At 45.7% G+C, this 72,089-nt stretch overlaps 3 protein-coding genes across 3 annotated transcripts; 1 reads left to right on the forward strand and 2 right to left on the reverse strand.

The window, feature by feature from the left end:
- The first annotated feature begins 5,799 nt into the window (after positions 1–5,799).
- LOC123450048 (nascent polypeptide-associated complex subunit beta-like) lies at positions 5,800–8,741 on the forward strand. Its single transcript, XM_045127446.1, has 6 exons — positions 5,800–5,916; positions 6,389–6,456; positions 6,835–6,983; positions 7,077–7,133; positions 8,080–8,118; positions 8,292–8,741. Exons 2-6 carry the CDS (start codon positions 6,389–6,391, stop codon positions 8,507–8,509), a joined length of 531 nt encoding a protein of 176 aa, XP_044983381.1. The 5' UTR covers positions 5,800–5,916; the 3' UTR covers positions 8,510–8,741.
- Positions 8,742–24,873: 16,132 nt separating this feature from the next.
- Positions 24,874–25,999, reverse strand: LOC123447591 (heat stress transcription factor C-2a-like). Its single transcript, XM_045124201.1, has one exon. It carries the CDS (start codon positions 25,892–25,894, stop codon positions 25,106–25,108), a length of 789 nt encoding a protein of 262 aa, XP_044980136.1. The 5' UTR covers positions 25,895–25,999; the 3' UTR covers positions 24,874–25,105.
- Positions 26,000–30,101: 4,102 nt separating this feature from the next.
- Positions 30,102–31,303, reverse strand: LOC123447592 (heat stress transcription factor C-2a-like). Its single transcript, XM_045124202.1, has one exon. It carries the CDS (start codon positions 31,197–31,199, stop codon positions 30,405–30,407), a length of 795 nt encoding a protein of 264 aa, XP_044980137.1. The 5' UTR covers positions 31,200–31,303; the 3' UTR covers positions 30,102–30,404.
- Between the last annotated feature and the right edge of the window lie 40,786 nt (positions 31,304–72,089).

Genomic DNA, 72,089 nt, shown 5'->3' on the forward strand with positions numbered 1-72,089 from the left:
CTCTGCTTCGATTTTTGAATGACACCAAGACTTTACTGACTCTTGCGTCGAATCCGCCATGGATTCCCTCCCTCTCAAGGTTTGCCGGCCAAGACAATGTCAGGCAGTGCTTGATCGTCGCATCCCAGCTCCCAGAGAAGACCGCGCTTGATGTCGCGTATCGGATCCGGTGGATGACAGACTTGGAGGTAGTATTTGATTACCAACTTCTCGGACTAGAGAAGAGAATGTAGAATTTACATCACAAGAATGTTCAATTTTCATCTGGTGCGTTAGATGAAGTCTTGTGTGCCTTGCCTTGATCAAGCATTTGCCCTTGTAGCAGAAGAAGAAAGCTGCAAAGGAACTTCAGTTGGGGCAAGAAAAATCTGCAGGAGCAAATGTTACAAATTTAAAGGTAATTGCGCTTGCAGCACAGCATGTGCTTCCGAATGTCATGTTTACATACAGAACTATTGCTTGGCAGATTGGTCTCAAACATTTTAAGAAGAAAATCATGTCCTTCTCAATGTCATGTTTACATACAGATCAACTCTAGCTTAGCAGATTTTCTGAAACATTTAAGAAAATAGAAGTGATAAATGAGCTTCAATAGAACGCGGGATGATGTTCACAGGTTCAGTGTTGTTTGACTGAACTTGAACAATTAATACCAGTATCATAGGAGAGCTGCAAATTGAAACATATTACTCTATTATGTACGATCAATCGACCATCGATTATAAAGGAAGACTGACAAATATTTGTGACATGCAATCTTTGCTCACTGATGCTAAGAGATGGTGCCATGTTAATGTTGCAACCTTTCTTATCTCGGTCTGACGAATGTGTGCTGACATTAAATGCCGGCCGTGAATTGAATGGAATCACAATTGTTCTGATATAATTGAGTGCTCCCTTTTACTAAAATACACTAATGTTGCCGTGTTTTGCGATTTCTGTCATTAAGTCGTGGAAGGTCTGCTTGAGCTTTTCTTCTGAGATCTAACAGTCAATTCACTGGACAGGGGAAGGGAACCAAGGTTGCTAACAAGAAAAACAACAAACACCCACTGTCCAAAGGTAGGTTTGGCTCCCATACCATGATTCTTTATTTTCTCATGTTCTCATGCAAGTTATACTGTCAAGAAATGTTTTCTTTCATTTACCACATATCACTTGTTTTCAAGGTTCAGTTACCATGATTTCTCTACTGTATATCTTGTTTCTCTTGCATTGTAAATCCTCTATCTGTCAGTTTTTTGTCATGTTCAGGCGTACAAGCTTTAGTTATTTTTGCTTGCTCTGTAGCTGTTGCTTTGACCGGTTTGTCTTTTTTCCAAACAGCTTTTTGAGCAAACTTGCATGCCTAATTAACCTATTTTTTTGTGCCAACAGAGGCTCTAGATTCCAGGAGTGTTAAAGACATTATCCGGGATAATAACAGGCTTATGGACAAAATAGAAGAAATCTTGAGAACAGGAGAGGTCTGCCCGTTACATCCCTGTGCATAATGATTCTGTCTGAAATTAATTTGCTGGGTCTTTTTCCTGGACATCTGCATTTGCAGTAGTTGTCTGAAATCTTGAGTATTAATGTTTATCCTATTTCATAAGGCTATTGTCTGAAATTTAGCTTGCTAGCAGTTAGTGTGATGTCTCTATTAAATTGGGCAAGAGTTCCATCTAGCATACATCTATTTTGAAGAGGTGTTGAGGCTTGATGCTGCTGTGCTTAGCCACATGGCTAATCCCCTTTAATAATGACCTGGCTTCTTTTTCTTCTTCTGTAACAGGTGAAGAACTGTCCAGACTACTTCTACTATGTGAAGATGAACATGGATGCTATGCAGAACAAGTAAATCATCAAACATTTGAATATGTACACTCCAGTTAGCGAAGACTCTGAAACTGAAAGTGACACAATTTGCCTGTGCAGAGTAAAGGACTTAGGCTCTGTCATGGAAGGACTCTCGGTAGGCGATGAAGAATGGGAGGACGTCTTGAAGGATCGCGACGCACCGGTAACTCCGCACACCTTACCTTCCCTGCTTGATTCGCATCTATGTCTGGACGTGATTTTTCATCCGATCTTACATACGCCTTTGGTTTCCTCTGCATGGACAAAACAATTCAGCAGGCTGGAGATGATGCTGCCACCCCGGCGCCATGAGCATCACTCTGAAATGGCTCTTCACAAGCGCTACTCGCCGTCCTTTTCTCGCCATGGCTAGAACATTGTGTGCCAGTGTACATACATGACCTGTACAGACAGTATTTCCTCTTTGTGATGACTAGGTTGAGTTTACAGAGGCATTAGTTATGTGGTTAAGCATGGATAAAGCTCTGCCATGCTTCAGTTTTTTGCTTCCACGCCGTGAAACTCCTTTTGAACTACTGCATCTTCTGTACATTTGTATATATCTTCTGGGCATTTGGATTTGGGATGCTGCTGCTACGGGGTTAGGCGTGTAAATAGATTGAGTAATTCTCTTTGGAACTGTAGATGAGTATACATACATAGACGGATGTATATAGGCATGTTTTATAATCTACAATTCCAAAGAGAATTACTCAATCTGCTGCCTGCCCTCGTGCTCGATTAAGGATCTTTTTCTAAAGCTTTCCTAGAAGATTATATACGGATGTATATAGGCATGTTTTATAATGTAGATTCACTCATTTTATTTCGTACATAGTTTTGTAGTAAAATCTTTAAAAAAGATTTATATTTAGGAATGAAGAAAGTAGAAGGCTGCTGTTTTGTTTTTTCTTTAATACAAAACCAGAAGCATTTCTCCTCTAATTGCATGCATGCATGCATATAACTGCATCTCCAAAAGAGGCCTTCAAAACTCTGGTATATGTCTGATCGGTCGTTTTGTTCACTTTTGCAATGGTTCTGCATCGGTCCATGAAATGGTCTAGACGTCCGTTTTCCGGCAAAGTGGAGAAAAAAGCGGGGGGATATACCGGAGTTCGGACATTCACTTGACCAACCAAAATGAGTCTAGAGTTGTGTTGTGATGTCTTTCCGTGAGTCCCTAACCTTGGTCGTACACATTTGTAAGTATGATTGGCTTATGATTAAAATGAGGACGTCACAGCGCTAGAGGGGCTTATGGGTCCCACGGAGCTCCCCTAGTTTATTTTGGTGACCTCTTAAAATATGATAAAACAAATCAAATCAACCATCGTCAATAAAAACAAAAGGGATCGAACAAAAGCCTCAAATAAGTATGTGTAATATTAATCATTCGGATGTGTGACTTATCACAATTGCACATTCCTAATGCTAGAGCTGCAGAAATAGCATTTCTGCAACTGCGATTTCTGCAACATGCAGTTGGTACAAAAGTAGTCACACGAATGCAATAAGAATATTTTTATTACTAGAAAGTAAATTGTGGGGGCTTATTATAATATGAAAAGGAAACGTAGTACAACAAAATTATAATGAAAAAACTTCAAATAAGTGCATGCAAATCTTAATCTAGCACCATAGTTGTGCATATATTATTCCTGTGATTGTGGTCTTTAAAATGTGTTACTTGTGAAAACAATAGAGTGCCAAATAAAATGAGATTGAAAGATATTAGTGCTATAAATTTTATTTATGGACTACTTTATAATTTAAAAATATAGCTAAAAAATAGATCAATAAAAGAACGCGAATGAATGATTGAATATTAAATACAAACATTCAAACTTAAATGTAGCCGCAACATACTCATGCAAATTTACTTGAACATTTTTGTAACTTTTTTCTGAGGATGAATATTTTTTTAACTAGACATAGAAATAGCTAAAATAAACTAATACACAAGAAAATCGCTGCATTGCCAAAACGATTGTGTATGCTTACACGAATAAAAAATGAGAAATTTACTGACAAAATAAATAATAGAATTAAATCGATGATTTACGAAGGATAGGAAGAAAGCCTTTCCCTTAGTAGAATATAACTATGGAAGAAATAAATGTAAATGAAGGGGAAAATATAGAATTAAAAGGTTGAAAAGTAAGGAAATGTTTTAAAAGTAAATAAACATGGAGATAAACTAGTGTATTTGCTCTCTGTAATAGCACATAATTATCTAGTTGCCTATGCACACAAATTTATACTTCTAATGCAAAAAAAATGATGGGAAATGCAAATCAAAATGCTATAAAACGGATATATAAATGCAATCTTAACACGTAAGAAAAGCAGTTTATTGTTTGGTTTATAAAGACGTATCATATGCTTTAAGAAGGTAGCGGGTTTGGTTCTTGTGAGGAAAACCGAAAGGCAAAATCCGCACGAATCTCCTTGTGAGATTAGACGGCCACACTGTTGATAAAAGAATTACTATTTCTTGGGCGGCGGAGAATTGGCAAACCTGAATTTTTATGTCATTATATAGTGTCTCCTTTTCCAACATAGTGCGTGACATCTTCAATAGGCAAGACAACAAGTGAAGTTTGTTCGTTGCTTTTTTCCTTTTGATAACTCTGTTTTACTTTCTCCCTTAGTTATTGTTGATGCAATATGCTTCTTTCATGTTGGTCTTCTTCAGTTGGATTGAGTGTGTCCTGTGGTAAATAACTTTTGATGAAAGGTGCCTCAAAGATTCCGTGTCATCGGCATGTGCATCAACCACGACCATTTATGCCTTTTTTTTACCACCTAAGCTTATTATTATCTGTCCCTATATGAATTCTTGCATAACATATGTTTCTACGACGTGACTAAATGATAAATAAAGGTGTGCAAACTACATGCTCATTTATTTGTCTCTACGAGGTGTGTTTGTAACAACCTTACCAGTGACGGAGCTAGACAAGATTCTTAAGTGGGCAAACGTAAAATATTGATGTTTGTGGGGGTCAAATGCTCAAATTTTCCTAATCTAATCAGTCCTAATTTTTTTCTTCCTTCTTTTAGCCAAGGTTGGGAGGGGGGGGGCAAGGCACCTGCAGTAATGCACATAGCTCCGCCACTGAACCTTACCCCTTTACCCACGTATGCAGGGCACCCAAGTGTTAGGGTTTCTCGTTTCTGGCCTCCTATAGTCTTAGGGGCACGAAGGAGTGGTGGATCCCGGCCTTTGCCGGCAGGAAGGCTGTGTTTTTATAAATTTTTTCTTGTTTTGCTAGGATTTGTGTCTTGCTCAGAGAGGCAAGGCGACGGTGACTCTGTGAAGATGGAACAAGGTTTTCCCCGTCTAGCTCTGCCCCAGTGGTGCTTCTAGCATCGTTGGAGCACGTGTGTAGGTTTGCCTCCGGTGATTGCACAAGATTCGTTCGGCGTTTGTCTTAGGTGGATCCACGTTGATTCCCTCTTCATTCGTACATGTTCGTGTGCCTACAAGTTGTATCCTTCCGATCTACGCTTGTCTTCTTCGACGACGGTTGCTGTTCTGGTGCGCTGGTCCTATAAGGCCTTAGCACATCAACTTCTCAACTGTCTACTACTACAAGGTTCGATTGCGCGGCTCCGATGATGGTTCGCTCCCGTGCTTGCAGTAGTTGCTACGTGGTCTGATGGCCTGCATGCACTTCTTACTTTTTTACAATCTTTATACAACCTGACTTGTGAGTAGACCGAAAGTTTTCTTCGGAAAAACAGTAGTTTAAGCATAACATTTTTTTAGTGAAATTACATGATACGTCAATCATTCTAACAAGATGACTATTTTTTCTTCACAGTGGCAACCATTATAAAGCTCCAGGCTCTAGAAAGGTCCATTTCCTACGGCAATTTGGTGGTAGAGGTGCCGGATCGGACGGCCAGGATCGGCCCAGCGGGTGTTAAAACCCTAAGACCGATGGTAGCAGAGGAAAGCAAGTCCCCTCTCCCTCCCAGTGGTTGGCCTCACGAGTCCTATCTTCTCCCACTAATCCCCTCCCCCGTTCCCCTCGCCGCCGCCGCCGCCGCCGGCGTCGCCTGCCCGAGGTACGCCCCCACAGCCCGTCTCCTCCTCCCTCTGGCGGCGCTATGCTCTGCCGCCGCTTGTTTCAGTTTGATCGCCTGGCCTGCGGGTGAGCCGATGGACGGAGAGGGCTGGTACGGTGCCGTCGATCCGTCCTGCCCGTGGATTCGCTGGCTGGCGTCGTGGTTCCGTCCGTCGGTTAGGTTGGATTTGCGCGGCGGGCGGGTAGGTAGGCTGGCGGGGGAGTGAGATTCGATCTGGCTGCTCTGTCGTTGAGCTGGATTCGGGGTCGGTAGGTTAGGATGAACCGGCCGCTGGATTTGTGAACTAGCAGCTGCGCCATGGCTCTGCTTCTTGGCTCAAGAGCATGCGTAGTCTGTGTAGTCAGTGACTGGACGCTTGCCATGTCGTTGACTAAGCGTGATGGGAGATCCCAATCCTTTGCTTCCCTTGTTTTCTCATTATTAACGGAAGAAAATGGCATGTGTTGTGCAGATGAATGTCGACAAGCTGAAGAAGATGGCCGGTGCCGTGCGCACCGGCGGCAAGGGCAGCGTGCGCCGGTACTTTCCTTGTCAACCTTGTTATTATTGCCGTCCATAACTAGTGTCATTGGTTTTGCTATATATGAGCACTAGTGTTTCCTGCTTGCTATTCTACATGTTTCCATTTTATCTGTGTAGTTTGTTTGTTTCACACCTTATGTTTACTCGATTGATAAATTTATGCCATGTGAATAATTGCTGCATTCCTGTGTAGAAATGCAAAATCTGAAGCATGCTAGCTAAAGGATAGATCATCATCCAAACATACTGGTGTCACATATCTAAATTGTTCTGTCAGTGAATGCCATTTAGTGGATGCATTTGAGCTTGATAAGAGTACAAAACTGTGAGTCATTTCTCCTCTTTTTATGCTACTTAGTTTTCCACTGATTGCAGGAAGAAGAAGGCCGTTCACAAGACCACAACCACCGATGACAAGAGGCTTCAAAGCACCTTGAAAAGAGTAGGAGTCAACACCATTCCCGGTATTGAGGAGGTCAACATTTTCAAGGATGACGTAGTTATCCAATTTCAGAACCCGAAAGGTGAAATGTTCACTTGCTGAACCATTACTTCTGCTGAACTAAGAATCACCTCACACAATTATTCTAACACTGGCATTTCTTAATTTCCTGCAGTGCAAGCATCCATTGCTGCAAACACATGGGTAGTCAGTGGAACACCACAGACTAAAAGTAAGCCCTGCTTTAGAATCTTTGTGGCTTAATTATTTCATTAAGTAGCCTTTTTCTCTGGAACAACATAAATATCTGTCAAACTGCTTTCGCTGTGATCTGATCTTTATTTGTACATCTACCTTTAAGTTTCATGGGTACATCCATATTATTATTGTAGATGGCATATGTATTATAATAATGTGCAAGACTTTTTTACATCAAAGTTGGTAGTCTCATTATGTTTCCAAAGTAACGTTACAGTGTACTAATGAAAAGATCAGGAAGTTGAGGATATACATGCTTAGTTACTATATTTTTTTTCATTCATGTTCCTCCTTAAATTTGATTTACACATGCAATAAAAGTTGATGCAAACCGAACCATTGAATTCCGACTGTACCATATATGTTCTTTGGGTCTGTGTAGGACCTATCTAGATGTGCTCTAGTTATTACACATCTAAGTGACCCGATCAAACTAGAATGAAAAGGAGAAAAGACAAAAGAAAATGCGTGGACGAATCTTAGCGTAAAATCAATGACATAGGACTTAGATGTGCAATACTTAGAGCACATCTAGATGTGCTCTAGTTATTACACATCTAAGTGACCCGATCAAACTAGAATGAAAAGGAGAAAAGACAAAAGAAAATGCGTGGACGAATCTTAGCGTAAAATCAATGACATAGGACTTAGATGTGCAATACTTAGAGCACATCTAGATGTGCTCTAGTTATTACACATCTAAGTGACCCGATCAAACTAGAATGAAAAGGAGAAAAGACAAAAGAAAATGTGTGGACGAATCTTAGCGTAAAATCAATGACATAGGACTTAGATGTGCAATACTTAGAGCACATCTAGATGTGCTTTAGCAAAACTGATGTTTTTTTATTATTGTTAGCACCACATTCTTTGACTTGATGTAACGAACAATTTCATCTTTGGCTTTTATTTTTTTACAGAGCTGCAAGATTTACTGCCGACAATTATCAACCAACTGGGTATGTACCCCTTTACATTCTCACATTAGTCTAGTGCAATAATTGCCTATGTTGTGGTGAAATGTCTTGCTCACTGTGCAAATAACACCTTACATGAACTGAAAGACAGTAAACATCTGAACCAAGCAAACACCTTTATACCATGTCTCAATACAAAATTCCTTTGATTACAGGCCCTGATAACTTGGACAACCTGCGAAGGCTTGCTGAGCAGTTCCAGAAGCAAATGCCTGGAGCTGAGGGTGGCGCCAGCATCGGCGCTGCCCAGGACGACGATGACGACGTCCCAGAGCTCGTCCCAGGAGAGACCTTCGAAGAAGCCGCTGAGGAGAAGAAGGCACCTGAGGCGAAGAAGGAAGCGGAGCCGGAGGAGAAGAAAGAGTCGTCGTAAATCATTGTTGTGAAGGGTTCCTTGTTGGTTCAGGGTTGAGTCGCATCTAGTACCATGCATGCCAGAGACACATGCTCCTGTGAGAACTCTGGCCTACCTTTCGTTTCCAGCGCTCCTCCGGTTTTGTCTTGGCCGTGGGTTGTGTCCAAACCGACAGCGGAACTGAGTTTTACGACAATTGCGATTCATCATCATTGGAAAGTGTTTGATATGCACAGTTGCATTGTTTGAAGGATAGGTGTCTCGGAAACGGTATGCCATCCAAAATCTAGTCAGTCGCATGAATTTGTTAAGTGCATGCCCAATTTGCCCCAGCAGCATTTATTCTCGGTGTATCTTGCCAACATCATTTCCAAATTGCATGTGAATAGACTTCTAAATATTTTAAAAACACATTTAAGGATATTTTTCTGGGAGAACAATTGTACTCCAGAACAATGAGGTGTAGAAAACGGAACCTGCTCCTCTACCAGCGGCATGGCACGGTAACCTGCCTCTTTAGGGCATTTCTATCAAATTCATGTTTCTGCTGTAAAATCGAATATCCAATCCGTTAATGTTTTTTATTTTATTTTATGGTCATCTTCTTACTCAATTCACCCGCGCAAACAGCAACAACCGCTTCTTTCATTCTATGGCCATTGGTCCCTCGGGGCGACCTTGAGCTCCATGGCGGAGCTGCCGCGACCACTTGAGAGCTCAAGGGGTGTGATGGCCTTTGGCCTCGGACCTCGACCTTGAGCCCGCATCCATGGTGGAGCTGCTGCGGCCACCCGAGAGCACGATGGTGGTTGACTTGAAATTTCCCTCACGCCAACGATTTTCTTGTATGGGAGGGTTGAAATTTTTGCCTTCACAACTTCATATCTTGGGATGAGGTTTTCTTTTTAGGGGGAGTTGTATAATTTTTACAGAACCGGGCGTTTTGAGTGATATGGAATGGGTATTTTTTTTAATCTGAAATTGTAAAAGGTGGTTATGTTGCATTATATATTTTTTTATGGAATCTGCTAGAGCCTAGAGATGCTCTTACCCAGCCGTGCGTCTGACGCAGCAAGCCGCTCGCCTGAACTGAATTTGACGATTAACTGAAGAATCCGGACACAGGAACTTAACACGACGCATAACCACACGGGAACTGAACATGACAACAAACTGAAGTTTGAAGCCAGCTATGCAGGTTACAACCAAGTGAACTTTACTTAGCATCTCTATTATTAAAAAAAAAATCTGCCGTCGTCATGATGGTTCAACCTAGACCCCCCTACCATCGCTAGCTATCGATACATCCTTCCACCACGTCCTCCCACTGTTTTTTCTTTAACCCTTCGAAAACCAGAGGCGGTTCAATCAACCTCTTCCTCCCACCTTCCATTAAAATGAAAGAGGAGACAATTACACCGAAGCCGCGACCCACGCACGCACGTTCCCATCGCCAATCGCCGCTCAATCGGGAGGAAATCCAGTTGCAGGCATTTTCCCTTGTGTGATATCCACATCCGCTCTATTCTCTCTTGGAAACCCTATTCCAGCAAACGGCTGATCCATAAGGCCCGAAGGAGGCGATGCAGCAGGAGGATTCCGATCTGATCCAATGGTTCCTTACCCATCGTGATGCAGCAGGAGGGCTCCGATGTGATTCTATGGTGCCTTACCCGCCGTGATGTAGAAGGAGGGCTTCGATCTGAACCGATGGTGCCTTGCCCGCGTCGTTGTCAGCAAGCGGTGTGCAGTTCACGTTCCAGATTGTCAAGTGGCTCATCGCCAAGAGACGAAGCGATCTTCGGTCCCAGCCGCGGTGAGGGTGGTGCTGGCTACGGCCTCCCGCACCTCGACGTGATCATAGGCCTGGACGGCATCTTGACTTCAATAACTCGCCCTTGCGCTCATGAACTTCAGCTCCTCGGGGTGCACATACAATCTTACACTCGCCCTCGCTCCCCTCTACTATTCTGATTGCTTGGGCAACTATTTTCCCCATAACCTGCACATGAGATCACGTGCAGACGACCTTCGAGCCAAGATGCAGCTCTATTCAGAGATGATCATGTTGGGGAACGCCGCATGGGAAACAAAATTTTTCCTACGCGCACGAAGACCTATCATGGTGATGTCCATCTACGAGAGGGGATGAGTGATCTACGTACCCTTGTAGACCGTACAGCAGAAGCGTTAGTGAACGCGGTTGATGTAGTGGAACGTCCTCACGTCCCTCGATCTGCCCCGCGAACAATCCCGCGATCAGTCCCACGATCTAGTACCGAACGGACGGCACCTCCGCGTTCAGCACACGTTCAGCTCGACGATGATCTCGGCCTTCTTGATCCAGCAAGAGAGACAGAGAGGTAGAAGAGTTCTCCGGCAGAGTGACGGCGCTCCGGAGGTTGGTGATGATCTCGTCTCAGCAGGGCTCCGCCCGAGCTCCGCAGAAACGCGATCTAGAGGAAAAACCGTGGAGGTATGCGGTCGGGCTGCCGTGGAAAAGTCGTCTCAAATCAGCCCTAAAACCTCCGTATATATAGGTGGGAGGGAGGGGACCTTGCCTTGGGGCTCAAGGAGCCCCAAGGGGGTCGGCCGAGCAGAGGGGGAAGGTCTCCCCCCCCCAAACCGAGTTGGACTTGGTTTGGTGGGTGGGAGTCCTTCCTTCCCTTCCCAACTTTTTTTTTTCTTTCTCTTTGATTTTTCTTTCTTAGGCGCATAGGGCCCCTTTGGGCTGTCCCACCAGCCCACTAAGGGCTGGTGCGCCACCCTCATGGCCTATGGGCTTCTCCGGGGTGGGTTGCCCCCCCCCCCCCCCCGGTGAACTCCCGGAACCCATTCGTCATTCCCGGTACATTCCCGGTAACTCCGAAAACCTTCCGGTAATCAAATGAGGTCATCCTATATATCAATCTTCGTTTCCGGACCATTCCGGAAACCCTCGTGACGTCCGTGATCTCATCCGGGACTCCGAACAACATTCGGTAACCAACCATATAACTCAAATACGCATAAAACAACGTCGAACCTTAAGTGTGCAGACCCTGCGGGTTCGAGAACTATGTAGACATGACCCGAGAGACTACTCAGTCAATATCCAATAGTGGGACCTGGATGCCCATATTGGATCCTACATATTCTATGAAGATCTTATCGTTTGAACCTCAGTGCCAAGGATTCATATAATCCCGTATGTCATTCCCTTTGTCCTTCGGTATGTTACTTGCCCGAGATTCGATCGTCAGTATCCGCATACCTATTTCAATCTCGTTTACCGGCAAGTCTCTTTACTCGTTCCGTAATACAAGATCCCGCAACTTACACTAAGTCACATTGCTTGCAAGGCTTGTGTGTGATGTTGTATTACCGAGTGGGCCCCGAGATACCTCTCCGTCACACGGAGTGACAAATCCCAGTCTTGATCCATACTAACTCAACTAACACCTTCGGAGATACCTGTAGAGCATCTTTATAGTCACCCAGTTACGTTGCGACGTTTGATACACACAAAGTATTCCTCCGGTGTCAGTGAGTTATATGATCTCATGGTCATAGGAACAAATACTTGACACGCAGAAAACAGTAGCAACAAAATGACACGATCAACATGCTACGTCTATTAGTTTGGGTCTAGTCCATCACGTGATTCTCCTAATGACGTGATCCAGTTATCAAGCAACAACACCTTGTTCATAATCAGAAGACCCTGACTATCTTTGATCAACTGGCTAGCCAACTAGAGTCTTGCTAGGGACAGTGTTTTGTCTATTTATCCACACATGTATATAAGTCTTCATTCAATACAATTATAGCATGGATAATAAACGATTATCATGAACTAAGAAATATAATAATAACTAATTTATTATTGCCTCTAGGGCATATTTCCAACAGTCTCCCACTTGCACTAGAGTCAATAATCTAGTTCACATCACCATGTGATTCCAACGAATCCAACACCCATATAGTTCTGAGGTCTGATCATGTCTTGCTCGTGAGAGAGGTTTTTAGTCAACGGTTCTGAAACTTTCAGATCCGTGCGTTCTTTCCAAATCTTTATGTCATCTTATAGATGCTGCTACTATGTGCTATTCGAAAATACTCCAAATATCTACTCTACTATACGAATCCGTTTCACTACTCATAGTTATTCGGATTAGTGTTAAAGCTTACATCGACGTAACCCTTTACGACGAACTCTTTAACCACCTCCATAATCGAGAAAATTCCTTAGTCTATTTAGTTACTAAAGATAACTTTGACCGTTGATTAGTGATTCAATCATGGATCACTTTCTGTACCTCTCAACAGACTTTGAGTCAAGGCACACATGAGGTGCGGTACTCAGCATGGCATACTTTAGAGTCTACGGCTAAGGCATAGAAGACGACCTTCGTCTATTCTCTTTATTCTGCCGTGGTCGGGTTTTGAGTCTTACTCAAATTCACACCTTACAACGCAACCAAGAACTCCTTCTTTGCTGATCTGTTTTGAACTCCTTCAAAACTTGTCAAGGCATGCATCTTGTTGAAACTTCCATTAAGCGCTTTCGATCTATCTCCATAGATCTTTGATGCTCAACGTTCAAGTAGCTCAATCCAGGTATTCCTTTGAAAACTCCTTTCAAACAACCTTGTATGCTTTACAGAAATTCTACATTACTTCTGATCCACAATATGTCAACCACATATACTTATCAGAAATTCTATAGTGCTCCCACTCACTTCTTTGGAAATACAAGTTTCTCATAAACCTTGTACAAACCAAAAATCCTTGATCATCTCATCAAAGTGTATATTCCAACTCCGAGATGCTTGCACCAGTCCATTGAAGGATCGCTGGAGCTTGCATATTTGCTAGTATCTTTAGGATCGACAAAACCTCATGGTTGTATCTCATACAATGTTTGCTCAAGGAAATCGTCGAGGAAACAATGTTTTGACATCCTACGAGAAATATTTCAGAAATAATGCATCAATAACTAACATAATTCTAACAGACCTTTAGCATCGCTACGAGTGAGAAAGTCTCATCATAGTCAACTGTTTGATCTTGTCGAAAACATCTTTGCGACAAGTCAAGCTTTTCTTAATAGTGACTTATCACCATCATCGTTTGTCTTCTTTTAAAGATCCATTTTACTCAATAGTCCTATGACCATCAAGTAATTCTTCCAAAGTCTACACTTTGTTTTCATACATGGATCCTCTCTCGGATTTCATGGCTTCCAGCCATTTGTCGGAATCTGGGCCCACCATTGCTTTCTCCATAACTCGTAGGTTCACTGTTGCTCAACAACATGACCTCCAAGACAGGGTTACCGTACCACTCTGCAGTAGTACGTGACCTTGTCAACCTACGAGGTTTGCAGTAACTTGATTCGATGCTCGATGATCACCACCATCAGCTTTCACTTCAATTGGTGTAGGCGCCACAAGAACAACTTCCTGCGACCTGCTACACACTGGTCGAAGTGATGGTTCAATAACCTCATCAAGTTCTACCACCCTCCCACTCAATTCTTTCGAGAGAAACCTTTCCTCGAGAAAGGATCCGTTTCTAGAAACAAACACTTTGCTTTCGGATCTGAGATAGGAGATGTACCCAACTGTTTTGGATATCCTATGAAGATGCATTTATCCGCTTTGGGTTCGAGCTTATCAAACTGAAACTTTTTCACATAAGTATCGAAGCCCCAAACTTTCAAGAAACGACAGTTTAGATTTCTCTAAACCTCAGTCTATACTGTGTCATCTCAACGGAAATACGCGGTGCCCTATTTAAAGTGAGTGCGGTTGTCTCTAATGCATAACCCATAAACGATAGTGGTAATTCGATAAGAGACATCATAGTATGCACCATACCAAATAGTGCATAGCTATGACGTTCAGACACATCATCACACTATGATGTTCCAGGTGGCATGAACTGCGAAACAATTTCCACATTGTCTTAACTGCGTACCAAAACTCGTAACTCAGATATTCATTTCTATGATCATATCGTAGACGGTCTATCCTCTTGTTACGACGAACTTCACTCTAAAACAGAATTGAACTTTTCAATATTTCAGACTTGTGATTCATTAAGTAAATACTCTTGTATCTACTCAAATCGTCATTGAAGTAAGAACATAATGATATCCACTGCGTGCCTCAGCACCCATTGGATTGCATACATTAAAATGTATCACTTCCAACAAGCTACTATCTTGTTTCATCTCAATGAAAACAAGGCCTTGCTCATGTGGTATGATTTGCATGTCACTAGTGATTCAAAATCAAGTGAGTATAAAGATCCATCAGCATGGAGCCTCTTCATGCAATTTATACCAACATGACTCAAGTGGCAGTGCCACAAGTAAGTGGTACTATCATCATTACCTCGTATCTTTTGGCACCAATATCATGAACATGTGTAACACTATGATCGAGATTCAATAAACCATTGAAGGTGATTATTCAAGCAAATAGAGTAACCATTATTCTCTTTAAATGAATAATCGTATTGCAATAAACACGATCCAATCATGTTCATGCTTAACGCAAGCACCAAATAACAATTATTTAGGTTTAACACCAATCCCGATGGTAGAGGGAGCGTGCGACGTTTGATCATATCAACCTTGGAAACACTTCCAACACGTATCGTCACCTCGCCTTTAGCTAGTCTCCATTTATGCCGTAGCTTTCATTTCGTGTTACTAATCACTTAGCAACCGAACCGGTATCCAATACCCTCATGCTACTAGGAGTACTAGTAAAGTACACATCAACATCATGTATATCAAATATACTTCTTTCGACTTTTGCCACCCTTCTTATCTACCAAGTATCTAGAGTTGCTATGCCTCAGTGACTGTTCCCCTCATTACAGAAGCACTTAGTCTCGGGTTTGGGTTTAATCTTGGGTCTCTTCATTAGTGCAGCAACTGTTTTGCCGTTTCACGAAGTATCCCTTCTAGCCCTTGCCTTTCTTGAAACTTAGTGGTTTTACAAACCATCAACTATTGATGCTCCTTCTTGATTTCTACTTTCGCAGTGTCAAACATCGCGAATCGCTCAAGGATCATTGTATCTATCCTTGATATGTTATAGTTCATCACGAAGCTCTCACAGCTTGGTGGCAGTGACTTTGGAGAACCATCACTATCTCATCTGGAAGATTAACTCCCACTTGATTCAAGTGATTGTCGTACTCAGACAATCTGAGCACACGCTCAACGATTGAGCTTTTCTCCTTTACTTTGTGGACAAAGAATCTTGTCGGAGGTCTCGTACCTCTCAACAAGGGCACGAGCATGAAATCACAATTTCATCTCTTTAGAACATCACTTATGTTCCGTGACGTTTCAAAACGTCTTCGGTGCCTTGCTTCTAAGCCATTAAGTATTTTGCACTGAACTATCGTGTAGTCATCAGAAACGTGCATGTCGGATGTTCACAACATCCACAGACGACGCTCGAGGTGCAGCACACTGAGTGGCGCATTAAGGACATAAGCCTTCTGTGCAGCAACGAGGACAATCCTCTTCAAAGTTTGCTACTATCAACTTTCAACTAAATTTTCTCTAGGAACATATAAAAACAGTAGAGCTATAGCGCAAGCTACATCGTAATTCGCAAAGACCATTAGACTATGTTCATGACAATTAGTTCAATTAATCATATTACTTAAGAACTCCCACTCAAAAAGTACATCTCTCTAGTCATTTGAGTGGTACATGATCCAAACCCACTATCTCAAGTCCGATCATCACGTGAGTCGAGAATAGTTTCAGTGGTAAGCATCTCTATGCTAATCATATCAACTATACGATTCATGCTCGACCTTTCGGTCTCATGTGTTCCGAGGCCATGTCTGCACATGCTAGGCTCGTCAAGCTTAACCCGAGTGTTCTGCGTGTGCAACTGTTTTGCACCCGTTGTATGTGAACGTTGAGTCTATCACACCCGATCATCACGTGGTGTCTCGAAACGAAGAACTGTCGCAACGGTGCACAGTCGGGGAGAACACAATTTCGTCTTGAAATTTTAGTGAGAGATCACCTCATAATGCTACCGTCGTTCTAAGCAAGATAAGGTGCAAAAAGGATTAACATCACATGCAATTCATAAGTGACATGATATGGCCATCATCATGCGCTTCTTGATCTCCATCACCAAAGCACTAGCACGATCTTCTTGTCACCGGCGGCACACCATAATCTCCATCATCATGATCTCCATCAACGTGTCGCCATCGGGGTTGTCGTGCTACTCATGCTATTACTACTAAAGCTACGTCCTAGCAATATAGTAAACGCATCTGCAAGCACAAACGTTAGTTTAAAGACAACCCTATGGCTCCTGTCGGTTGCCGTACCATCGACGTGCAAGTCGATATTAACTATTACAACATGATCATCTCATACATCCAATATATCACATCACATCGTTGGCCATATCACATCACAAGCATACCCTGCAAAAACAAGTTAGACATCCTCTAATTTTGTTGTTGCATGTTTTACGTGGTGACCACGGGTATCTAGTAGGATCGCATCTTACTTACGCAAACACCACAACGGAGATATATGAGTTGCTATTTAACCTCATCCAAGGACCTCCTCGGTCAAATCCGATTCAACTAAAGTTGGAGAAACCGACACTTGCCAGTCATCTTTGAGCAACGGGGTTACTCGTAGCGATGAAACCAGTCTCTCGTAAGCGTACGAGTAATGTCGGTCCAAGCCGCTTCAATCCAACAATACCGCGGAATCAAGAAAAGACTAAGGAGGGCAGCAAAACTCACATCACCGCCCACAAAAACTTTTGTGTTCTACTCGAGAAGACATCTACGCATGAAACTAGCTCATGATGCCACCGTTGGGGAACGTCGCATGGGAAACAAAAATTTTCCTACGCGCACGAAGACCTATCATGGTGATGTCCATCTACGAGAGAGGATATTCGATCTACGTACCCTTGTAGATCGCACAGCAGAAGCGTTAGTGAACGCGGTTGATGTAGTGGAACGTCCTCACGTCCCTCGATCCGCCCCGCGAACCGTCCCGCGATCAGTCCCACGATCTAGTGCCGAATGGATGGCACCTCCATGTTCAGCACACGTACAGCTCGACGATGGTCTCGGCCTTCTTGATCCAGCAAGAGAGACGGAGAGGTAGATGAGTTCTCCGGCAGCATGACGGCGCTCCGGAGGTTGGTGGTGATCTAATCTCAGCAGGCCTCCGCCCGAGCTCCGCAGAAACGCGATCTAGAGGTGAAACCGTGGATATATGTGGTCGGGCTGCCGTGGCAAAGTTGTCTCAAATCAGCCCTAAAACCCCACTATATATAGGAGGGAGGGAGGGGAGGAGGCAGCCTCAAAACCTAAAGGTTTGTCCGAAATTGGAGGTGGAGGAGTCCTACTCCAATCCTACTTGGATTAGGATTCCACCTTCCCACTTGGAAACTCTTTCCACCCTGTGTTTTTTCCTTCTCAAACCTTATGGGCCTTAGTGGGAACTTATTCCAGCCCACTAGGGGATGGTTTATCTCTTCCCATAGCCCATGAGACCCCTTGGGGCGTGACACCCCTCCTGATGGTCCCCGGCACCCCTCCCGGCACTCCCAGTACACTACCGATGAGCCCGAAACTTTTCCGGTAATGCACGAAAACCTTCCGGTAACCAAATGAGGTCATCCTATATATCAATCTTCGTTTCCGGACCATTCCGGAAACCCTCGTGACGTCCGTGATCTCATCCGGGACTCCGAACAACATTCGGTAACCAACCATATAACTCAAATACGCATAAAACAACGTCGAACCTTAAGTGTGCAGACCCTGCGGGTTCGAGAACTAGGCAGACATGACCCGAGAGACTCCTCGGTCAATATCCAATAGCGGGACCTAGATGCCCATATTGGATCCTACATATTCTACGAAGATCTTATCGTTTGAACCTCAGTGCCAAGGATTCATATAATCCCGTATGTCATTCCCTTTGTCCTTCGGTATGTTACTTGCCCGAGATTCGATCGTCAGTATCCGCATACCTATTTCAATCTCGTTTACCGGCAAGTCTCTTTACTCGTTCCGTAATACAAGATCCCGCAACTTACACTAAGTCACATTGCTTGCAAGGCTTGTGTGTGATGTTGTATTACCGAGTGGGCCCCGAGATACCTCTCCGTCACACGGAGTGACAAATCCCAGTCTTGATCCATACTAACTCAACTAACACCTTCGGAGATACCTGTAGAGAATCTTTATAGTCACCCAGTTACGTTGCGACGTTTGATACACACAAAGTATTCCTCCGGTGTCAGTGAGTTATATGATCTCATGGTCATAGGAACAATACTTGACACGCAGAAAACAGTAGCAACAAAATGACACGATCAACATGCTACGTCTATTAGTTTGGGTCTAGTCCATCACGTGATTCTCCTAATGACGTGATCCAGTTATCAAGCAACAACACCTTGTTCATAATTAGAAGACCCTGACTATCTTTGATCAACTGGCTAGCCAACTAGAGTCTTGCTAGGGACAGTGTTTTGTCTATGTATCCACACATGTATATAAGTCTTCATTCAATACAATTATAGCATGGATAATAAACGATTATCATGAACTAAGAAATATAATAATAACTAATTTATTATTGCCTCTTGGGCATATTTCCAACACTCAATCCCCAGCTCAGCTAGACGGTTTGAGTACCCAGACATTTTGAGCACATGTTCACTGACAGACGAGTTCTCCTCCATCTTGCAAGCATAGAATTTATCGGAGGTCTCATACCTCTCGATCCGGGCGTTCTTCTGAAAGATAAACTTCAACTCTTGGAACATCTCAAATGCTCCATGACGCTCAAAGCGACGTTGAAGTCCCGGTTCTAAGCCATACAAGACTGCACATTGAACTACTGAGTAGTCCTCCTTACGTGCTAACCAAGCGTTCTTAACATCCTGATCAGCCGTAGCGGGTGGTTCATCTCCTAGCGCAGCATTAAGGACATAATCCTTCTTCCCAGCTTGTAAGATTAGCTTAAGATTACGAGCCCAGTCTACAAAGTTGCTTCCATCATCTTTCAACTTAGCTTTCTCTAGGAACGTATTAAAATTCAGGGTGACTGTCGCGTGAGTCATGATCTACAACACAAATATATTCAAAGTGGACTTAGACTATGTTCAAGATAATTAGAGTTTAACTTTAATCAAATTATTCACTAAACTCCCACTCAAAAAGTACATCTCTCTAGTCATTTGAGTGGTTCATGATCCACTTACACTAGCTCAAGTTCGATTATCACGTGAGTTGAGTATAGTTTCAGTGGTAAGCATCCCTATGCTAATCATATCATCTATATGATTCATGATCGACCTTTCGGTCTCATGTGTTCCGAGGCCATGTATGCACATGCTAGGCTCGTCAAGCTTAACCCGAGTGTTCCGCGTGCGCAACTGTTTTGCACCCGTTGTATGTGAAAGTTGAGTCTATCACACCCGATCATCACGTGGTGTCTCGAAACGACGAACTGTAGCAACGGTGCACAGTCGGGGAGAACACAATTTCGTCTTGAAATTTTAGTGAGAGATCACCTCATAATGCTACCGTCGTTCTAAGCAAAATAAGGTGCATAAAAGGATTAACATCACATGCAATTCATAAGTGACATGATATGGCCATCATCACGTGCTTCTTGATCTCCATCACCAAAGCACCGGCACGATCTTCTTGTCACCGGCGCCACACCATGATCTCCATCAACATGTTTCCATCGGGGTTGTCGTGCTACTCATGCTATTACTACTAAAGCTACATCCTAGCAAAATAGTAAACGCATCTGCAAGCACAAACGTTATTATAAAGACAACCCTATGGCTCCTGCCGGTTGCCGTACCATCGACGTGCAAGTCGATATTATCTATTACAACATGATCATCTCATACATCCAATATATCACATCACATCGTTGGCCATATCACATCACAAGCATACCCTGCAAAAACAAGTTAGACGTCCTCTAATTTTGTTGTTGCATGTTTTACGTGGTGACCACGGGTATCTAGTAGGATCGCATCTTACTTACGCAAACACCACAACGGAGATATATGAGTTGCTATTTAACCTCATCCAAGGACCTCCTCGGTCAAATCCGATTCAACTAAAGTTGAAGAAACCGACACTTGCCAGTCATCTTTGAGCAACGGGGTTACTCATAGCGATGAAACCAGTCTCTCGTAAGCGTACGAGTAATGTCGGTCCAAGCCGCTTCAATCCAACAATACCGCGGAATCAAGAAAAGACTAAGGAGGGCAGCAAAACGCACATCACCGCCCACAAAAACTTTTGTGTTCTACTCAAGAAGACATCTACGCATGAACCTAGCTCATGATGCCACTGTTGGGGAACGCCGCATGGGAAACAAAAATTTTCCTACGCGCACGAAGACCTATCATGGTGATGTCCATCTACGAGAGGGGATGAGTGATCTACGTACCCTTGTAGACCGTACAGCAGAAGCGTTAGTGAACGCGGTTGATGTAGTGGAACGTCCTCACGTCCCTTGATCCGCCCCGCGAACAATCCCGCGATCAGTCCCACGATCTAGTACGGAACGGACGGCACCTCCGCGTTCAGCACACGTACAGCTCGACGATGATCTCGGCCTTCTTGATCCAGCAAGAGAGACGGAGAGGTAGAAGAGTTCTCCGGCAGCGTGACGGCGCTCCGGAGGTTGGTGATGATCTTGTCTCAGCAGGGCTCCGCCCGAGCTCCGCAGAAACGCGATCTAGAGGAAAAACCGTGGAGGTATGTGGTCGGGCTGCCGTGGAAAAGTCGTCTCAAATCAGCCCTAAAACCTCCGTATATATAGGTGGGAGGGAAGGGACCTTGCCTTGGGGCTCAAGGAGCCCCAAGGGGGTCGGCCGAGCCAAGGGGGAAGGTCTCCCCCCCCAAACCGAGTTGGACTTGGTTTGGTGGGTGGGAGTCCTTCCTTCCCTTCCCACCTCCTTTTTTTTCTTTCTCTTTGATTTTTCTTTCTTAGACGCATAGGGCCCCTTTGGGCTGTCCCACCAGCCCACTAAGGGATGGTGCGCCATCCTCATGGCCTATGGGCTTCTCCGGGGTGGGTTGCCCCCCCCCCCCCCGGTGAACTCCCGGAACCCATTTGTCATTCCCGGTACATTCCCGGTAACTCCAAAAACCTTCCGGTAATCAAATGTGGTCATCCTATATATCAATCTTCTTTTCCGGACCATTCCGGAAACCCTCGTGACGTCCGCGATCTCATCCGGGACTCCGAACAACATTCGGTAACCAACCATATAACTCAAATACGCATAAAACAACGTCGAACCTTAAGTGTGCAGATCATGCGGGTTCGAGAACTATGTAGACATGACCCGAGAGACTTCTCGGTCAATATCCAATAGCGGGACCTGGATGCCCATATTGGATCCTACATATTCTACGAAGATCTTATCGTTTGAACCTCAGTGCCAAGGATTCATATAATCCCGTATGTCATTCCCTTTGTCCTTCGGTATGTTACTTGCCCGAGATTCGATCGTCAGTATCCGCATACCTATTTCAATCTCGTTTACCGGCAAGTCTCTTTACTCGTTCCATAATACAAGAGCCCGCAACTTACACTAAGTCACATTGCTTGCAAGGCTTGTGTGTGATGTTGTATTACCGAGTGGGCCCCGAGATACCTCTCCGTCACACGGAGTGACAAATCCCAGTCTTGATCCATACTAACTCAACTAACACCTTCGGAGATACCTGTAGAGCATCTTTATAGTCACCCAGTTACGTTGCGACGTTTGATACACACAAAGTATTCCTCCGGTGTCAGTGAGTTATATGATCTCATGGTCATAGGAACAAATACTTGACACACAGAAAACAGTAGCAACAAAATGACACGATCAACATGCTACGTCTATTAGTTTGGGTCTAGTCCATCACGTGATTCTCCTAATGACGTGATCCAGTTATCAAGCAACAACACCTTGTTCATAATCAGAAGACACTGACTATCTTTTATCAACTGGCTAGCCAATTAGAGGCTTGCTAGGGATAGTGTTTTGTCTATGTATCCACACATGTAAATGAGTCTTCATTCAATACAATTATAGCATGGATAATAAACGATTATCTTGATACAGGAATTATAATAATAACTATATTTATTATTGCCTCTAGGGCATAATTCCAACAGATCAACATCACTATTCTGATTGCTTGGGCAACTATTTTTCCCCATAACCTGCAGATGAGATTATGTGCTGACGGCCTTCGAGCCAAGATGCACCTCTGTTCAGAGATGATTAGCACCTACTATTCTGACTGCTCGGGCAACTAATTTTCCCCATAACCTGCAGATGAGATCATGTGCTGACGGCCATCGGGCCAAGATGTACCTCTATTCAGAGATGAACAACATCTGCAAACTTGCATCCAGATGCACAAGCCTTCCCAAGAAGATTACCGAGGACAACTTCACGTGTATATGCAGGATTCAACATCAAAGCATTGTGGAGTGTGTGTGCAGAGTGGCCATTGTTGCTAAAGTTTGCAATATATCCCTTTTTGAAGATTAATATTGATCTTGTCAATTCATAGTAGCATATATCAAATGATGCCTTCATATTTTTTTAGTTCAATGAGATTTGCATTGATGCTTTTGTCTAAAAGCATTATATTCAATGGATTATTTGTGAAACTTAAGTCAGAATAATGGCTTGGAACACTTCATCATGGGAAGTTCTTATTTATCTTTACCTATATTTATTGGATTAGGTTCCATTGGTAGGTGAGATTCTCATCTTGAAATCTTGATTTTATTTTTTAAGACCACTTCTCCTTGATATGTTCATATTTTCTTATTAAATTTGTTGCAGTAGAATTACATGGTGTCTAAACATTTTGATTCATAATGCCAATCTGCTACATCATGGGGTTTAATAGAAACCTTAAGGAATTTCTAATCAAGATTGTTTCTCATTGTGATTAAAGTTGTCATAATCAACAGGTTAAAGACGACACATCATTTTTCTTGTTTGGATGGATAGCAAGTTACCAACCATTCGATTCGGCACTCAGATTTGTTGCTTCTTTATTTGTAGAATCAAGTTAGATGCATCTCCTTTTGACAATTTACGACACTCTCCCTTTTTCAATAAGAGACTCTTTTCTTCGTTCGGTGAGTATTGTTTGTTGACATTTTGTACCTCATCGTCGTAGCATCAGGTTTCAAAAACGAATTATTACTTGCGAAGATATGACTTTTCGAATGTGATATGACTTTTTGAATGTATCTCATTGCTCAATCAATGATGTGTAAATAGACGACCCACTATTTGTGTTGTTGAAAATGACAACCTTCTAAGTTTAAAATCATGTAGCTGTCTATATATAAATATTAAGTGTATCCTAAATGTTGAGGCTCTAACGCAGCCTAACTAACATTACCATCATTTAGACTAAGTACTCCCTCCATTCCTAAATATAAGTTTTTCTAGAGTTTTTACTACGAACTACATACAGATGTATAGTAGACATATTTTAGAGTGTAGATTCACTCATTTTACTCCGTATTTAGTCTGTAGTGGAATCTCTACAAAGACCTATATTTAAGAGCGAAGTAAGTGAAAGGTACTGATGCATCAAACATAATAATAGCCGGTCATACCTTTTTTTTTCTCCATTTCTCCTTTTGTTATTTCCACGTCTCGGCATTTGGTGTTTTGGTGCATCTCAAAGTTTTACCTTGTTGTCGAGATATATTCTCCAGTGATAATTATATCTTGTCTGCAGTGGTCGGATTCTTATTCAAATTCAAGCAATGGGTGCTTGTTGTCGAGATATATTCTCCAGTGATAATTATATCTTGTCTGCAGTGGTCGGATTCTTATTCAAATTCAAGCAATGGGTGTTGCCCATCGTGTTGTTTCAAAGAAAACTCTGATCCTGTTTGTTTCAGAGAAAACTCTGATCCTTCGATGTTGTAACCTTAGGCGTTGTCGGTTTCATCTTTTCGTGGTGGTGTAATACATGATTTATGGGGCTTCATCTTTTTTATGGTGGTGTGTTCACGATTAAAGAGCCTGGTTGCTCGTTTAGTGTTAAAAGATGGTGTTGCTCTATATCATGCCTATTGTAGATTTGTAGTGACGGGCATTTATACTTGAATTGCTAATGTTTTTTGCTTTATTATATACAAAGCGGGGTGGAAGTACTTTTGGGTATACTTCAACATTGGGTGTTCTTCTTCCCAAAAAATAAAAAATTGGGTGTTCTTCGCAGCCACCAGATGATTCAAATTCAACCAACTAGATAATTCAAAGATTCTCACACCAAACAAAACTGGTTTTGCACATCTGACCTGACCAAAGTTGCTCTGGTTTTGCACATCTGACATGACCAAAGTTGCTGAGCTAAAATGCAGTAAAAAAAAGACAGTCTCCCATTTGTCATTTCGAGCGCCTGTACAGCCCCAAGTCAGAGCTTATCTACCTACCTTCCTTTCTCTACACATACATAAAGTGATACAGAGCAGAGCTGTTCATCGGCATCGGCACCGGCACCGGCACCGACAGCCGGCGTCCAGGGAAGCAGTCAGTAGCTGCTGTCCATGTGAAAGCCGTAGGGCGGGGAGCCGTCCATCTGCACGTCGCCGAACCCGTCGGCTCCGGCGAAGTACAGGTCGACGCTCGGCTCCGGCACCAAGGCCTCCTCCGGGCTCAGGTCGTTGCCGCTGCGGTGGTACGACAGCCCGTCGACCCCCGCGCCGTCGCCGTCGAGGAGCAGCCGCGGCCTCTTGACCTCCGCGCCCTCGCCCGGGCCGCTGCCCGAGCTGCTCGCGAGGCGGCGGAGCACGTCGGGGTCGCCGACGACCCTGAGGAGGAAGGCGAGCATCTGCTTGGGCCGGCGCTCCGTCTCCTGCACCCGGCGCCACATGTCCGCCACGCGCTCCTCCGTCGCCCTCTGCTCGTTCCTCAGCCGGGCCACCTCCATGGCCAGCATCTCGCTGCTGCTGCTGCTGCTCCTGTCCTCGTCGTCCTCCTCGAGGTCGCCCTTGCCGCGCTTGCCGCTGCTCTGGCGCCGCACGATGTGGCGGAGGAGGTGCGTCTGGCCGCGGAGGAAGGAGGCGTGCGCGAACTCCCAGCGGTCCGGGTCGACCTTGCGGAAGCCGTACGTGTTGAGCTGCCGGACGAAGCTGGAGAAGTTGGCGTGCTTGAAGTGGGCCGGGAGGAGCGCGCGCGAGAAGGCGAATGGGTCGGCGACGACGAAGCTGTTGCCGGCGGGGCCCCAGGCGACGACGGCGTCGGTGGCACGGTCGTCCACCATCCCGTACGTCTTGGCCACGAACGGCGCCGCACCAGAGCTCGCCGAGCCCGACTGCATGCCGCCGCCGGTCGTCGTCGCGAGGGACGGAGAGAAGAGAAGATGGTTGCTTGGTGCTGCTGGTTGGGGAACGAGCGGCGAGTGGATGAGTGCGACTGGGAGATGAGATGTCCCTGTTGCTCTCTCTCTCTCTCGGGTCTCGGCTATGTATGTAGGCCGGACCGGATGTCGACGGGGAGGAGGACAGGTGGAGGGACGCGTGGTGGCGCACGCGGCGGCCGCTGGCGGGCGGCGACATTTTGTAGCCGCTGAGTCGACAAAAGCGGGAGGAAAGGGAAGCGGCCAAGCTCAAGCATAGCATAGTACTGTATTATCAGCTTTCCATTTATGTGGTCGACTGCAGCTCCTGAAGAAACGGGTTAACATGTGGACAGGGGCAGTGCTGCTGACTACGGCGCAACCACTCTGCCATCGGGTTGCCGTTTCTTTTGGTAGTAGCCATTACTATACTAGGCCCGGGGCACAACATACAAACAAATGTTGATTTCTTTTTAATCTGAATAATTAACATATCAAGGTCCCCAAACGTCTGCACCTGCATGTTTATCATCCAACACTGCCCTATATATCACCCGAATTCCTGCAAAGCGACGGGTTTGCGGGAGTCTGAACCTCTGTCATCACCGTCGCATAGGGGTCCGACGCCCGCCGCCCCCGCCCCATCTGAAACCCCACCCGAAGCACATGTCTTGCTCACCTCCCCCCTTTCCGGTATGTATCCTCTCTTGCAGTTGCAGGGCGACGCTAAACTACTGAAAACCACCACCATTATGGCAACGATACTTCAAAATCATCACTTCTATCGAAAATCATAAAAGACCACTACTTCTGCGTCAAGTCAAGTGGATAACAAATCACATTAATTCTTGCGTTAGCTCGTTCTAACAGCAAAACTAATAAGTTGAACCCACCTGTTAGGCTGATGTGGTGTGCTTGCGTGGACAACATGCTGAGTTGGATAATAGACCCACCCGTCAATGACTCAAGTATTTTATCCTTTTTTCTTTCTTCATCTTCCCCCGCGAGTAAATTGCTCTCCCTGCGCTCGTCCTTCCACCGGCGCCGGCTCCGACCGACTCACCTAACATGACGGCGCTGTCGTACGATCTCCTAGTGCATGAGTCATCGGATCCACCCCGTAAAGCACCGTGGTGCGCTACCTCCTTCCATGCAGCATCGAACTCAGCGGCGCAACGTCGATCGACGCTGAGCTGCAACACCGCTGCAGTAACTGACCACCTAACACACCTGTCAGGACGGGCAGGCAAGCCGTGCCTCGAGATTGATGGAGCGGGCGCGTGGGGGCTCGGCCTCGTCGAGTCTGGCAAGGATGCGGGCGGGCGAGGGCTCGATCTCGCTGGAACTGGCAGGGATGCGGGCGGGCGGGAGCTCGACCTCGTCGGAGCTGCCAAAGGCGCGGGAACGCGAGGCCTCTGCCTCGTCGGAGTTAGCAAGGGTGCAAACACGCGGGGATTCCACCTCGTCGGAGTGGGCAGGGGCGCGGGCACTCGGGGGTTCAGATTGGTGGTAGCAGGCGGGGTTTGGACTCGCCTGAGCAGGCAGGGCTCGACCTCGCCGGAGCTGGCAGGGGCGCGGCCTCGCGATGGTTCGGCCTCGCCGGAGCGGGCAGGGTCAACCGCCGCTGTTGTTCTTCCATGGACAACGCTCCTATGAAAAAGAAGAAGGAGATGAGAGAGAAAACAAAAGGTGTGGCTCACAGGTGGGACCCTCATCCACCTCAGCAAGTGAGACATTGACTAGGAGAAGTCTTTGCCACATCAGCCTGAATAGAGGGGTCCCACTAGTCAATTTTGCTGTTAGACGCGCTAAATTTAGAATTAGTGTGATTTGTTATCCACTTGACGCAGAAGTGGTGGTCTTTTGTGTTTTTTTGCAAAAATGGTGATTTTGAAGTACTGTTGCCACATTTGTGGTGGTTTTGAGCAATTTACTCGCAGGACGACGACACTGTTGTACCACCTTGGCTGTCCGCTCACTCCTTGCCAGACCTACATCTGGGAACTAAGCCCGTTTTGGGTACACACCTCTCGTCCTTCCGCCACCCATGGAACCTCCGTCCCTATAGTTGTCGTCCACTGCAGGCATCATGCCCAACACTTGTTTGTCCAAATGCCATAGCCAAAGTGTTGACGAAGCCAAGGCAATTACTCGTACAACATGTGCTTCTACAACAACTTCATGGATTGTGTGGGGGCATTCGACGAAACGACGATGATGCAGGCGGTCCTAGCAGACGCAGAGCGCATATCGTGAATTTTAAGGGATCGATCAAGGGGCGTCAAATGTAAAATCGGAAGAGGGAACCGGGACATTTGATACAGATGGACGACTACATTACCCCGGATGCCCTATTTGTGGACAATTTTCATTGATGCTTTCACATGCGGAAAAATGCTTTTGATCGTCTGTACAATGGTATCCAGGCCTATCATGTCTACTTCTTGAAGAAGGACGTCATCACGAAAATTGAAATATTTGGTTACCGTAAGTGCATGTTGCATTGATGATGCTTGTCTATGGTACCGTCACATATTTGTGGGATGCCTACCTCTCGATGTCTGAAAACACATGGAGAGTTGTCATAACGAGGCTTGCTACTACGGTCATCAAGGCGTTTGGACAGTGGTACTTTAGAGAACACACTATCGGAGACACCACCTCGACCAGGCAATGGCTGGAGGCCACCACTGCATGAACCCACCTGAACCGCACGGTCCTGCACGACGTCCTCAACATGCCGTTACCAGCGGCCTGCTACTAGACGGCCACGCCACTGCCCAAGGGCGTTGCCCGGAGCAAGCCGCCTCGCTGCCAAGATCTAGATCGGTCGTGCCTCCTCACGGGATGAGGTCCGCCCCACCTCCTCCATCACGAGTAGGAAGGGGATCCCTGGCCACCGTCTGCGGTCATCGGGCTAGCCCGTTGGCGTCCTCAAACAAGACAGAGGGAGAAGCCCGACCGCTAGGGTTTGGGGGGATGTGAGTCGCCCGGGATGGGGATGACGCATGCAAATGCATACAACCATTTTAGTATGAGTATCAAGATAACATGGTCCTCAGAATTTTTTAAATGAGTATCAAGATATTTTTTGATGAGTAGTTTCACCATACACCAAACTTGATTCTCAATAATCTGAGCAAAAGCCCTCTCCATCACCTGCCAATTTTAAAAATTAAACTCGGATCGTTATGTTTCCCAATCACATGTTCAATCACTAAATCAAGGCTCTCTTTACAAAAAAATATTTTTTTTCATTTCTTTCTTGTGAAATACGTAAAATTCATTTAAAGGAAATGACTATGCACGCTTAAAAATTAACGGTTTGATGAATTGCACACCGTGTCCAGCCTCTCCTAGCAATATATGATATCATAAAATTGGGTTAAATGAAAGTTGTGCTTCAAACCAATTCGTAGTTGGATGGTTAGGAGAACTGTGGTATCCTCTGTTCATCAGAATTAAAATCTTAGAGTTAACATTGATGCTTACATTTTTTTGGATTTATTTCAAACTTTCCGGCGATGTGCGTCTAGTGGGACGAGCCGTTTCCATGGACTACGAAAGCGTCTGTGACGACTTCGTTAATCTTAAACTAATATGCTGGCTCAGTGTTTTAAAAATACTCATAGAGATATGATATGCATGCGTTTATAAGAATTAATGTATCTTATTTATGTGAGCGACTGCAAAGAGACACACCCCTCTTTACGCACGAAACAAAATTGTACTCCATCCATTTTAAATAAATGATTTAATTTTATATTAACTTTATACTAAGTTATTATAAAGTTAATTTCCCGAGGACAAATGAACAAATATATATGGATGCTACGACATCCATGATTTAATTATTTAGTTTGCTTTGTTTATTTTAATTATCATTATAAGTTACTCCCTCCGTTTCTAAATATAAGTCTTTGAAAAGATTTTATTAGTAGAGTACATACGAATGTATATAAATATATTTTAAAGTGTAGATTCACTCATTTTGCTCCGTATGTAGACCCCTAGTAAAATATCTTAAAAGACTTATATTTAGAAACGGAGGGAGTAGATGATTGCTGTATTTTGATATTGACATTTTAATAATTCCGAATATGTGGTAAATGTGTCAAATTCATATACAGCTGCTTTTAACAGGGTTTGATATTGTTTTGCTACTCGTGGGGTTGCAACGTAGCCCCTCTTTTGAGTCATGCTATGGAATAAAACTGCTTTTACTCGAAGAAAATCACAACAACTTGCCAGCAGAGTAATCCACATAGCGGGCGGCGGCTGTAGTCTGTACTGTACATCCGGTAGAATGCTACACATGTCAGTCATGGAGAACCTGACCGACTGACTATAGATACTCCACTATTTCCCTCACGTGCCTAATTAATCCTCTCTCTACATAGCCACAAAATACTCACGTGCACACATGGCGAAAGCACGCACACCAGCCGAACCAACAACCAACACACACACAGCCTTCACTTCACGCACGCAGTCAGTAGCCGCTGTCAACGTGGAGCGCGTACGTCTGGCCTCCGCCGCCCGCCTGGACGTCGCCTCCGGCGTAGCACAACCCTTCCTCCGGCATCAAGGCCTCCTCCAGGTTGAGGTTCATGCCGCTGCCGTGGTACAACATCATCTCGTCGACCCCCGCGCCGTCGACGGACATCCTCCTCTGGGCTTCGCTGCTGTCGAGGAGCAGCCGCTGCGTGTTGGCCCGCGCGCCCTCGTCCTGGCCGCTGCCCGCGAGGCGGCGCAGCACGTCGGGGTCGCCGACGACCTTGAGGAGGAAGGCGAGCATCTGCTTGGGCCGGCGCTCCGTCTCCTGCACCCGGCGCCACATGTCCGCCACGCGCTCCTCCGTCGCTCTCTGCTCGTTCCTCAGCCGGACCACCTCCATGGCCAGCGCCGTCGCGCCGGTGTCATCCTCCTCGTCGCCGTCGGCCCCGTCGCCCTTGCCGCGCTTGCCGCTGCCCTGGCGGCGCCGGACGATGCGGGGGAGGAGGTGCGTCTGGCCGCGGAGGAAGGAGGCGTGCGCGAACTCCCAGCGGTCCGGGTCGACCTTGCGGAAGCCGTAGGTGTTGAGCTGCCGGACGAAGCTGGAGAAGTTGGCGTGCTTGAAGTGCGCCGGCAGCAGCATCTCCGAGAAGGCGAAGGGGTCGGCGACGACGAAGCTGTTCCCGGCGGGGCCCCACGCGACCACGGCGTCGGTGGCACGGTCGTCCACCATCCCGTACGTCTTGGCCACGAACGGCGCCACCCCCGAGCCCATGCCGCCGCAGCTCATCATCGTGGCGACGGAGGGAGAGGACAGGAGATGCTTGCTTGGTGCTAGCTGGGGAAGGAGCGGTGACGGTGAGTGGATTGGGACGGAGACGGAGGGGGAGGGGGAGAAGCTGTGTCGTGTGGAGCGGAGCTGGGTGTATTTGTATATGTGCTGGGGATGTGGACGGGGGAAGGGGGACAGGTGGGCGGACGCGTGGTGGCGCGCGCAGGCGGCGAGAGTTTCGAGCCGCTGAGTCGACGTACAAGCGGCGGGAGCGGAGGCGCGCACGCGGCGGGCCTTGGATTGGACCGTCTCCACGAGTGCGTGCGTGCGTGCGTGACACTCCAAACAGAGTGGCAATGTACGTTTGGAATAGCATCAGCTCTTCCATCGGAAAGGCACAACGAGGGGACAAGCCTTTGACCTATATATACAGAAAAATAATATTACTGCTTCCTTATAAATAAATTTAAAATAGTTCTTTATGGAGTGAGTAATTGAACAAAAACTCAAAATATTTTTAAAATACTTTTGAAATAAACCTGACCATCCATTATACTTTCTCTCTAAACTAATATAAGAACATTTAGATCACTACTTAAATGATCTAAACGTTTTTATATTAATTTATGAAGGGAATACTTGTAAAAGAAAATCCCAAAGAAAAACCACCGCTGACATCAGGGCAAAAAGAAACCCAAATGTAGGTCAAAATAGTGTGAATAGTCACTTATATATAATTTTATTTCTTGCCTCGAGGTCATAACGTTTTTCTCTTAGTGAAAATTTTATATACTACTTCCTCCGTCACAGTTTATAAGGCGTGCACGTATACCTAGGTCATCAATTTAACATATATAAAATATATTATTTAATATAAAAAATATATCATTAGAAAATAGAACATCTAAAGTTTCTAATGATATATTTTTTGTAATATATGCCTCTCATTAAGTTGGTCAAACTGACGACCTAGGTATACGTACATGCCTTATAAACTGTGATGGAGGGAGTACTACAAAAGGAAGTCAACTTTATTCCAAAAAACTTTTGATTTTTTTATTTGGAGCTGATGGAATATTTTGTTTTTAAATTTGACTTTCTAAAAAACTAATGCCCTTTTTATTTGGAACTGATGGAATATTTTGTTTGGCGTGTGAAAGGATCGATATGGTTGACTAAAGGGGGGGGTGAATAGACAACGACCACTTTTTAATTAATCTTAGCAAGTTAAGGTAAACAACATATGGGTTCACAAATATTACGACAATGAGGTGAACCCTAATGGAGCTAACAACGAGAGCTATTAAGACAAGTAAGATATAGTCAACAACATAAGCATACACAAAGTAAAGGTTAGAGATAACCACAAGTGGAACCGATGGAGACGAGGATGTGTTACCGAAGTTCCTTCCCTTTGACAGGAACTACGTCTCCGTTGGAGCCGTGTGGAGGCACAATGCTCCCCAATAAGCCACTAAAGCCACCGTATTCTCCTCACGCCCTCGCACGATGCAAGATACCGTGATTCCACTATAGGTGCCCTTAGAGGCGGCGACCGAACCTTTACAAACAAGGTTGGGGCAAACTCCACACAAAGCTTGGAGGCTCCCAACTAGACCACGAAGCTTCATCACAATGGAATATGGCTTCGAGGTGACCTCAACCGTCTAGGATGCTCAAACACCCAAGAGTAACAAGATCCGCAAGGGATTGGTGGGGGAATCAACTTTTCTCTTGGTGGAAGTGTGGATCTAGGCCTTTTCAACCAATCCCTAAAGAATCAACAAGTTTGATTGGCTAGGGAGAGAGATCGGACACTTTTGAGCTTAGGGAGCAACAATGAAGCTTGGGGAGGTAAGAGATGAGGTTCCACAGCTAGAAGAACCCTTTATATAGTGGGGGAAAAATCCAACCATTTTCCCACTCTCTGCCCGAGCTCCAGCGGTACTACCGCTGGCTGCAGCGGTAATACCGCTGGCACTCCAGCGGTAATACCGCTGGCTGTAGCGGTACTACCGCTGGCCCCCTGGTAGTGCAAAGGCACTACCACCGCCAAGAAAGTCTTCGCAAAAAGGTCCGTCCATGAACAACCGCTAGGCAGGCGTGTTGGGTAACGTAGCATAAATTCAAAATTTTCCTACGCATATTCAGATCTTCCTATGGAGAGACTAGCAACGAGAGAGGGGTAAGAGCATCTTCATACCTTTGAAGATCGCTAAGCGGAAGCGTTGCTAGAACGCGGTTGATGGAGTCGTACTCGCAGCGATTCCGATCTAGTGCCGAACTACGGCACCTCCGCGTTCAACACACGTGCAGCCCGGTGACGTCTCCCGCACTTTGATCCAGCAAAGAGGAGGGAGAGGTTGGGGAAGAACTCCAGCAGCACGACGACGTGGTGTCGATGGAGAGACGAGGTCTCCCGGCAGGGCTTCGCCAAGCACCGGCAGAGAGAAGGAGAAAGAAGAGCAGGGCTGCGCCGAGGAGAGGGAAAAGTGTGTCTCTCAATGGCCAAAATCGCTCTCTATTTATAGGAGGAGGGGGAGGGCTGCGCCACCCCTAGGGTTCCCTGCCTAGGGGCCGGCGGCCACCAGATGGGAGAGGGGGGCGGCGGCTAGGGTGGGAGGGGGTGTGGCTCACCACCTCGTGGGCCTAAGGCCCACTTGCGCCTAGGGTTGCCCCCTCTCCCCACCACTTGCGCATTGGGCTGGGTGTGGGAGGCGCACCATCCCACCTAGGGGCTGGTTCCCTCCCGCACTTAGCCCATTTAGCATCTCGGGGTCGTTGCCCCCCTTCGGTGGACCCCGGGGCCACCTCCGGTGGTCCTGGTGGTCCCGGTATGTTACCGGTGACGCCCGAAACACTTCCGGTGTCCGAAACCATCCGTCCTATATATCAATCTTTACCTCCGGACCATTCCAGAGCTCCTCGTGACGTCCGAGATCTCATCCGGGACTCCGAACAACTTTCGGTAACCTCGTATAACAATTCCCTATAACCCTAGCGTCATCAAACCTTAAGTGTGTAGACCCTACGGGTTCGGGAGACAGGCAGACATGACCGAGACACCTCTCTGGCCAATAACCATCAGCGAGGTCTGGATACCCATGGTGGCTCCCACTTGCTCCACGATGATCTCATCGGATGAACCACGATGTCAAGGATTCAATCAATCCCGTATACGATTCCCTTTGTTTGTCGGTATAGAACTTGCCCGAGATTCGATCGTCGGTATACCTATACTTTGTTCAATCTCGTTACCGGTAAGTCTCTTTACTCGTTCCGTAGCACGTCATCGTGTGACTAACTCCTTAGTCACATTGAGCTCATGATGATGTTCTACCGAGTGGGCCCAGAGATACCTCTCCGTCACACGGAGTGACAAATCCCGATCTCGATTTGTACCAACCCAACAGACACTTTCGGAGGTACCCGTAGTGCACATTTATAGTCACCCAGTTACGTTGTGACGTCTCATACACCCAAAGCACTCCTACGGTATCCGGGAGTTGCACAATCTCACGGTCGAAGGAAAAGATACTTGCCATTAGAAAAGCTTTAGCATACGAACAATACGATCTAGTGCTATGCTTAGGATTGGGTCTTGTCCATCACATCATTCTCCCAATGATGTGATCCCGTTATCAATGACATCTAATGCCCATGATCAGGAAACCATGATCATCTATTGACTAACGAGCTAGCCAACTAGAGGCTTGCTAGGGACACATTGTGATCTATTTATTCACACATGTATTACTGTTTCCTGTTAATATAATTATAGCATGAACAATAGACGATTATCATGAACAAGGAAATATGATAATAACCATTTTATTATTGCCTCTAGGGCATATTTCCAACAGTCTCCCACTTGCACTAGAGTCAATAATCTAGTTACATTGTGATGTATCGAACACCCATAGCATTATGGTGTTGATCATGTTTTGCTCGTGGAAGAGGTTTAGTCAACGGGTCTGCAATATTCAGATCCGTGTGTACTTTACAAATATCTATCACTCCACTCTGGGCATGGTCCTGGATGGAGTTGTAGCGGCGTTTGATGTGCTTCGTCTTCCGGTGAAACCTGGGCTCCTTGGCTATGGCAATGGCCCCGGTGTTATCGCAGAAGAGTGTCATTGGACCCGACGCGCTTGGAACCACTCCAAGGTCGGTGATGAGCGCCTTCATCCAAATTCCTTCATGAGCTGCTTCTGAAGCAGCTATGTACTCCGCTTCACATGTAGATGCTACCACGACTTCTTGCTTGCTGCTGCACCAGCTCACTGCCCCACCATTCAACACATATATGTATCCGGTTTGTGACTTAGAGTCATCCGGATCTGTGTCGAAGCTAGCGTCGACGTAACCCTTTACGACGAGCTCTTCGTCACCTCCATAAACTAGAAACATTTCCTGAGTCCTTTTCAGGTACTTAAGGATATTCTTGACCGATGTCGAGTGTTCCATACCTGGATCACTTTGGTACCTCCCTGCCAAACTTATGACAAGGTTTATACCTGGATCAGTCTTCTTCTTGAAGATCCATTTATTTTCTATGGCTCGCCGGTCATCGGGCAATTCCACCAAAGTCCATACTTTGTTCTCATACACGGATCCTATCTCGGATTTCATAGCCTCAAGCCATTTGTTGGAATCCGGGCCCGCCATCGCTTCTTCATAGTTCGAAGGTTCACCGTTGTCTAACAACATGATTTCCATCACAGGGTTGCCGTACCACTCTGGTGCGGAGCGTGCCCTTGTGGACCTTTGCGGTTCAGTAGTAACTTGATCCGAAGCTTCATGATCATCATCATTAACTTCCTCTTCAGTCGGTGTAGGCGCCACAGGAACAACTTTCCGCGCTGCGCTACTATCCTGTTCAAGAGGGGGTGTAATTACCTCATCAAGTTCTACCTTCCTCCCACTTACTTCTTTCGAGAGAAACTCTTTCTCTAGAAAGGATCCGTTCTTGGCAACAAAGGTTTTACCTTCGGATCTAAGATAGAAGGTATACCCAATAGTTTCCTTAGGGTATCCTATGAATACGCATTTCTCCGCTTTGGGTTCGAGCTTTTCTGGTTGAAGTTTCTTCACATAAGCATCGCAGCCCCAAACTTTAAGAAACGACAACTTAGGTTTCTTGCCAAACCATAGTTCATACAGTGTCGTCTCAACGGATTTAGACGGTGCCCTATTTAAAGTGAATGTTGCAGTTTCTAATGCCTATCCCCAAAATGATAGCGGTAAGTCGGTAAGAGACATCATAGATCGTACCATATCTAATAAAGTGCGATTACGACGTTCAGACACTCCGTTGCGTTGCGGTGTGCCAGGCGGCGTCAGTTGTGAAACGATTCCACACTTCCTTAGGTGTGTGCCAAACTCGTGACTCAAATATTCTCCTCCACGATCAGATCATAGACATTTGATTTTTCTGTCACGTTGATTCTCAACCTCACTCTGAAATTCCTTGAACTTTTCAAACGTCTCAGATTTTTGCTTCATCAAGTAGATATACCCATACCTACTCAATGTTGGGGAACGTCGCAAGGGAAACAAAAATTTTCCTACGCGCACGAAGACCTATCATGGTGATGTCCATCTACGAGAGGGGATGAGTGATCTACGTACCCTTGTAGATCGTACAGCAGAAGCGTTAGTGAACGCGGTTGATGTAGTGGAACGTCCTCACGTCCCTCGATCCGCCCCGCGAACAATCCCGCGATCAGTCCCACGATCTAATACCGAACGGACGGCACCTCCGCGTTCAGCACACGTACAGCTCGACGATGATCTCGGCCTTCTTGATCCAGCAAGAGAGACGGAGAGGTAGAAGAGTTCTCCGGCAGCGTGACGGCGCTCCGGAGGTTGGTGATGATCTTGTCTCAGCAGGGCTCCGCCCGAGCTCCGCAGAAACGCGATCTAGAGGAAAAACCGTGGAGGTATGTGGTCGGGCTGCCGTGGAAAAGTCGTCTCAAATCAGCCCTAAAACCTCCGTATATATAGGTGGGAGGGAGGGGAGGAGGCAGCCTCAAAACCTAAAGGTTTGGCCGAAATTGGAGGTGGAGGAGTCCTACTCCAATCCTACTTGGAGTAGGATTCCACCTTCCCACTTGGAAACTCTTTCCACCTTGTGTTTTTTCCTTCTCAAACCTTATGGGCCTTAGTGGGAACTTATTCCAGCCCACTAGGGGCTGGTTTATCTCTTACCATAGCCCATGAGACCCCTTGGGGCGTGACACCCCTCCCGATGGTCCCCGACACCCCTCCCGGCACTCCCGGTACACTACCGATGAGCCCGAAACTTTTCCGGTAATGCACGGAAACCTTCCGGTAACCAAATGAGGTCATCCTATATATCAATCTTTGTTTCCAGACCATTCCGGAAACCCTCATGACGTCCGTGATCTTATCCGGGACTCCGAACAACATTCGGTAACCAACCATATAACTCAAATACGCATAAAACAACGTCGAACCTTAAGTGTGCAGACCCTGCGGGTTCGAGAACTATGTAGACATGACCCGAGAGACTCCTCGGTCAATATCCAATAGCGGGACCTGGATGCCCATATTGGATCCTACATATTCTACGAAGATCTTATCGTTTGAACCTCAGTGCCAAGGATTCATATAATCCCGTATGTCATTCCCTTTGTCCTTCGGTATGTTACTTGCCCGAGATTCGATCGTTAGTATCCGCATACCTATTTCAATCTCGTTTACCGGCAAGTCTCTTTACTCGTTCCGTAATACAAGATCCCGCAACTTACATTAAGTTACATTGCTTGCAAGGCTTGTGTGTGATGTTGTATTACCGAGTGGGCCCCGAGATACCTCTCCGTCACACGGAGTGACAAATCCCAGTCTTGATCCATACTAACTCAACTAACACCTTCGGAGATACCTGTAGAGCATCTTTATAGTCACCCAGTTACGTTGCGACGTTTGATACACACAAAGCATTCCTCCGGTGTCAGTGAGTTATATGATCTCATGGTCATAGGAATAAATACTTGACACGCAGAAAACAGTAGCAACAAAATGACACGATCAACATGCTACGTCTATTAGTTTGGGTCTAGTCCATCACATGATTCTCCTAATGATGTGATCCCGTTATCAAGTGACAACACTTGCCTATGGCCAGGAAACCTTGACCATCTTTGATCAACGAGCTAGTCAACTAGAGGCTTACTAGGGACAGTGTTTTGTCTATGTATCCACACAAGTATTGTGTTTCCAACTAATACAATTATAGCATGGATAATAAACGATTATCATGAACTAAGAAATATAATAATAACTAATTTATTATTGCCTCTAGGGCATATTTCCAACAGTCTCCCACTTGCACTAGAGTCAATAATCTAGTTCACATCACCATGTGATTCCAACGAATCCAACACCCGTATAGTTATGGGGTCTGATCACGTCTTGCTTGTGAGAGAGGTTTTTAGTCAACGGCTCTGAAACTTTCAGATCCGTGCGTTCTTTACAAATCTTTATGTCATCTTATAGATGCTGCTACTACGTGCTATTCGGAAATGCTCCAAATATCTACTCTACTGTATGAATCCGTTTCACTACCCATAGTTATTCAGATTAGTGTCAAAGCTTGCATCAACGTAACCCTTTACGACGAACTCTTTAACCACCTCCATAATCGAGAAAAATTCCTCAGTCCATTTGTTACCAAGGATAAATTTTGACCGCTGCTAGTGATTCAATCATGGATCACTCTCTGTACCTCTCAACAGACTTTGAGTCAAGGCACACATCAGGTGCGGTACACAGCATGGCATACTTTAGATTCTACGGCTAAGGCATAGAAGACGACCTTCGTCTATTCTCTTTATTCTGCCGTGGTCGGGTTTTGAGTCTTACTCAAATTCACACCTTACAACGCAACCAAGAACTCCTTCTTTGTTGATCTATTTTGAACTCCTTCAAAACTTGTCAAGGCATGCATCTTGTTGAAACTTCCATTAAGCGCTTTCGATCTATCTCCATAGATCTTTGATGCTCAACGTTCAAGTAGCTCAATCCAGGTATTCCTTTGAAAACTCCTTTCAAACAACCTTGTATGCTTTACAGAAATTCTACATTACTTCTGATCCACAATATGTCAACCACATATACTTATCAGAAATTCTATAGTGCTCCCACTCACTTCTTTGGAAATACAAGTTTCTCACAAACTTTGTACAAACCCAAAATCTTTGATCATCTCATCAAAGTGTATATTCCAACTCCGAGATGCTTGCACCAGTCCACTGAAGGATCGCTGGAGCTTGCATACTTGCTAGTATCTTTAGGATCGACAAAACCTTCTGGTTGTATCACATACAATGTTTGCTCAAGGAAACCGTCGAGAAAACAATGCTTTGATATCCTACGTGCAATATTTCATAAATAATGCATCAACAACTAACATAATTCTAACAGACCTTTAGCATCGCTACGAGTGAGAAAGTCTCATCACAGTCAACTGTTTGATCTTGTCGAAAACATCTTTGCGACAAGTCGAGCTTTTCTTAATAGTGACTTATCACCATCATCGTCTGTCTTCCTTTAAAGATCCATTTTTACTCAATAGTCCTATGACCATCAAGTAGTTCTACCAAAGTCTTCACTTTGTTTTCACACATGGATCCTCTCTCGGATTTCATGGCTTCCAGCCATTTGTCGGAATCTGGGCCCACCATCGCTTTCTCCATAACTCGTAGGTTCACTGTTGCTCAACAACATGACCTCCAAGACAGGGTTACCGTACTACTCTGCAGCAGTATGCGACCTTGTCGACCTACGAGGTTTGTAGTAACTTGATTCGAAGCTCAATGATCACCATCATCAGCTTCTACTTCAATTGGTGTAGGCGCCACAGGAACAACTTCCTACGCCCTGCTACACACTAGTTGAAGTGATGGTTCAATAACCTCATCAAGTTCTACTACCCTCCCACTCAATTCTTTCGAGAGAAACCTTTCCTCGAGAAAGGATCCGTTTCTAGAAACAAACACTTTGCTTTCGGATCTGAGATAGGAGATGTACCCAACTGTTTTGGATATCCTATGAAGATGCATTTATCCGCTTTGGGTTCGAGCTTATCAGACTGAAACCTTTTCACATAAGTGTCGAAACCCCAAACTTTCATGAAACGACAGTTTAGATTTCTCTAAACCTCAGTCTATACTGTGTCATCTCAACGGAAATACGCGGTGCCCTATTTAAAGTGAGTGCGGTTGTCTCTAATGCATAACCCATAAATGATAGTGGTAATTCGATAAGAGACATCACAGTATGCACCATACTAAATAGTGCGTGGCTATGATGTTCAGACACATCATCACACTATGATGTTCCAGGTGGCATGAACTGTGAAACAATTTCCACATTGTCTTAACTGTGTACCAAAAAACTCGTAACTCAGATATTCATTTCTATGATCACATCGTAGACAGTTCATCTTCTTGTTACGACGAACTTCACTCTGAAACAGAATTGAACTTTTCAATATTTCAGATTTGTGATTCATTAAGTAAATACTTCTGTATCTACTCAAGTCGTCAGTGAAGTAAGAACATAATGATATCCACTGCGTGCCTCAGCACTCACTGGACTGCATACATCAAAATGTATCACTTTCCAACAAGTTACTATCTTGTTTCATCTCAACGAAAACAAGGCCTTGCTCATGTGGTATGATTTGCATGTCACTAGTGATTCGAAATCAGGTGAGTACAAAGATCCATCAGCATGGAGCCTCTTCATGCAATTTATACTAACATGACTCAAGCGGCAGTGCCACAAGTAAGTGGTACTATCATTATTAACTCGTATCTTTTGGCACCAATGTGTAACACTACAATCGAGATTCAATAAACCATTGAAGGTGATTATTCAAGCAAATAGAGTAACCATTATTCTCTTTGAATGAATAATCGTATTGCAATAAACACGATCCAATCATGTTCACGCTTAACGCAAACACCAAATAACAATTATTTAGGTTCAACACCAATCCCGATGGTAGAGGGAGCGTGCGACGTTTGATTATATCAACCTTGGAAACACTTCCAACACATATCGTCACCTCGCCTTTAGCTAGTCTCCGTTTATGCCGTAGCTTTCATTTCGCGTTACTAATCACTTAGCAACCGAACCGGTATCCAATACCCTCGTGCTACTAGGAGTACTAGTAAAGTACACATCAACATTATGTATATCACATATATACTTCTCTCGACTTTTCCAGCCTTCTTATCCACCAAGTATCTAGAGTTGCTTCGCCTCAGTGACTGTTCCCCTTATTATAGAAGCACTTAGTCTCGGGTTTGGGTTTAATCTTGGGTCTCTTCATTAGTGCAGCAACTGTTTTGCCGTTTCACGAAGTATCCCTTCTAGCCCTTGCCTTTCTTGAAACTTAGTGGTTTTACTAACCATCAACTATTGATGCTCCTTCTTGATTTCTACTTTCGCAGTGTCAAACATCACGAATCACTCAAAAGATCATAGTATCTATCCTTGATATGTTATAGTTCATCACGAAGCTCTCATAGCTTGGTGGCAGTGACTTTGGAGAACCATCACTATCTCATCTGGAAGATTAACTCCCACTTGATTCAAGCGATTGTCGTACTCACACAATCTGAGCACACGCTCAACGATTGAGCTTTTCTCCTTTACTTTGTGGACAAAGAATCTTGTTTGGAGGTCTCGAACCTCTTAACAAGGGCACAAGCATGAAATCACAATTTCATCTCTTCGGAACATCACTTATGTTCCGTGACGTTTTAGAACGTTTTCGGCGCCTTGCTTCTAAGCCATCAAGTATCTTGCACTGAACTATCGTGTAGTCATCAGTAATGTGTATGTCGGATGTTCATAGCATCCACAGACGACGCTCGAGGTGCAGCACACCGAGTGGTGCATTAAGGACATAAGCCTTCTGCGTAGCAACGAGGACAATCCACGGTTTTACAGACTCAGTCTGCAAAGGTTGCTACTATCAATTTTCAACTAAATTTTCTCTAGGAACATGTAAAAATAGTAGAGCTATAGCGCAAGCTACATCGTAATTCGCAAAGACCATTAGACTATGTTCATGACAATTAGTTCAATTAATCATATTACTTAAGAACTCCTACTCAAAAAGTACATCTCTCTAGTCATTTGAGTGGTACACGATCCAAATCCGCTATCTCAAGTCCGATCATCACGTGAGTCGAGAATAGTTTCAGTGGTAAGCATCCCTATGCTAATCATATCAACTATACGATTCATGCTCGACCTTTCGGTCTCATGTGTTCCGAGGCCATGTCTGCACATGCTAGGCTCGTCAAGCTTAACCCGAGTGTTCCACGTGTGCAACTATTTTGCACCCGTTGTATGTGAACGTTGAGTCTATCACACCCGATCATCACGTGGTGTCTCGAAACGAAGAACTGTCGCAACGGTGCACAGTCGGGGAGAACACAATTTCGTCTTGAAATTTTAGTGAGAGATCACCTCATAATGCTACCGTCGTTCTAAGCAAAATAAGGTGCATAAAAGGATTAACATCACATGCAATTCATAAGTGACATGATATGGCCATCATCACGTGCTTCTTGATCTCCATCACCAAAGCACCGGCACGATCTTCTTGTCACCGGCGCCACACCATGATCATCCATCAACGTGTCGCCATCGGGGTTGTCGTGCTACTTATGCTATCACTACTAAAGCTACATCCTAGCAAAATAGTAAACGCATCTGCAAGCACATATGTTAGTATAAAGACAACCCTATGGCTCCTGCCGGTTGCCGTACCATCGACGTGCAAGTCGATATTTCTATTACAACATGATCATCTCATACATCCAATATATCACATCACATCATTGGCCATATCACATCACAATCATACCCTGCAAAAACAAGTTAGACGTCCTCTAATTTTGTTGTTGCAAGTTTTACGTGGTGACCAAGGGTATCTAGTAGGATCGCATCTTACTTACGCAAACACCACAACGGAGATGTATGAGTTGCTATTTAACCTCATCCAAGGACCTCCTCGGTCAAATCCGATTCAACTAAAGTTGGAGAAACCGTCACTTGCCAGTCATCTTTGAGCAAAGGGGGTTACTCGTAACGATGAAACCAGTCTCTCGTAAGCGTACGAGTAATGTCGGTCCAAGCCGCTTCAATCCAACAATGCCGCGGAATCAAGAAAAGACTAAGGAGGGAAGCAAAACGCACATCACCGCCCACAAAACCTTTTGTGTTCTACTCGAGAAGACATCTACGCATGAACCTAGCTCATGATGCCACTGTTGGGGAACGTCGCAAGGGAAACAAAAATTTTCCTACGCGCACGAAGACCTATCATGGTGATGTCCATCTACGAGAGGGGATGAGTGATCTACGTACCCTTGTAGATCGTACAGCAGAAGCGTTAGTGAACGCGGTTGATGTAGTGGAACGTCCTCACGTCCCTCGATCCGCCCCGCGAACAATCCCGCGATCAGTCCCACGATCTAGTACCGAACGGACGGCACCTCCGCGTTCAGCACACGTATAGCTCGACGATGATCTCGGCCTTCTTGATCCAGCAAGAGAGACGGAGAGGTAGAAGAGTTCTCCGGCAGCGTGACGGCGCTCCGGAGGTTGGTGATGATCTTGTCTCAGCAGGGCTCCGCCCGAGCTCCGCAGAAACGCGATCTAGAGGAAAAACCGTGGAGGTATGTGGTCGGGCTGCCGTGGAAAAGTCGTCTCAAATCAGCCCTAAAACCTCCGTATATATAGGTGGGAGGAAGGGGAGGAGGCAGCCTCAAAACCTAAAGGTTTGACCGAAATTGGAGGTGGAGGAGTCCTACTCCAATCCTACTTGGAGTAGGATTCCACCTTCCCACTTGGAAACTCTTTCCACCTTGTGTTTTTTCCTTCTCAAACCTTATGGGCCTTAGTGGGAACTTATTCCAGCCCACTAGGGGCTGGTTTATCTCTTCCCATAGCCCATGAGACCCCTTGGGGCGTGACACCCCTCCCGATGGTCCCCGACACCCCTCCCGGCACTCCCGGTACACTACCGATGAGCCCGAAACTTTTCCGGTAATGCACGGAAACCTTCCGGTAACCAAATGAGGTCATCCTATATATCAATCTTTGTTTCCAGACCATTCCGGAAACCCTCATGACGTCCGTGATCTTATCCGGGACTCCGAACAACATTCGGTAACCAACCATATAACTCAAATACGCATAAAACAACGTCGAACCTTAAGTGTGCAGACCCTGCGGGTTCGAGAACTATGTAGACATGACCCGAGAGACTCCTCGGTCAATATCCAATAGCGGGACCTGGATGCCCATATTGGATCCTACATATTCTACGAAGATCTTATCGTTTGAACCTCAGTGCCAAGGATTCATATAATCCCGTATGTCATTCCCTTTGTCCTTCGGTATGTTACTTGCCCGAGATTCGATCGTTAGTATCCGCATACCTATTTCAATCTCGTTTACCGGCAAGTCTCTTTACTCGTTCCGTAATACAAGATCCCGCAACTTACATTAAGTTACATTGCTTGCAAGGCTTGTGTGTGATGTTGTATTACCGAGTGGGCCCCGAGATACCTCTCCGTCACACGGAGTGACAAATCCCAGTCTTGATCCATACTAACTCAACTAACACCTTCGGAGATACCTGTAGAGCATCTTTATAGTCACCCAGTTACGTTGCGACGTTTGATACACACAAAGCATTCCTCCGGTGTCAGTGAGTTATATGATCTCATGGTCATAGGAATAAATACTTGACACGCAGAAAACAGTAGCAACAAAATGACACGATCAACATGCTACGTCTATTAGTTTGGGTCTAGTCCATCACATGATTCTCCTAATGATGTGATCCCGTTATCAAGTGACAACACTTGCCTATGGCCAGGAAACCTTGACCATCTTTGATCAACGAGCTAGTCAACTAGAGGCTTACTAGGGACAGTGTTTTGTCTATGTATCCACACAAGTATTGTGTTTCCAACTAATACAATTATAGCATGGATAATAAACGATTATCATGAACTAAGAAATATAATAATAATTAATTTATTATTGCCTCTAGGGCATATTTCCAACACTCAAATCATCGGTGAGAGTGAGAACATAACGATAACCACCGCGAGCCTCAACGTTCATTGGACCACACACATCAGTATGTATTATTTCCAATAAGTCGGTTGCTCTCTCCATTATTCCTGAGAATGGAGTCTTAGTCATCTTGCCCATGAGGCACGACTCGCATGTGTCAAATGATTCAAAGTCAAGAGACTCTAATAGTCCATCAGTATGGAGCTTCTTCATGCGCTTAACGCCGATATGACCAAGACGGCAGTGCCACAAGTATGTGGGACTATCATTATCAACTTTACATCTTTTGGTACTCACACTATGAATATGTGTAACATCACGATCGAGATTCATCAAGAATAAACCATTCACCAGCGGAGCATGACCATAAAACATATCACTCATATAAATAGAACAACCATTATTCTCTGACTTAAATGAGTAGCCGTCTCGCATTAAGCAAGACCCTGATACAATGTTCATGCTTAAAGCTGGTACTAAATAACAATTATTAAGGTTTAAAACTAATCCCGATGGTAGATGTAGAGGTAGCGTGCCGACGGCGATCACATCGACCTTTGAACCATTCCCGACGCGCATCGTCACCTCGTCCTTGGCCAGTCTCCGCTTATTCCGCAGTTCCTGCTTTGAGTTGCAAATGTGAGCAACAGCACCGGTATCAAATACCCAGGAGCTACTACGAGCGCTGGTAAGGTACACATCAATAACATGTATATCACATATACCTTTAACGTTGCCGGCCTTCTTGTCCGCTAAGTATTTGGGGCAGTTCCGCTTCCAGTGACCTTTTCCCTTGCAATAGAAGCACTCAGTCTCGGGCTTGGGTCCATTCTTTTTCTTCTTCCCGGTATCTGGCTTACCGGGCGCGGCAACAGCTTTGCCGTCTTTCTTGAAGTTCTTCTTACCCTTGCCTTTCTTGAAACTAGTGGTCTTGTTGACCATCAACACTTGATGCTCTTTCTTGATTTCTACTTCTGCAGACTTGAGCATCGAGTACAACTCAGGAATGGTCTTCTCCATCCCTTGCATGTTGTAGTTAAGCACAAAGCCTTTATAGCTTGGTGGGAGAGACTGGAGGATTCTGTCAATTATAGCATCATCCAGAAGTTCGACTCCAAGTGAAGCCAGACGACCGTGTAACCCAGACATTTTGAGTATGTGCTCACTGACAGAACTGTTCTCCTCCATCTTACAGCTAAAGAACTTGTCGGAGACTTCATATCTCTCGACACGGGCATGAGCTTGAAAAACTAGCTTCAGCTCCTGGAACATCTCATATGCTCCGTGTTGCTCAAAACGCCTTTGGAGCCCCGTTTCTAAACTGTATAACATGCCACACCTAACCAGAGAGTAGTCATCACTCCGCGTTTGCCAGACGTTCAGAATGTCCTGGGCTGCTGCGGGAGCGGGAGGGTCACCTAGCGGCGCATCAAGGACATAAGCCTTTTTAGCTGCTTCGAGGATGAGCTTCAAGTTGCGAACCCAGTCTCCATAGTTGCTACCATCATCTTTCAGCTTGTTTTTCTCTAGGAATGCGTTGAAATTGAGGTTGACGTTGGCCATCTACAATATTTATAAAGACAACTTTTAGACTAAGTTCATGACAATTAAGTTCATTTAATCAAATTAAGTATGAACTCCCACTTAAATCGACATCATTCTAGTCATCTAAGTGATACATGATCCATGTTGACTAACCCGTGTCCGATCATCACGTGAGACGGACTAGTCACCATGGTGAGCAACTCCATGCTGATCGTATTCAACCATACGACTCATGTTCGACCTTTCGGTCTCTTGTATTCGAGGTCATGTTCGTACATGCTAAGCTCGTCGAGTCAACCTAGGTGTTTCACGTGTGTAAATCTGGCTTACACACGTTGTATGCGAACGTTAGAATCTATCACACCCGATCATCACGTGGTGCTTCGAGACAACGAACCTTCGCAACGGTGCACACTTAGGGGAATACGTTCTCGAAATTTTAAGAGGGGTCATCTTATTATGCTACCGTCGTTCTAAGCAATAAGATGTAAAACATGATAAACATCACAATGCAATCATATAGTGACATGATATGGCCATCATCATCTTTGCTCTTTCGATCTCCATCTTCAGGCATCGCATGATCATCATCGTCACTGGCGTGACACCATGATCTCCATCATCATGATCTCCATCATCGTGTCTCCGTGAAGTCGTCAGTCCAACTACTACTATCACTACTACTATAGCTAACCGTTAGCAATGAAGTAAAAGTAGTAAGCACATAGCGTTGCATCTCATACAATAAATTAAGACAACTCCTATGGCTCCTGCCGGTTGTCTTACTCATCGACATGGAAGTTGTGAAACCTATTACAATAACATGATCATCTCATACATCATACATGCAACATCAGAACTTTGGCCATATCACATCACATGTCAAACCCTGCAAAAACAAGTTAGACGTCCTCTAATTGTTGTTGCAAGTTTTACGTGGCTGATTTGGGTTTCTTGCAAGAACGCCTTCTTACCTACGTGACAGCCACAACGATGATATGCTAAAGCTATTTACCCTTCATAAGGACCCTTTTCATCAAATCCAATCCGACTAGAGTAGGAGAGACAGACACCCTCTAGCCACCTTTATGCACGGTGTGCATGTCTGTCGGTGGAACCAGTCTCACGTAAGCGTACGTGTAAAGTCGGTCCGGGCCGCTTCATCCCACAATACCGCCGGAAAAGAATAAGACTAGTAGCGGCAAGCAAATTGACAAATCATCGCCCACAACTTTTGTGTTCTACTCGTGCATAGAATCTACGCATAGAAAACCTGGAACGGATGCCACTGTTGGGTAACGTAGCATAAATTCAAAATTTTCCTACGCATATTCAGATCTTCCTATGGAGAGACCAGCAACGAGAGAGGGGTAAGAGTGTTGGAGAACGTCGCATGGGAAACAAAAATTTTCCTACGCGCACGAAGACCTATCATGGTGATGTCCATCTACGAGAGGGGATTTTCGATCTACGTACCCTTGTAGATCGCACACCAGAAGCGTTAAGAAACGCGGTTGATGTAGTGGAACGTCCTCACGTCCCTCGATCCGCCCCGCGAACCGTCCCACGAACCGTCCCGCGATCCGTCCCACGATCTGCTCCGATCTAGTGCCGAACGGACGGCACCTCCGCGTTCAGCACACGTACAGCTTGACGATGATCTCGGCCTTCTTGATCCAGCAAGAGAGACGGAGAGGTAGATGAGTTCACCGGCAGCGTGACCGCGCTCCGGAGGTTGGTGGTGATCTAATCTCAGCAGGGCTCCGCTCGAGCTCCGCAGAAACGCGATCTAGAGGTAAAACCGTGGAGGTATGTGGTCGGGCTGCCGTGGCAAAAGTTGTCTCAAATCAGCCCTAAAACCCCACTATATATAGGAGGGAGGGAGGGAGGGGAGGAGGCAGCCTCAAACCCTCAAGGTTTGGCCGAAATTTGAGGTGGAGGAGTCCTACTCCAATCCTACTTGGAGTAGGATTCCACCTTCCCACTTGGAAACTCTTTCCACCTTGTGTTTTTCCCTTCTCAAACCTTATGGGCCTTAGTGGGAACTTATTCCAGCCCACTAGGGGCTGATTTACCTCTTCCCATATCCCATAAGACCCCTTGGGGCGTGACACCCCTCTCGATGGTCCTCGGCACTCCCAGTACATTACCGATGAGCCCGAAACTTTTCCGGTAATGCACGAAAACCTTCCGGTAACCAAATGAGGTCATCCTATATATCAATCTTCGTTTCCGGACCATTCCGGAAACCCTCGTGACATCCGCGATCTCATCCGGGACTCCGAACAACATTCGGTAACCAACCATATAACTCAAATACGCATAAAACAACATCGAACCTTAAGTGTGCAGACCCTACGGGTTCGAGAACTATGTAGACATGACCCGAGAGACTCCTCGGTCAATATCCAATAGCGGGACCTGGATGCCCATATTGGATCCTACATATTCTACGAAGATCTTATCCTTTGAACCTCAGTGCCAAGGATTCATATAATCCCGTATGTCATTCCCTTTGTCCTTCGGTATGTTACTTGCCTGAGATTCGATCGTCAGTATCCGCATACCTATTTCAATCTCGTTTACCGGCAAGTCTCTTTACTCGTTCCGTAATACAAGATCCCGCAACTTACACTAAGTCACATTGCTTGCAAGGCTTGTGTGTGATGTTGTATTACCGAGTGGGCCCCGAGATACCTCTCCGTCATACGGAGTGACAAATCCCAGTCTTGATCCATACTAACTCAACGAACACCTTCGGAGATACCTGTAGAGCATCTTTATAGTCACCCAGTTACGTTGCGACGTTTGATACACACAAAGCATTCCTCCGGTGTCAGTGAGTTATATGATCTCATGGTCATAGGAACAAATACTTGACACGCAGAAAACAGTAGCAACAAAATGACACGATCAACATGCTACGTCTATTAGTTTGGGTCTAGTCCATCACATGATTCTCCTAATGATGTGATCCCGTTATCAAGTAACAACACTTGCCTATGGCCAGGAAACCTTGACCATCTTTGATCAACGAGCTAGTCAACTAGAGGCTTACTAGGGACAGTGTTTTGTCTATGTATCCACACATGCACTGTGTTTCCAATCAATACAATTATAGCATGGATAATAAACGATTATCATGAACAAAGAAATATAATAATAACTAATTTATTATTGCCTCTAGGGCATATTTCCAACAAAGAGCATCTTCATACCTTTGAAGATCGCTAAGCGGAAGCGTTGCTAGAACGCGGTTGATGGAGTCGTACTCGCAGCGATTCCGATCTAGTGCCGAACTACGACATCTCCGTGTTCAACACACGTGCAGCCCGGTGACGTCTCCCGCACCTTGATCCAGCAAGGAGGAGGGAGAGGTTGGGGAAGAACTCCAGCAGCACGACGGCGTGGTGTCGATGGAGAGACGAGGTCTCCCGGTAGGGCTTCGCCAAGCACCGGCACAGAGGAGGAGAAAGAAGAGCAGGGCTGCGCCAAGGGAGAGGGAAAAGTGTGTCTCTCAATGGCCAAAACCCCTCTCTATTTATAGGAGGAGGGGGGAGGGCTGCGCCACCCCTAGGGTTCCCTCCCTAGGGGCCGGCGGCCACCAGATGGGAGAGGAGGGCGGCGGCTAGGGTGGGAGGGGGTGTGGCGCACCACCTCGTGGGCCTAAGGCCCACCTGCGCCTAGGGTTGCCCCCTCTCCCCACCACTTGCGCATTGGGCTGGGTGTGGGAGGCGCACCAGCCCAACTAGGGGCTGGTTCCCTCCCGCACTTAGCCCATTTAGCCTCTCGGGGTCGTTGCCCCCTTCGGTGGACCCCCGGGGCCACCTCCGGTGGTCCTGGTGGTCCCGATATGTTACCGGTGACGCCCGAAACACTTCCGGTGTCCGAAACCATCCGTCCTATATATCAATCTTTACCTCCGGACCATTCCGGAGCTCCTCGTGACGTCCGGGATCTCATCTGGGACTCCGAACAACTTTTGGTAACTTTGTATAACAATTCCCTATAACCCTAGCGTCATCGAACCTTAAGTGTGTAGACCCTACGGGTTCGGGAGACAGACAGACATGACCGAGACACCTCTCTGGCCAATAACCATCAGCGGGGTCTGGATACCCATGGTGGCTCCCACTTGCTCCACGATGATCTTATCAGATGAACAACGATGTCAAGGATTCAATCAATCCCGTATACGATTCCCTTTGTTTGTCGGTATAGAACTTGCCCGAGATTCGATCGTCAGTATACCTATACCTTGTTCAATCTCGTTACCGGTAAGTCTCTTTACTCATTCCGTAGCACGTCATCGTGTGACTAACTCCTTAGTCACATTGAGCTCATGATGATGTTCTACCAAGTGGGCCCAGAGATACCTCTCCGTCACACGGAGTGACAAATCCCGATCTCGATTCGTACCAACCCAACAGACACTTTCGGAGGTACCCGTAGTGCACCTTTATAGTCACCCAGTTACGTTGTGACGTTTGATACACCCAAAGCACTCCTACAGTATCCGGGAGTTGCACAATCTCACGGTCGAAGGAAAAGATACTTGACATTAGAAAAGCTTTAGCATACGAACAATACGATCTAGTGCTATGCTTAGGATTGGGTCTTGTCCATCACATCATTCTCCCAATGATGTGATCCCGTTATCAATGACATCTAATGCCCATGATCAGGAAACCATGATCATCTATTGACTAACGAGCTAGCCAACTAGAGGCTTGCTAGGGACACATTGTGATCTATTAATTCACACATGTATTACTATTTCCTGTTAATACAATTATAGCATGAACAATAGACGATTATCATGAACAAGGAAATATGATAATAACCATTTTATTATTGCCTCTAGGGCATATTTCCAACAAGGCGGTACTAAGCTCCTGGAGCAGTACTACCGCTGACCAGGGGCGGTACTACCGCCAGCTAGCGGTACTACCGCTGGCTGCAGCGGTACTACCGCTAGCACTCCAGCGGTACTACCGCTAGGGCCAGCGGTACTACCGCTTGGCCCAGCGGTACTACCGCTGAGGGACCATTTTGCAAAGAGGAAAGAAACACAGATGCGGGGGCCGCTCCAAAGATGAAGGTAAGGGAAAATATGTGAAGTGTGCACGTGCAAAGATTGATTCCACCCAAACCTTTCCACTACGGTTCCCCTCTTAATAGTACGGCTTTCCTATGACTCAAATAAAGAGAATCGTTGAGAACGCCGTGCTTCTGTTCCATGAATGAGGAGGCGAGTCATCTTGTGCCATTGACGTGTGTTATCTGAAACCTTAACACACACGGTTAGTCCTTTACGGTACTGTCATCAATCACCAAAATTACTTAGGCATAAACTATGCCCCAACAATCTCCCCTTTTTGGTGGATTGATGACAATACCGGATTTGCACAGAGAATAATATGAGAACAAAAAGATAGAGATATATGACAATACGGGGCATATGACTCATAGCATATGATGGAAATAAATCTCACATAAGTTCATGTCTCACACACGATAGCAGACTAGAAGGAAACCAAGTTCGAAGCAAAACACGAAAGAAAGCAAAGCAAAGCAAAGTTCGACTCTGAAAGCAAGCAAATCCAGCTCCTAGACTCTCCCCCCCTTTGGCACAAGACACCAAAAAGGGGCACACCTAACGCCACAGGTGGTTACTCCTCATCCTCAGCATTGCCAGACTCGTCGGTACCCTCCTGATCGTCCTGCTCCTCCTCTTCCTCCTCAGCGCCAGACCACTGGTAACCTTGAGCCCGCATCCAAGTAGCCTCTGGAGTGATGTCGTCCTTTGATCCGCTGGAGATGTCAACATCAAGAGTCCTTAGGACACGCTTGTGCCTCTGGCGGCTCTCCTTCTGAGCCACGTGCGCCTGGTACTGGCCCTTAGCCTGCATACAGAATAGAGTCTTCATCTTATCCTACAGTTTGATGGCCCAAGATGGCATGGCAGAAGAGCGGGACTGAGAGGCGGTTCCTCTGTCAGCTGCAGTCTCTGTGTCAGTATCCATATGCTGAGAGGAAGTTGATGGGTTGGCCCATTTATCCTTGACGCGAAGCTTGACAGGGTCGTGCACAATGTAGTCAGCCTGAACGTATAGCTCCTCCTGCGGATAGGTGTCCTGCCACTTCTGACGGATATAAGCAAACAGATAGGGCCCGTAGATGGGAACCTTGCGCATCATGATGCAGTTCCAGAGCTCCGTGAACATCACATCAGAAATATCAAGAGGGGCAGACTCCTTTGTCATAGCCTCCTCACAGAGCAGCAACATCTCAGCCAGAGAGCCATGAACCTCGTCGAAGTTACCAATGCAAGGAAAGAGGGTGTTGCGGAAGATCCGATGCATGATGTCCAGATGCTTGGGGAGCACACCCTTCTTCACATAGAGTTGCTGCAATCTGTCCTTGGCGGGGGGCCTATCAGTGGGAGCTGCAGCATGAGGACGCGACCCAAGTGGAGTGTCAGCTCCCTGGAACTCAACCTTGAGGAATGCCATGAATTCACGCCAGGTACCGGTCATCTTCTGAGTCCCAGTCATCCACACCATAGAGCGCTCGTCATCCGGAGAGAAGTGGACCGTGACATAGAACTGGGCAACAACATTGGGGTCAAAATCTGTCTTGAAAGTGATGATGTCCTTGATGCCCAGTTTGTCAATCAGAGAAAGGGCATCACCAAAATAGTCCAGGTTCCGCTGAAGATGAGCTAGGTCAATCCACTGAACGGGGACAAAGTTCTTCTTGAAATGCATGACAATATCACGGTAGATCCTATAGTGATCCCTTGTCCAAACATGGTCAACATTGTTGATCACAGCCTTCTCTTGGAGATAATGGTTTTGAGTGCGGAACCGCAGAAAGTCCTTGGGGGGCATTGTGCGGACATTGATCCCCTTGTCCTTGTGCGCGGTCTTCTTGAAGGCCTGCCTTTTGGGTTGCAGACCTGAAGTAGCAGAACCCTTTGGAGCCTTTGGGTTGCGACGTGTCCCGTGAGGTATTCGAACGGTGAGCACCACCTGTGACACAAAACACACAACGAAAAGAAGCGACAAAAAGAGTCAAGGCAATGAACTAGAAAAGGCAGAAAAGTAAACATCATTTCCAAGCACATGAAAAGAATGCATAGTGAATCCTCCTGGCGGTAGTACCGCTATCCCTGGCGGTAGTACCGCTGGGGTCCTCGCGGTAGTACCGCTACCCCTGGCGGTAGTACCGCTGGGGGTCCTAGCGGTAGTACCGCTACCCTGGCGGTAGTACCGCTGGGGTTTGATTTTCAGATCTGACAGATAAAATAGACCCCATGGATATGGCTACACGAATTTTTACGAGGGGCATGGGCTGTGTATGAACACTAAGAACTCCACCACAGCCCTACACACATGAGGATCACAAGTACCACCGAAATAAGTGTTGGAATTATGCCCTAGAGGCAATAATAAATGTATAGTTATTATTATAATTCCTGTATCAAGATAATAGTTTATTATCCATGCTATAATTGTATTGAATGAAGACTCATTTACATGTGTGGATACATAGACAAAACACCGTCCCTAGCATGCCTCTAGTTGGCTAGCCAGTTGATCAATGATAGTCAGTGTCTTCTGATTACGAACAAGGTGTTGTTGCTTGATAACTGGATCACGTCATTGGGAGAATCACGTGATGGACTAGACCCAAACTAATAGACGTAGCATGTTGATCGTGTCATTTTGTTGCTACTGTTTTCTGCGTGTCAAGTATTTATTCCTATGACCATGAGATCATATGACTCACTGACACCGGAGGAATGCTTTGTGTGTATCAAACGTCGCAACGTAACTGGGTGACTATAAAGATGCTCTACAGGTATCTCCGAAGGTGTTAGTTGAGTTAGTATGGATCAAGACTGGGATTTGTCACTCCGTATGACGGAGAGGTATCTCGGGGCCCACTCGGTAATACAACATCACACACAAGCCTTGCAAGCAATGTAACTTAGTGTAAGTTGCGGGATCTTGTATTACGGAACGAGTAAAGGGACTTGCCGGTAAACGAGATTGAAATAGGTATGCGGATACTGACGATCGAATCTCGGGCAAGTAACATACCGAAGGACAAAGGGAATGACATACGGGATTATACGAATCCTTGGCACTGAGGTTCAAACGATAAGATCTTCGTAGAATATGTAGGATCCAATATGGGCATCCAGGTCCCGCTATTGGATATTGACCGAGGAGTCTCTCGGGTCATGTCTACATAGTTCTCGAACCCGCAGGGTCTGCACACTTAAGGTTCGACGTTGTTTTATGCGTATTTGAGTTATATGGTTGGTTACCGAATGTTGTTCGGAGTCCCGGATGAGATCACGGACGTCACGAGGGTTTCCGGAATGGTCCGGAAACGAAGATTGATATATAGGATGACCTCATTTGATTACCGGAAGGTTTTCGGAGTTACCGGGAATGTACCGGGAATGACGAATGGGTTCCGGGAGTTCACCGGAAGGGGGCAACCCACTCCGGGGAAGCCCATAGGTATTTGGGGGGTCACACCAGCCCTTAGTGGGCTGGTGGGACAGCCCACCAAATCCTATGCGCCAAGGAAGAAAAATCAAAGGAAGAAAAAAAAAGAGGAAGAAGTGGGAAAGGGGAAGGACTCCCTCCCACCAAACCAAGTAGGACTCGGTTTGGGGGGGGGGGAGAGTCCTCCCCCCTGGCTCGGCCGACCCCTTGGGGTTCCCTTGGACCCCAAGGCAAGGTCCCCCTCCCTCCTCCTATATATATGGGGCTTTTAGGGCAGATTTGAGACGACTTTCTCACGGCTGCCCGACCACATACCTCCATAGTTTTTCCTCTAGATCGCGTTTCTGCGGAGCTCGGGCGGAGCCCTGCTGAGACAAGATCATCACCAACCTCCGGAGTGCCGTCACGCTGCCGGAGAACTCTTCTACCTCTCCGTCTCTCTTGCTGGATCAAGAAGGCCGAGATCATCGTCGAGCTGTACGTGTGCTGAACGCGGAGGTGCCGTCTGTTCGGTACTAGATCGTGGGACTGATCGCTGGATTGTTCGCGGGGCGGATCGAGGGACGTGAGGACGTTCCACTACATCAACCGCGATCTCTTATCGCTTCTGCTGTACGATCTACAAGGGTACGTAGATCATTCATCCCCTCTCGTAGATGGACATCACCATGATAGGTCTTCGTGCGCGTAGGAAATTTTTTGTTTCCCATGCGACGTTCCCCAACAGTGGCATCATGAGCTAGGTTCATGCGTAGATGTCTTCTCGAGTAGAACACAAAAGGTTTTGTGGGCGGTGATGTGCGTTTTTGCTGCCCTCCTTAGTCTTTTCTTGATTCCGCGGTATTGTTGGATTGAAGCGGCTTGGACCGACATTACTCGTACGCTTACGAGAGACTGGTTTCATCGTTACGAGTAACCCCCTTTGCTCAAAGATGACTGGCAAGTGATGGTTTCTCCAACTTTAGTTGAATCGGATTTGACCGAGGAGGTCCTTGGATGAGGTTAAATAGCAACTCATATATCTCCGTTGTGGTGTTTGCGTAAGTAAGATGCGATCCTACTAGATACCCTTGGTCACCACGTAAAACATGCAACAACAAAATTAGAGGACGTCTAACTTGTTTTTGCAGGGTATGATTGTGATGTGATATGGCCAACAATGTGATGTGATATATTGGATGTATGAGATGATCATGTTGTAATAGAAATATCGACTTGCATGTCGATGGTACGACAACCGGCAGGAGCCATAGGGTTGTCTTTATACTAACGTTTTGTGCTTGCAGATGCGTTTACTATTTTGCTAGGATGTAGCTTTAGTAGTAATAGCATAAGTAGCACGACAACCCCGATGGCAACACGTTGATGGATGATCATGGTGTGGCGCCGGTGACAAGAAGATCGTGCCGGTGCTTTGGTGATGGAGATCAAGAAGCGCGTGATGATGGCCATATCATGTCACTTATGAATTGCATGTGATGTTAATCCTTTTATGCACCTTATTTTGCTTAGAACGACGGTAGCATTATGAGGTGATCTCTCACTAAAATTTCAAGACGAAATTGTGTTCTCCCCGACTGTGCACCGTTGCTACAGTTCGTCGTTTCGAGACACCACGTGATGATCGGGTGTGATAGACTCAACGTTCACATACAACGGGTGCAAAACAGTTGCGCACGCGGAACACTCGGGTTAAGCTTGACGAGCCTAGCATGTGCAGACATGGCCTCGGAACACATGAGACCGAAAGGTCGATCATGAATCATATAGTTGATATGATTAGCATAGGGATGCTTACCACTGAAACTACTCTCGACTCACGTGATGATCGGACTTGGGATAGTGTAAGTGGATCATGAACCACTCAAATGACTAGAGAGATGTACTTTTTGAGTGGGAGTTTAGCATATAATTTGATTAAGTTGAACTCTAATTATCTTGAACATAGTCTAAGTCCACTTTGAATATATTTGTGTTGTAGATCATGGCTCACGCAAGTGTCATCCTGAATTTTAATACGTTCCTAGAGAAAGCTAAGTTGAAAGATGATGGAAGCAACTTTGTAGACTGGGCTCGTAATCTTAAGCTAATCTTACAAGCTGGAAAGAAGGATTATGTCCTTAATGCTGCGCTAGGAGATGAACCACCCGCTACGGCTGATCAGGATGTTAAGAACGCTTGGCTAGCACGTAAGGAGGACTACTCAATAGTTCAATGTGCAGTCTTGTATGGCTTAGAGCCGGGACTTCAACGTCGCTTTGAGCGTCATGGAGCATTTGAGATGTTCCAGGAGTTGAAGTTTATCTTTCAGAAGAACGCCCGGATCGAGAGGTATGAGACCTCCGATAAATTCTATGCTTGCAAGATGGAGGAAAACTCGTCTGTCAGTGAACATGTGCTCAAAATGTCTGGGTACTCAAATCGTCTAGCTGAACTGGGGATTGAACTCCCGCAAGAAGCTATCACTGACAGAATCCTCCAATCACTGCCGCCAAGCTATAAAGGCTTTGTGTTGAACTACAACATGCAAGGGATGAACAAGTCTCCCGGCGAGTTGTTTGCGATGCTGAAAGTCGCAGAGTCTGAACTCCGTAAAGAGCATCAAGTGTTGATGGTCAGCAAGACCACTAGTTTCAAGAGAAACGGCAAAGGCAAGAAGGGCAATTCGAAGAAGAGCGGCAAGCCTGTTGCCAATCCGCCGAAGAAACCCAAGGCTGGACCTAAGCCTGAAACAGAGTGCTTCTATTGCAAGGGTATGGGTCACTGGAAGCGCAATTGCCCCAAGTATCTGGCAGATAAGAAGGCGGGCAAAGAAAAATCAGGTATATTTGATATACATGTTATTGATGTGTACTTAACCAGCTCTCGTAGTAGTGCCTGGGTATTCGATACCGGTTCTGTTGCTCACATTTGCAACTCGAAGCAGGAACTGCGGAATAGACGAAGGCTGGCAAAAGACGAAGTGACGATGCGCGTAGGAAACGGTTCCAAGGTTGATGCAATCGTCGTCGGCACCGTGTCACTTCAACTACCATCGGGATTAGTGATGAACTTAAATCATTGTTATTTAGTGCCTGCGTTGAGCATGAACATTATATCTGGATCTTGTTTATTGCGAGACGGTTACTCTTTTAAGTCTGAGAATAATGGTTGTTCTATTTCTATGAGTAACATCTTTTATGGACATGCACCAAATGTGAGAGGATTGTTCATATTGAATCTCGATAGCGATACACATATACATAACGTTGAGACCAAAAGAGTTAGAGTAAACAATGATAGCGCCATATTTTTGTGGCACTGCCGCTTGGGTCATATTGGTGTAAAGCGCATGAAGAAACTCCATGCCGATGGACTTTTGGAGTCACTTGACTTTGATTCACTTGACACGTGCGAACCATGCCTCATGGGCAAGATGACTAAGACTCCGTTCTCCGGAACAATAGAGCGTGCAAGTGACTTGTTGGAAATCATACATACCGATGTGTGTGGTCCAATGAGCGTGGAGGCACGCGGCGGATATCGTTATTTTCTCACCTTCACTGACGATCTAAGTAGATATGGTTATGTCTACTTGATGAAGCACAAGTCTGAAACATTTGAAAAGTTCAAGCAATTTCAGAGTGAAGTGGAAAATCATCGTAACAAGAAGATCAAGTTCCTACGGTCTGATCGTGGGGGTGAGTATCTGAGTTTCGAGTTTGGTACTCACTTAAGACAATGTGGAATTGTTTCGCAGTTAACATCGCCTGGAACACCACAGCGTAATGGTGTGTCCGAACGTCGTAATCGTACTTTGTTAGAGATGGTGCGATCTATGATGTCTCTTACTGATTTGCCGTTATCGTTTTGGGGTTATGCATTAGAAACAGCTGCTTTCACTTTAAATAGGGCACCATCGAAATCCGTTGAGACGACACCATACGAACTGTGGTATGGCAAAAGGCCAAAGTTGTCGTTTCTTAAAGTTTGGGGATGTGATGCTTATGTCAAAAAGCTTCAGCCTGAAAAGCTGGAACCCAAAGCGGAAAGGTGCGTCTTCAGAGGTTACCCAAAAGAGACAGTTGGGTACACCTTCTATCTCAAGTCCGAGGGCAAAGTGTTTGTTGCTAAGAACGGAACTTTTCTGGAGAAGGAGTTTCTCTCGAGAGAATTGAGTGGGAGGAAGATAGAACTTGACGAGGTTGTCGAACCTCTCATCCCTCTGGATGGTGGCGCAGGGCAAGGGGAAACCTCTGTCATTGCAACGCCGGTTGAGGAGGAAGTTAATGATGATGATCATGAAACTCCAGTTCAAGTTTCTGTTGAACCACGCAGGTCGACGAGATCACGCGCTGCTCCAGAGTGGTACGGTAATCCCGTCTTATCAATCATGTTGTTAGAAAACAATGAACCTGCAAATTATGAAGAAGCAATGGTGGGCCCAGATTCCAACAAATGGCTAGAAGCCATGAAATCCGAGATAGGATCCATGTATGAGAACAAAGTGTGGACTTTGGAGATGCTGCCTGAGGGCCGCAAGGCTATTCAGAACAAATGGATCTTTAAGAAGAAGACGGACGCTGACGGTAATGTGACCGTTTATAAAGCTCGACTTGTGGCAAAGGGTTTTTCACAAGTTCCAGGAATTGACTACGATGAGACTTTCTCTCCCGTAGCGATGCTTAAGTCCGTCAGAATCATGTTAGCAATAGCTGCATTTTTCGATTATGAAATCTGGCAGATGGATGTCAAAACGGCGTTCCTTAACGGTTTCCTTAAGGAAGAGTTGTATATGATGCAACCCGAAGGTTTTGTCGATCCTAAAAATGCTGACAAGGTGTGCAAGCTCCAGCGATCCATTTATGGACTGGTGCAAGCATCTCCGAGTTGGAACAAGCGCTTTGATGAGGTGATCAAAGCATTTGGGTTTATACAAGTGGTTGGAGAATCTTGTATTTACAAGAAAGTGAGTGGGAGCTCTGTGGCGTTTCTAATATTATATGTGGATGACATATTACTGATTGGAAACAACGTAGAGCTTTTGGAGAGCATAAAAGGTTACTTGAATAAAAGTTTCTCTATGAAGGACCTAGGAGAAGCTGCTTACATTCTAGGCATTAAGATCTATAGGGATAGATCAAAACGCCTGATAGGACTTTCACAAAGCACATACCTTGATAAAGTTTTGAAGAGGTTCAAAATGGAACAGTCCAAGAAAGGGTTCTTGCCAGTGTTACAAGGTACGAGATTGAGTAAGACTCAGTGCCCAGCAACTGATAAAGATAGAGAGCATATGCGCTCCGTCCCCTATGCTTCAGCCATAGGCTCTATCATGTATGCGATGCTGTGCACTAGACCGGATGTTAGCCTGGCCATAAGTATGGCAGGCAGGTTCCAGAGTAATCCAGGAGTGGATCACTGGACGGCGGTCAAGAATATCCTGAAGTACCTGAAAAGGACTAAGGAGATGTTTCTCGTGTATGGAGGTGACGAAGAGCTCGCCGTAAAAGGTTACGTCGATGCAAGCTTTGACACAGATCCGGACGACTCTAAGTCGCAAACCGGATACGTATTTATTCTTAATGGGGGTGCAGTAAGCTGGTGCAGTTCCAAGCAAAGCGTCGTAGCAGATTCTACATGTGAAGCGAAGTACATGGCTGCCTCGGAGGCGGCTAAGGAGGGTGTCTGGATGAAGCAGTTCATGACGGATCTTGGAGTGGTGCCAAGTGCACTGGATCCAATAACCTTGTTCTGTGACAACACTGGTGCCATTGCCTTAGCAAAGGAACCAAGGTTTCACAAGAAGACCAGACACATCAAACGACGCTTCAACCTCATCCGCGACTACGTCGAGGAGGAGGACGTAAATATATGCAAAGTGCACACGGATCTGAATGTAGCAGACCCGCTGACTAAGCCACTTCCACGGCCAAAACATGATCGACACCAGAACTGTATGGGTGTTAGATTTATTACAATGTAATTCACATGGTGATGTGAGGGCTAGATTATTGACTCTAGTGCAAGTGGGAGACTGTTGGAATTATGCCCTAGAGGCAATAATAAATGTATAGTTATTATTATAATTCCTGTATCAAGATAATAGTTTATTATCCATGCTATAATTGTATTGAATGAAGACTCATTTACATGTGTGGATACATAGACAAAACACCGTCCCTAGCATGCCTCTAGTTGGCTAGCCAGTTGATCAATGATAGTCAGTGTCTTCTGATTATGAACAAGGTGTTGTTGCTTGATAACTGGATCACGTCATTGGGAGAATCACGTGATGGACTAGACCCAAACTAATAGACGTAGCATGTTGATCGTGTCATTTTGTTGCTACTGTTTTCTGCGTGTCAAGTATTTATTCCTATGACCATGAGATCATATGACTCACTGACACCGGAGGAATGCTTTGTGTGTATCAAACGTCGCAACGTAACTGGGTGACTATAAAGATGCTCTACAGGTATCTCCGAAGGTGTTAGTTGAGTTAGTATGGATCAAGACTGGGATTTGTCACTCCGTATGACGGAGAGGTATCTCGGGGCCCACTCGGTAATACAACATCACACACAAGCCTTGCAAGCAATGTAACTTAGTGTAAGTTGCGGGATCTTGTATTACGGAACGAGTAAAGAGACTTGTCGGTAAACGAGATTGAAATAGGTATGCGGATACTGACGATCGAATCTCGGGCAAGTAACATACCGAAGGACAAAGGGAATGACATACGGGATTATACGAATCCTTGGCACTGAGGTTCAAACGATAAGATCTTCGTAGAATATGTAGGATCCAATATGGGCATCCAGGTCCCGCTATTGGATATTGACCGAGGAGTCTCTCGGGTCATGTCTACATAGTTCTCGAACCCGCAGGGTCTGCACACTTAAGGTTCGACGTTGTTTTATGCGTATTTGAGTTATATGGTTGGTTACCGAATGTTGTTCGGAGTCCCGGATGAGATCATGGACGTCACGAGGGTTTCCGGAATGGTCCGGAAATGAAGATTGATATATAGGATGACCTCATTTGATTACCGGAAGGTTTTCGGAGTTACCGGGAATGTACCGGGAATGACGAATGGGTTCCGGGAGTTCACCGGAAGGGGGCAACCCACTCCGGGGAAGCCCATAGGTATTTGGGGGGTCACACCAGCCCTTAGTGGGCTGGTGGGACAGCCCACCAAATCCTATGCGCCAAGGAAGAAAAATCAAAGGAAGAAAAAAAAAGAGGAAGAAGTGGGAAAGGGGAAGGACTCCCTCCCACCAAACCAAGTAGGACTCGGTTTGGGGGGGGGGGGGAGAGTCCTCCCCCCTGGCTCGGCCGACCCCTTGGGGTTCCCTTGGACCCCAAGGCAAGGTCCCCCTCCCTCCTCCTATATATATGGGGCTTTTAGGGCAGATTTGAGACGACTTTCTCACGGCTGCCCGACCACATACCTCCATAGTTTTTCCTCTAGATCGCGTTTCTGCGGAGCTCGGGCGGAGCCCTGCTGAGACAAGATCATCACCAACCTCTGGAGCGCCGTCACGCTGCCGGAGAACTCTTCTACCTCTCTGTCTCTCTTGCTGGATCAAGAAGGCCGAGATCATCGTCGAGCTGTACGTGTGCTGAACGCGGAGGTGCCGTCCGTTCGGTACTAGATCGTGGGACTGATCGCTGGATTGTTCGCGGGGCGGATCGAGGGACGTGAGGACGTTCCACTACATCAACCGCGATCTCTTATCGCTTCTGCTGTACGATCTACAAGGGTACGTAGATCATTCATCCCCTCTCGTAGATGGACATCACCATGATAGGTCTTCGTGCGCGTAGGAAATTTTTTGTTTCCCATGCGACGTTCCCCAACAATAAGTACATGGCTAGGCAAGAGAGAGAAAGTTTTAGATCTAATCCAAACATAGTTCAAGTGCTTGATCTAAATCATGTAAATCCTAGGGCATGGCAAAATAAACAGCAAAGATTCATAGGACCTACACTCCCCTCAAATATCTCCTTCATGCCATGGAAGAACAAGGCACAAGATCAAAGACATGGATCCAAACCACCAATGCTCCTAACCCTAGAACAAGAACATCAACCAAGAGAAGAAGGGGAGGGAGGAGCCGCGAGGAAGAAGAAAGAGCCACGGAAAAACGGGCTCCCCCTCCTTTATATAGCCAAGGGGTACGGGCCAGCGGTAGTACCGCTGTGAACCTGGCGATAGTACCGCTGGATGCAGCGGTAGTACCGCTGAGGTCCTGGCGCTAGTACCGCTCCCCCTGGCGGTAGTACCGCTCCCCCTTGAGACAACCCTAAAAATTTCCTAGCGGGTCGTGTTAGATGGGAATCCTGGCGGTAGTACTGCTGCAAATGACACAACGCGGCCTAGGATAAGAGAAGAACTTGGGCAAATGACAAGTAAGTGAAAAAGGAAGATAGCACCAGTAATATGTACTGACTTGTCATTTTATATCCTTTCTTCTATATGAAAGAAAGGTGGGGGGGGGGGGGGGGCGGTGGCCGAGGCCACCTATGTTTGAGACAATGGTATGACACCGCGAAGAATTATCCTTGGGTTCATGACCAATGCTTGTCTTTGAAGCACAAGTGCCATTTGACAATGGCTAAAGTGAAAGACTAGATTGATTTATCCATAATGGGGGAAGGGAAAGTTCATTGAGAAAACAACACTCCCCCTATGTCCATGCCTACATATAGACCAAGATGGAATGCCAAGTGAGGTGCAACATGTCTAGCTTCAATCCACATTACTTGAATCAATGATATTTAGCTCATGCCTTAACTCCCGGAACCTTGCTTCATTTAGAGGCTTAGTGAAAATATCTGCAAGTTGCTCTTCAATGTGGATGAAATGAACCTCAATATCACCTAGCTTGATATGTTCACGAATGAAGTGATGGCGAATATCAATATGTTTGGTTTTGCTATGTTGCACTGGGTTGAGGGAAATCTTGATAGCACTTTGATTGTCACATAGAAGAGGCACTTTGTCACAAGTGACACCATAATCCTTTAAAGTTTGCCTCATCCATAGCAATTGTGCACAACAACTTGCAGCTGCCACATACTCAGCTTCGGTGGATGATAAAGAGACGCAATTATGCTTCTTTGACGACCAACTTACCAATGAGCGACCAAGGAATTGGCATCCTCCAGACGTTGACTTCCTCTCCACACAATCTCCTGCCCAATATGAGTCAGAATAGCCAACTAGATTGAAGTTTGCTCCTTTGGGATACCAAAGGCCAAAGTTTGGGGTATGAGCCAAATATCGAAAGATTCGCTTAACAACCATGTAATGACTTTCTTTTGGTGCGGATTGAAACCGTGCACATATCCCTACACTCAACATAATATCCGGTCTAGATGCACAAAGGTAAAGGAGGGATCCAATCATGGAGCGATATACCTTTTGATCCACTGCTTTACCATTGGGATCACTGTCAAGCTTGCATCTTGTTGGCATGGGGAACTTGACCGGTTTGACATCTTCGAGCTCGAACCGTTTAAGCATGTCTTGAGTGTACTTGTCTTGTTTGATGAATGTTCCTTCTAGACCTTGTTTAATCTCGAACCCGAGGAAGAACTTCAACTCTCCCATCATGGACATCTCGAACTTCTCAGTCATTAGTGCAACAAATTCTTCATTGAAGGAAATGTTAGGAGAGCCAAAGATAATATCATCAACATATAGTTGGCATATGAACAAACCCCCTTTAACCCTCTTAGTAAAAAGAGTGGGATCTATCTTCCCAATTTCAAACCCACGATCTTGTAACAACTCAGTAAGATACTCATACCACGCGCGTGGGGCTTGTTTAAGGCCATAGAGTGCCTTATTAAGTTTGTACACATGATTGGGGAGCTTGGGATGTTCGAATCCCGGGGGTTGTTTGACATAGACCAACTCATTTAAAGGACCATTAAGAAAGGCACTTTTCACATCCATTTGTTGTAATTTGAAGTTATGATGAGAAGCAAATGCAAGCAACATGTGAATAGATTCTAGACGAGCAGGAGGGGCAAAGGTTTCACCGTAGTCGATACCCTCGACTTGGGAGTAGCCTTGAGCCACCAATCTTGCCTTGTTTCGAATCACAATCCCATTGGCATCTTGCTTGTTCTTGAATATCCATTTGGTCCCGATGACATTATGTTCCTCCGTTGGCCTAGGCACTAAATCCCAGACTTGGTTGCGCTCGAAGTTGTTAAGTTCTTCGTGCATGGCCATAAGCCAGTCCTCATCATCGAGCGCTTCCTGTACCTGTTGAGGTTCACAATACGAAACAAACGCGTGATGCTCACAATAATTCCAAATCTGTTGACGGGTGGATACTCCCCTTTTCAAACTGCCAAGTACATTCTTCATAAGATGTGACTTCACTCTCAGCTTGTTCGCAATCTTGGCTGCTCGACGCTCCAAGAGTTCTTCATTAAATAACGGGGGAGCATCAACTTGTTTACTTTGCTTGCCCTTGCGTCTTGAGCCGTCTGTTGGTCCTGCAGAAGGGAATTGTGAGACAGTCTCCTGATCATCTTGTCCTTCGACTTGAGCAGGTTCACTAGTTTGTTCTTATATTTGTGGTTGCTCTTGATCTTGATCTTGTGCTTCTACTTGGTCTGGATCTCGGGATTGCACTTGATCTTGATCATGAGCAGGTTCGGAGTCTTGGGGTAGTGCTTGAATATCCTGAGACACATCATCATTGTTGGGCAATTTATCTTGACCTTGAGCTTGTTTATTTTTTTGAGAGTCTTCTCTTTGTTCATCGGAAGCGTGTGGGACTTGTGGAGGTGATGGCTCCACTTGAGTAGAGAATTGTCCTTCTCCTTCGGCCACAAGGGGTTCCTCAATGGGGAGTATTTGACCAATCCTCATTCTTCTTATGGCTTGGGGAGGAATTTCATCACCTACATCAGAAAGACTACTTTGCTCCACTTGGGAGCCATTATTTTCATCAAACTCTACGTTACACGTCTCCTCAATTAGTCCGGTGGACTTGTTGAGGACACGGTAAGCATGAGAGTTTGTAGCATAACCAACAAAGATACCCTCATGTGCTCTAGAATCAAATTTAGCTAACCGTGCACCTTTCTTGAGAATGAAACACTTACAACCGAATACCCGGAAGTACTTGAGATTGGGTTTGTTTCCAGTTAGAATCTCATACGGAGTCTTGTTCAAGCCTTTGCGGATATAGAGCCGATTGGATGCATGACATGCTGTGTTGATGGCCTCTGCCCAGAAGTTATATGGAGATTTGAATTCTGCCATCATTGTCCTTGCAGCGTCTATCAAGGTCCGGTTCTTCCTTTCTGCCACGTCGTTTTGTTGAGGGGTATATGGTGCAGAATATTGGTGTTTTATTCCCTCATCACCTAGAAACTCATCTAAGGTGTAGTTCTTGAACTCGGTGCCGTTGTCACTTCTAATCATGAAGATCTTTGCTTCATGTTGACGTTGCGCTTCATTAGCAAAGTTGATGACCGTTTGTTGAGTCTCACTCTTCTTTTTAAACAAATATACCCAGGTATATCTTGAGTAGTCGTCAACAATCACTAAGCAATACTTTCTGCCTCCAAGACTATCAAATGATGGAGGACCAAACAGATCCATATGGAGAAGTTCCAATGGCCTCTTAGTGTAGATAAGAGTCGTTGGACGATGAGCAGTTTCATGAATCTTTCCTTCAATGCAGGCACTGCAAACACGATCTTTAGCAAAACTCACATTTGTTAGTCCACGAATATGGTCCCCTGTCAGAAGGCTTTGCAAAGATCTCATATTGACATGAGCTAAACGGCGATGCCAAAGCCAGCCCACATCAGCTTTAGCCATTAAACATGTCGCAGTCTTAGTGGGTCGCTTTGAGAAGTTCACCACATAAAGACCATTTTCGGCATATCCAACATAGGATACTTTAAGACTCTTGCTCCTCAGGAGGACCATAGTATCAAGATTAAAGAATGTGGAAAAACCCATAATTGCGAGTTGACGAACCGAAAGTAAATTGTAGGCAAGTGACTCAACAAGCACGACCTTCTCAATAGATAAATCTTGAGAGACGACCACCTTACCAAATCCCAATACCTTTGAAGAGGATGCATCGGCGAATTGGACATGGGTGGGCATAGATGGAGAAGGATGCACATCCACCACTAAGTCCTTGCTTCCGGTCATATGATTTGTTGCTCCACTATCGAGCAACCATGACACCACACCGAAAGCAAACTCCTGCAATAGATCAAGGCTTGGTTTTAGGTACCCATTTTTTAATGGCTCCTTTCATGTTAGAGACAAGGGTCTTAGGAACCGAGATAGCCCATTCAATATCCTCATCGTAGGAACCAACAAATCTGGCATAAACATGCCCATCACTAGCACAACATAAGACATAAGAAGAATTGAGTTTGCCGACTGTGTGTGTAGGAATGGTTTTGCCCTTCTTGAGGTTTCCATAGTCCACCTTGTTCCTGTTCACCTTCTGAGTCCCCTCACCCTCTTTGACAAAGATGTCCATGAGGGTGGGAGATCGTTTGTTCCTGTTCCTCCTTTTACCTTTTGACTTGGAGGTAAGTCCAAGTCCCTCCTTTCCTACAACACCCTTTTGAGTGCTCAAGAGGTCGTTCAGACTCTTCTCACCTTGTATGCAGGCCACAAGGCCCTTCTCAAGTTTCTCCTTTAACTTGGCATTTTCCTCCACAAGATGTACATGCTCACAACAGGGGTTAGTTGCACAAGCATTATCAATTAACACAAAGGGAGGGCAAGTAGATATCTCCTTGGTAAGCTTTGCTTGGAGTTGATCATGAGACTCTTTCAGAGAGAAATGAGCACCTTTCAAGACCTTGTGGGCCTTGTCAAGTATGTCAAACTCCTCTTTGAGTCTGTCATGGCCAACCCCAACAGCATACTTTCCAGACTTAAGCATACGAGTAAGAACAACATCATGATCTAGTTTCTTTTGCATTTTAGCGCAGTCATCGTTATATGACTCCTCAAGAGCCAAACGAAGAGTGCGCTCCTTTTCTAGAGCATTAGATAATTCGGCAATTTCATCGGCGTAGTCACGACTGTGTCCCTGAAGCTCGGAGATGGTCTCCTCATGAGACTCAATGAGGTTAGTGGCCTCACCCAGTTGTTCCAAGAGTGCAACAAAGTGCTTCTTGGGTTCTCCCTTAATAGTGCACAGAAACTTGTCAAGATCATGCTCATTAAGTTCCCCAACATCACTATCTTCAACACAATTTAACAATGAAGGTGCGGAAGCAATGTTGGTCTTAATGATGGGAGTTACCTAATTGATACCTTTTGCCATGAGGCACTTGGTGATGTGGTTCTCGTTGGGGGCGTTGAAGAGAGACACCTTCTGGGGAGAGGTAGTGGCAATAGCAACAGTTGCCGTTGCCACTGTATCATCATCATCATCATCATCGGAAGGGTGCTCTTCAAGGGCCACCATCCCTTTTGGGTGAGGTTTCTTCACAAAGTTGTTCTTGATCGGAAATGATTTGGTTTTGTCTTTGCGAATGAGCATGCCTCCGTTGTCTTCCCTTTTCTCATAGGGACATTCGGCCACGAAGTGACTCACGTTACCACAGTTATAACATGTCCTTACTTGTTGTTTGGGTTTGAATCCACTCGAGTTGTTCTTGGTGAAGGTGGGTCTTGAGTTCCTCTTGTTGCCCCAGAATTGCCTTGATGCAAGAGCCATGTGCTCATGATAGGCATACTTTGTGTCTTCAGGGCAGCCCTCCTCTTCCTCACCTTCTTCGTCTTCTTCAAGCATTGCTTTTGCTTTCAACGCAAGGTTGGGTGAAGTTGTCTTTGATCGAACATGAGCAAGTGCATTGTCGGCTGTTTCGTTCATGATTGACATTGCAATGAATTCATCCAACACCTCACTGGAAGACAAGGAGTGGAAGTCTGGCCGTTGACGAATGACAGATGACATGGCTTTGTTGAAAGGCATGATGGCTTTAAGGAACTTGCGCTTGACCCATGTATCATCCACATCCTTGCTCCCATGATCCTTGAGTGCCACAGCAATAGCAGTCACCCTCCGATAGAGATCACGAGGGTCCTCGTCTTCCTTCATCACAAACTCATCGGCCTTATCAAGTATCACTTCATAGTTGGATCGTTGAATGCTTGAGCTTCCCTTGTACAACACCATAATATGCTCCCAACAATCCTTGGCCAAAGTGAAGGGACGCAAGTGGGGAAGATCTTCAGGTGGCACTGCAGACTGGAGAATAAACAAAGCGGAGTGATTGTATTGATTGTCTGCATCTTCTCTTGGAGTGAGGTTGCTTGGATCATGGGGATAATATCCTTGCTCGATGATTCTCCACAGGTTTGTTGAGCTGTGATTCAAATGAGACTTAATAGAAAATACCCAGTTAGCAAAGTCACCTTTCACAAGCTTAGGAGGAGGACCAACAGGATTAAGACGTGGTGCGGGAACGGATCCTCCATAGACCATGGGGGTGGAACTGAGGCATATGTTCCAGTCCCATCCTTTTCGTGAGATGAGGAAGGTCGCATACCTTTAGCCGCTTCCTTAGAGGAGTTGGCCTCCGAATCGGTGACGGTGGGTTTAACCACTATAGCCGGTTCGGGTGAACTTTTAAATCCCTCAATTAACTCTTTAAGCACGGTCTTGACTTCGTTCGTCAAGGACGTCTTGAGGGTGGCCATAGCCGTATTCAAGTCGTCCCTTGTGACCGAAGTCAAGTCCATGGCCTCGGGTTGCCCATGGTTAATTCCCTCTTCGCCTTCCATACTCTTCGGGTGGTTAAACCCTTAATAAAGAGACGTGGCTCTGATACCAATTGAAAGGATCGATATGGTTGACTAGAGGGGGGGGGTGAATAGACAACGACCACTTTTTAATTAATCTTAGAAAGTTAAGGTAAACAACATATGGGTTCACAAATATTACGACAATGAGGTGAACCCTAATGGAGCTAACAACGAGAGCTATTAAGACAAGTAAGATATAGTCAACAACATAAGCATACACAAAGTAAAGGTTAGAGATAACCACAAGTGGAACCGATGGAGACGAGGATGTGTTACCGAAGTTCCTTCCCTTTGATAGGAAGTACGTCTCCGTTGGAGCGGTGTGGAGGCACAATGCTCCCCAATAAGCCACTAAGGCCACCGTATTCTCCTCACGCCCTCGCACGATGCAAGGTACCGTGATTCCACTATAGGTGCCCTTGAAGGCGGCGACCGAACCTTTACAAACAAGGTTGGGGAAAACTCCACACAAAGCTTGGAGGCTCCCAACTAGACCACGAAGCTTCACCACAATGGAATATGGTTTCGAGGTGAACTCAACCGTCTAGGATGCTCAAACACCCAAGAGTAACAAGATCCGCAAGGGATTGGTGGGGGAATCAACTTTTCTCTTGGTGGATGTGTGGATCTAGGCCTTCTCAACCAATCCCTAAAGAATCAACAAGTTTGATTGGCTAGGGAGAGAGATCGGGCACTTTTGAACTTAGGGAGCAACAATGGAGCTTGGGGAGGTAAGAGATGAGGTTCCACAGCTAGAAGAACCCTTTATATAGTGTGTGTGTGGGGGGGGGGGAAATCCAACCATTTTCCCACTCTCTGCCCGAGCTCCAGCGGTACTACCGCTGGCTGCAGCGGTACTACCGTTGGCCCCCTCGTAGTGCAAAGGCACTACCACCGCCAAGAAAGTCTTCGCAAAAAGGTTCGTCCACGAACAACCGCTAGGCAGGCGGTACTAAGCTCCTGGAGCGGTACTACCGCTGATCAGGGGCGGTACTACCGCCAGCTAGCGGTACTACCGCTGGCTGCAGCGGTACTACCGCTAGCACTCCAGCGGTACTACCGCTAGTGCGAGCGGTACTACCGCTAGGGCCAGCGGTACTACCGCTTGGCCCAGCGGTACTACCGCTGAGGGACCATTTTGCAAAGAGGAAAGAAACACAGAGGCGGGGGCCGCTCCAAAGATGAAGGTAAGGGAAAATATGTGAAGTGTGCGCGTGCAAAGATTGATTCCACCCAAACCTTTCCACTACGGTTCCCCTCTTGATAGTACGACTTTCCTATGACTTAAATAAAGAGAATCGTAGAGAACGCCGTGCTTCTGTTCCATGAATGAGGAGGCGAGTCATCTTGTGCCGTTGACGTGTGTTATCTGAAACCTTAACACACACGGTTAGTCCTTTACGGTACTCTCATCAATCACCAAAATTACTTAGGCATAAACTATGCCCCAACAGCATGTGGGCAAGATGATAGAGTGTGTTTTACTTTTATTTACAATGTGTTGGTCTTGTGGGCATTTGGTGGTGCAATTCTATATGATATCCGCTAACCAACATATATTTATGTGGATTTTTTTGTCTAGGTAGTTGCACATACTATATTAGTGCTATGATATTACATGGCGGCGTATGTTTTTTATTGGCGGCGGGAGGGTGCGCGGAATTGATTTATTTTTATAGACCAACTGTTGCTTATTGACATAAAAATTGCTAACCTGGTCAAAATCATAAACCAAATCAAAATTGAACAGAAGAGATTCGAAATTAGAGAATATAGTGAATTCAAAGAATTGGAAGGAAGGCTTGAGAAATTATTGACCCAGTCAAAATTGGATAATCCAGTTCTAAATTGAATACCTCAATTAATTGCGAGACCTTGAAAATTAGGAAGCATAGTGTAGTG

Source organism: Hordeum vulgare, chromosome 4H (assembly GCF_904849725.1).
Source record: "Hordeum vulgare subsp. vulgare chromosome 4H, MorexV3_pseudomolecules_assembly, whole genome shotgun sequence".
NCBI lineage: Eukaryota > Viridiplantae > Streptophyta > Magnoliopsida > Poales > Poaceae > Hordeum > Hordeum vulgare.

Excerpts from the sequence above, each read along its gene's own strand:
- LOC123450048 (XM_045127446.1), top strand. The coding sequence starts at position 6,389 with ATGAATGTCGACAAGCTGAAGAAGATGGCCGGTGCCGTGCGCACCGGC. Across the intron at positions 6,457-6,834 it reads GGCAAGGGCAGCGTGCGCCG|GAAGAAGAAGGCCGTTCACA; the intron begins GTACTTTCCTTG and ends CACTGATTGCAG. Across the intron at positions 7,134-8,079 it reads TGGAACACCACAGACTAAAA|AGCTGCAAGATTTACTGCCG; the intron begins GTAAGCCCTGCT and ends ATTTTTTTACAG.
- LOC123447591 (XM_045124201.1), bottom strand. The coding sequence starts at position 25,894 with ATGCAGTCGGGCTCGGCGAGCTCTGGTGCGGCGCCGTTCGTGGCCAAG.
- LOC123447592 (XM_045124202.1), bottom strand. The coding sequence starts at position 31,199 with ATGATGAGCTGCGGCGGCATGGGCTCGGGGGTGGCGCCGTTCGTGGCC.